The sequence below is a fragment of the Apium graveolens genome, chromosome 6 (assembly GCF_009905375.1).
Source record: "Apium graveolens cultivar Ventura chromosome 6, ASM990537v1, whole genome shotgun sequence".
Lineage (NCBI taxonomy): Eukaryota > Viridiplantae > Streptophyta > Magnoliopsida > Apiales > Apiaceae > Apium > Apium graveolens.
The window spans coordinates 261199607-261271695 of NC_133652.1; the positions used below are offsets into that span (position 1 = coordinate 261199607).

The 72089-nt window shown below is 36.1% G+C and overlaps 1 protein-coding gene across 4 annotated transcripts; it reads right to left on the bottom strand.

Moving 5' to 3' along the window:
- Positions 1-10215: 10215 nt before the first annotated feature.
- Positions 10216-13765, bottom strand: LOC141668766 (FRIGIDA-like protein 3). 4 transcript variants are annotated; one of them, XR_012553195.1, is made up of 6 exons: positions 13452-13764; positions 12990-13076; positions 12836-12898; positions 11923-11978; positions 10914-11110; positions 10216-10543 (listed from the first exon to the last, which is right to left on the bottom strand). XR_012553195.1 is itself a non-coding variant. In XM_074475772.1 (5 exons), exons 1-4 carry the CDS (start codon positions 13513-13515, stop codon positions 10958-10960), a joined length of 336 nt encoding a protein of 111 aa, XP_074331873.1. In that variant the 5' UTR covers positions 13516-13765; the 3' UTR covers positions 10216-10543; positions 10921-10957. The 4 variants fall into 4 exon arrangements, 2 of the variants coding, with proteins under 2 accessions (XP_074331873.1, XP_074331872.1); XR_012553194.1 differs by lacking the exon at positions 12990-13076 and having other exon boundaries at positions 10901-11110; XM_074475772.1 differs by lacking the exon at positions 12990-13076 and having other exon boundaries at positions 10921-11110; positions 13452-13765.
- Between the last annotated feature and the right edge of the window lie 58324 nt (positions 13766-72089).

Sequence of the window (72089 nt, forward strand, 5' to 3'; positions counted from 1 at the left end):
TCAAGGTGCTTTTAAACCTACTTGTTATAATGACAAGTGAGAATCGTACTTCGACTATCTTACACATAGTAAACCTTCAGGTTTTGTGCATGCCAGGTTCTCGGGACTTCAAAACCATCCATAGTCTCCAACTTATAGGTTCCTCTACCCTGAATGCTCTTGACTCTATACGACCCTTCCCAATTTGGGGCAAGTTTTCCTTTCTGTCCTACACCAGAAGCTTCCACTTTCCTTAATACCAAATCTCCTTGCTTGAAGAATCTTTCTTTAACCCTTAGGTTGTAATAAAACGAAGCTTTTTTCTGGTATTCTACTATCTTTGCATGTGCCTTATCTCGCACTTCATCGATTAGATCCAGGGCTAACCTCTGCCCTTCTTCATTTTTTTCTGCATTGAAAGCCTGAATCCTTGGAGAGGAATGTGATATCTCCATGAGAACTACTGCTTCTGCCCCATATGCCAACATGAAGGGAGTTGCTCCTGTCGTGACTCTACAGGTAGTCCTATAGGCCCATAATATGGGAAGTATCTCATCCACCCAATTATTTCTTGACTTCTCGATCCTCTTTTTTAGTCCATCCAGGATTATTCGATTTGCTACTTCCGCTTGCCCATTGGCTTGTGGGTGAGCCACAGTGGTGAACCGTAACTCAATTTCATTTTCTTCACAATACTTCTTAAATTCCTCGTTGTTGAATTGTGTTCCATTGTCGGTGACGAGGATACGGGGAATTCCATAGCGGCACATAATGTTTTCCCACAGGAATTGTGCAACCTGCTTAGTTGTGATCTTGGCCAAGGGTTTGGCATCAATCCACTTGGTGAAATAATCAATGGCTACAATCAGAAACTTCCTTTGTGTCGTGGCCATTGGGAAAGGCCCTAGAATATTCATCCCCCACATAGCAAAGGGAATGGGTGAGTTGATAGAGGTCAGCATCTCGGGGGGTTGTCTAACAACTGGTGCATGCTTCTGACAGCGATCACACTTCTTCACATATTCTTTGGCATTAGCCAACATTTCTGGCCAATAGAAGCCTAAACGGGTTATCTTATGAGCCAAGGCCCTGCCCCCATGTGTTGCCCACAAATACCTTCATGCACTTCCTCAAGAGCCAAGCGTGCCTCATCGGGCCTGAGACACCTCAAGTAAGGAATCACGAAAGATCTTTTGTACAAAATCCCATCTATCACAGAGTACCTTAGTGCCCGAATAGTTAACTTCCGTGCTTCGGTTGCATCGCTTGGCAACCAACCGGTTTGAATGTGAGCCTTAATAGGATCAATCCATGACGTCCCCAGGCCTATAGGAGCAACAAGCTTAACATCTATGCTTCTTGTCTTCAAAACACGGAAGTATACACTTCCTGAACTTTCTTCTATCTTAGATGAAACAAACTTTGATAACGCATCTGCCTTTGCATTTTCTTCCCTTGGAATATGCTCAACATGGCATTCATTAAATTGGGTCATCACAGCCCTTACTAGGCGGACATACTTAGCCATCGTATCATCCCTTGCCTCAAATTCTCCCTTTACCTGGGATATGATCAGCTTCGAGTCCCCACGGACCTTTAAATTTTTGACTCTAAGTGTTCCAGCTAGGCCAAGGCTAGCTATCAGGGCTTCATATTCTGCCTCATTGTTTGTGGTTGGGAAGTCTAGCTTCATAGCATACTCAATTAAGAACCCATCAGGGCTTTGCAAAACCAATCCTGCTCCACTGGAGTTTGTTTTTGATGCTCCATCAAAATAGAGAACCCAATATTCTTTCTCCTTATCATCCTTCTCTTTGTCCCCATTATCGACTCCCTTGTCTTGTGGTGTGGTATCTCCCTGCCCCCAACTTCTTGGTTGGGTATGGTACACTTCACCACGAAGTCAGCTAGCGCCTGGGCATTTATTTCCGTTCGCGGCTTATACTTGAGATCGAACTCTCCCAGCTCTATTGCCCACTTAATCAATCTCCCACTTGCCTTGGAACTGTGAATGATATTCCTCAGTGGCTGATTTATTAGCACCTCAATCTGATGAGCCTGAAAGTAAGGACGCAGCTTTCTCGAAGCCATTACCAATGCTAGAGCAAATTTCTCAATAGTTGAATAATTCAATTCAGCACCATGCAGAATTTTGCTGACATAGTATACGGGTTTCTGGACTTTCAGTTCCTCCTTAACCAACACTGCGCTCAAGGCACTCTCTGAAACAGCCAAGTACAAGAATAAAACTTCACTCAAAACTGGCTTGGCCAACAACGGGGCCTGCGCCATATATTGCTTCAGTTCTTCGAAAGCCTTCTGGTTTTCTTCGCTCCATACAAAGTCCTTAATATTTTTTAATAACTTAAAGAATGATAGGCACTTGTCTCCTGACTTGGAGATGAATCGTCCCAGCGCAGCAACCTTCCTGTGAGCTTCTGAACATCCTTAATAGTTTTTGGTGGTTCGATGTCCAGGATTGCCTTTATTTTATCGGGGTTAGCCTCGATTCCTCTCTTTGAGACCATCAATCCCAAGAATTTTCCAGATCCTACTCCGAAAGCACCCTTCGTAGGATTCAACATCATCTTGTAGTACCTCAGGACCTCAAAAGCTTCCCTCAAATGGGTTATATGATCAGTCTTTACTAGACTCTTGACTAACATGTCATCAACATAGACTTCCATAGTCTTACCAATAAGATCCTTAAAAATTTTATTTACCAACCTTTGATAGGTGGCTCCTGCATTCTTAAGACCAAACTCCATTACAAGATAACAATAAACACCAAAGTCAGTGATAAATGATACTTTTGGAATGTCATCCTTGTGCATCTTAATCTGATTATATCCGCTAAATCCATCCATGAAACTCAGCATCTCATGCCCAGCAGTGGCATCAATCAAAGTATCAATCCTTAGCAATGGAAAACAGTCTTTAGGGCATGCATCATTCAGGTCAGTGAAGTTTATACACATCTTCCACTTCCCATTAGCCTTCTTCACCATTACAAGGTTTGCTAACCATTCCGAAAATTGAATCTCCTCAATAAAACTAGCCTCTAAGAGCTTTTCTACTTCCTGTTTTATAGCCTCTGGTCTTTCGGGGGCAAAATTTCTTTTCTTTTGTTTCACTGTCTTCCTGCTTGGATCCACGTTTAACTTATGAGTAATCAGCTCCGTGTCTATGCCTGGCATATCAGCTGCTGACCATGCAAACACATCACTATTTTCTTGCAAAAATTTCACCAACTTCCCTCTAAGGGGCTCCCTTAATGTGGCTCCAATGAAAGTCATCCTCTCAGGATTCTCGGGGTCTAAAGGAATCGAAACCAAGTCTTCTGTTGGCTTTCCTCTCTTCTCATCATTTTCTCGGACATCCATATCTTCAATAGGAAGAACCTGCCCCCCGACTCCATTTGCCCTCAAAGAGGCCACATAACAGCTTCTTGCCATTTTTTGATCTCCACTTTCTTCTCCAAACCCATCTCGAGTCGGAAATTTCATAACTGAATGATAAGAAGAAGGGACTGCCTTGAAGGTATGTATCCCTGTTCTTCCCATGATAGCGTTGTAGGTCGAACTAGCCTTCACCACCACAAAGTCCAACATCTGAGTTGCTTGCCTTGGTTCATGTCCTATGGTTGTGGGCAACTTGATTATTCCTTCTACGGGGCATTCCACTCCTGCGAATCCATATATCGGCATGTCGGTTGGGGTCAATTGGGAGTCATTATACCCCATCCTTAAAAAGGTATCATGGAGCAAAATGTCCACTGAAGCTCCATTATCCACAAGGACCATTCTTACCGGGTTGTTCCCTATTATCGGGGTTATGACCAACGGGTCGTCATGGGGAAATTTCACACCCTCTAGATCAGAATCATCAAAAGACATTGTTACTCCTGTCTTAGCCCTCTTCGGGGCTTCCCCAACAATATGCATAACTTCTCGAGCATACGCTTTTCTGGAGTTCTTGGATAACCCTGTAGCAGTTGGTCCTCCAAAAATTGTGTTGATCACCGGCCCTTGTGGATGTTGTCCTCTGAAAATTGAATTTATCACCGGTCCCCTAGGTTGGGGATTTCATCCCTGATCTTCTTGATCTCTCCTTCGGTCATCGAAGTTCCTTCTCACGTTGTTATTTCTATCCCCTCCTTCTCCAGTATACTTGTTCAACCTTCCTTTTCGAATCAGAAATTCAATTTCGTCTTTCAATTGCCTACACTCATCGGTGTCATGCCCAACATCTTTGTGAAATCTGCAATACTTGCTCTTATCTAGCTTGGCGGGATCAGCCTTCAAGGGCTTAGGCCAACGATTATCTCTATCTTTCTCGATCTCCATCAAAATCTGGCTTCTAGGACCATTCAGCTTAGCGTATTCAGTGAATTTTTGCCCAGGTCCTCCCTTCTTGGGGGTTGAATCAGAATTTTGTTCGGTTCTAGGATACTTGTCCTTAGCAATATACTCCAAATCAGTTTTCCGCTTCTTGCCTCCAGTGGGCTCATTACTTACTACGGTCTTCCTCATGCTTTCTTCAACCTTGATATACTTCCCTGCCCTCTCCTGGAGCTGCAACATGTTTTCAGGGGGACGTTTGGCCAAGGACATCTTGAAAAACTCATCCCTAGTTCCTTGTTGCAGTGCTATCATGGCTACCTTATCATCAAGATCTGGGACTTTTAAAGCCTCCTTTGAGAAACGATTCAGGTAATCTCTCAAGGATTCATTTGCTCCCTGTACAATACTCATAAGAGATGTTGAACTTTTCTCATGGACTCTCCCACTGATGAACTGCTTAATAAAAGCCTGACTTAACTCTTTGAACGACCCAATGGAGTTTGGGGGCAAGCGACTATACCACCTTTGAGCCATACCCGACAGGGTTTGAGGGAAAGCCCGACACTTAATAGCGTCATTCATGGGTTGCAGCAGTAGTGCATTAGAGAATGTCCTAACATGATTAGCGGGATCTCCCGTGCCATCATAGGCTTTGATAGTTGGCATCTTGAACTTCCTTGAGATATGGGCATTCATTATCTCTTCAGTGAAGGGCGGAGTAGGATCATCAGGATCTCCAAGGGGAAGGAGATTGTTTGGATCAGTTCTTGGGACAATAGCCCTTCTCCGTACCGGACCATCCAGGTCTATGACAGGAGGAGGAATTCTCCCCCTAGGAGGTATCTGGGGTCTGGTGGCCTGGTGAGCTTCCAAATCATGCCTCAGCCTTTGGATCTCAGCCTCATGAGCCCTGATCCTTTCCTGCACTTCATGGGGATTCGCCCCTTGGGTGCTTTGAGGGCGCTGTCTTCCATCGGCTATCGGCTCTTTGCCAGGATGCCTCCTTCTTGGGGCCACTTCATCATCCGAAGATTCAGAGTCTCTCTCAGTGTAAGGACCAGAAAATTCCCGATCCTTGGGGATAGGAGCCAAACCTCATATATAGGGGGGTGATTGCCCTCGTGCTTCACTTCACCCAGCATGTCCACTTCCTCCAACCTCGGGGTAAAGGGGCATCCCATAAGGGGGTTTAGTAGTAACAACAGTTGAATATTCAAACTCGACAGGTCTAGAATTCACAGGTACATGTACTTGTTGAACTTGAGGATTCGTACCTCGAATAGTCGGGGGAGTCGTCCCTTATGGCTGAGGTTGAGTTGCCCCTATCTGGGCTTCCACTTGAGTAGATGCGTAGGTTGAGTGGGGAGGAATCTCCACGGTTGATGAAATCACCTGGGTTGTCCCTGATGGTGTTCCTTCCTCTAGAGCTCTAATTGTTCTCCGTGTCTTCGCCATGGTTGTTGTTGTGCCTTCCCACAGACGGCACCAAATGTTATGGATTAAAAACTAATATATATATAATTGCTGTATTTATTACTAAGGTTCGGGAGCTCAAGGCCTTTAATGGCTACTCTCGTGTTTCGTAGCTTAACTCTGCCTTTACGAGATGCCTACGTATCTCTGTGAATTAGAGAATCAAGCCAAAAAAACGTAGTTCTAATTTGTGGGGTGAGGCCCTTATATAGATGTGGGGGTCCTTGAATTGGACTTGGTATAGGAGACTTGGTGGGCAAGTCTCATAGTTAGAATGGACTTTAAAGTCCTAGAAAGTAGGAAACTGACTCCTTATCCTTTTAGATCCCCTTGAGGCTAATCTGCAAGGATTTATATCCTTATCGGGACTTTTCTCAATGGCTGATTTTTCCCTTATTAATTAATTACGAAATTAATTAATAATATACAGGGTTTTTGGGCCTTCTTTATTCCATCTGGCCTGATCTGGTCTAATAGGCCTGATCAACATGCTAACCTTTCTGGTCTGAATATCATACATCTTCTTATTGGGCCTTGCAGCCCAAACTGTAATAATTAATTATGTAATCAGGGTTTATTTATCCCTATCACCCTTGTACTCCTTGTGTACTCTATAGTGCACATTCATATATTCCTTTGTATTTTATACTATTGGAATTATTATTGCCAACTCATATTTAAATGTTTTGTTTCGTTTCGCTATTATATTGCGACATTGTATTTGCTCAGTTTAGTATTCTGTTACGAGTTTGGAAATATTGTGAAACTTTTTTGTGGGCTCTTAAAACCTATCTGCGTGGTTAAATCACAGACGAGTTCGTGGAGTTCGGAGTGTCTGATGAACTCGGCACTTACTCGTGTTGGTGCTGTGTGTATACGAGCACGTCTCTGGGGTATGAGATTGTGATGATCATGATCGCTATTATGTGTTTTCTTCTTCTGGAGTACCGAAGAAGGATTCTCTGTATTGTAGAAATGCTTTGTGCATTTCATATATTTTCTTCTCGTCGATTACCGGGGAAGAATTCTTTGTTCTGTACTTCACTTTGTGCGAGTATATAATTGTATAAGAGACCCTTATGGATACATGCCTTATTTGATTCAGCCTTATAGTTCTACTGTTTTGATTCAGGGCACTTATTATCGTGTTTTTTTATTTGTCGCTTATATTGTTTCATTTCACTTTCAGTCTATATTTGAAAACTTTATGTCGGCAAGGCACTATCCATTCAGTTGTATAAAACCTGATTTTCATTTACAATTATATTTGTACTGTGTATTTAGCTCACTCGCATTATTTTTCTTTCCGCAGGTAATCAGGGATAGATGGGAGAGTGATGAGTGTCATCCGTCTTAGCTGTAGTCGTTATAACTGGTTTAAATAAATTAGAAAACTTATTTGTTTTATTTTCAAACTTTTCAGTATTTTCATTTTGAGGATTAAAAAGCATCGAAACTTCTCAGGATTATTAGCTACTCTTGTTTCAGTTTAATATATTTATTTTCGACTTTGAGTTTCTACTATTAGATAACGGTCCGAAAATGCGGACTGTTACAAAGGGTGACTCAGTTAGTATTTGTTCCTCGCCACTCTCAGTTATGATGGGTAAAGGTTCCTGCTTTCTCTTCTTTTTACTCACTTCACCCTTTTGGGAGGATGAAGTGGTTGGTTTCCTAGCTGCTATAGGTACAGAAGAAAGGGTCTCAGCATTGGAAGGTCCATGTTGGTGTTCCTGTGTTTGTATTTTCACAAGTTCAGGGATATTGTTGTACTAGATTGAGCATTAGTCCTCATGTCAGGCAAGGGGTAAGGGTAAGTCCTAAACCTCTCCATCATGAATGGAGTGATTTTGAGACTTACAGTTACCTTGTTCTTTGTAACAAGTGATCCAAATAGAATTTTGGACACTTGCTTACAGTTTCCTATTAGTGATCTATCTACACCATCTATCAAATGTATGTCATTTACTTTATAGTTCAAATTAGACATAATGAATCTAGGAAGAAAAATCTCCTTACCTCTTGACTCCAATGGCATTGTTAGCCTGGTGCTCAACTCCTCCAGTATGTAGTGCCCTACATTGATCTGTTTGTTGTGAGCCATTGAGCAGACCAACTTCTGGACAACACTAGAGATGTTGTCAAACACTGACTTTCCGCAAGTGAAGGCCCTTATCAGAATTCATAAATTGATCTTGAAAGGTTCTTCTTGTTCCATTCTTGAAAGGTTGATCTTCTCGATATAGTTGATAAAGTCCATGAATTCATAAAGTTCATCCTGAGTTGGAGCCTCCACTAGCTTGTCAGTAGGTATTCCTAGTGCCATATTGACATCATTCTCAACGATTTCCACCTGTTGCCCGTTGATTGTGCAATTTATTACAATTGATATAGCCTGGTTCTCATGTATAATTGTCCTTGTTACTGCAGTGTTCCAGAAATCCCCTAACACATCGAAATAAAGTACATGATTAGCAGTAAGAGCCCATACATAGTAAGTCTCATACAAGAACTTCACAAAGCTCTTGAAGGCTTCAGGAGCTTGATTTGCATCTAGAAATGCAAGGAAGTTGGTCTCTTTTGGAATGAAGGGTACAATAGTGTTTGATGCCATTGAGAAGAGTATGAAGTTTAGTGGGTAAGAAAAAATAGTGAGAGAAAGCTTGAAACGAGAGAGAAATCAGTTTTGGATTGAAAAAGCTAGGCCAGTTAGAGTTCTCCAAGGTGTAAGTATATATGTATCGAGATGTCTGGGTATTTATAGTAAAAGCAAATGCCTTTTCGAGAACTCAAAAATAGACGTTTGGAATTAGTCTATCGAGAAGTCATTTTGAAATGTGAAAAATATATCGATAAGTTATTTTATTTATTCTTGTAGAGAACTAAAAAAAACTTATCTAGATGTCAAATAAATACCCAGTTTGTCCAAAATGGACTGAAATGTTTCCAATTTTTATTTGAAAAAATCAAAATAAAATTAGAATAATTTTTCCTAAAGTATTTTACCAAAATAATTCATTGAATTAAATTATTTCATTTCTGAGTTATTTATAAGTCCAAAATGATACTTGTAGAGAACTCTATGAGTTAACACGTATAGAGAACTCTACAATGACATATCGATAAGTCATAATAAATCTTATCGAGAACTCACTCGAGAAGTCTTAAAATGACTGGTCGATAAGTCAATTAGACTTATCGAGAAATCGGTTCTCAATATACTTTTGATCACTTTGATTCTGCCTTGTGTTAATTTTACATATTGAAAAATATAAATCAACATCTAGACAGTTTACTTAGAATTTGAAAAATTCCAAGCTGAATTTTGAATTTTGAAAAATAAATATGCAGAGATTTCTGAAATATTTATAATTGGAGAAGATTTAGATAGCTCCCTCTCAGGAGTACTACCCTCGAATCTTGCAGTCTGTGAAGATTGATTTGCACATGAAGGTGGATTTGTGATCTCCATGGGATCTTCAGTAAAAACTGATGAATCCCCCATGTTTGTGTTGGTGTCATCAAGGTCTACCCCAGCATGTAGCCTCTCACCAACTAATTGTGATTTCTGGATGGTGAGCAAGGTTTCTTGAACCAAGTCACTTGAATAGGGCAACACTTGAGGATTAGATTCAAGCGTTTCAGTGTATGAAGAAGAAATTTTTGAGATAAGTAGATTTTGATCATGGGTGAGTGTTGGCAGCTCCCCTGAGTAAATGAGGGAGCTTATATAGATGTGCTCTCACGATGTATGCCATCCTTATTTCTTCTACCATCACTACTAGAAAAATACCCTTAGACATCGGTTATAAATCGATGTCTTTTTTTTTCAAACCGATGTCTTCGCATGTGTAGAGAAAGGTAGGGGACTTTAACATCGGTTTTTAGCCGATGTTAAAGTTGTACATAGACATCGGTTTTTTTAGCAAACTGATGTATAATTAGCCCTTTTTTTAAATAACATATTAAAACTAGATTGTGAAAAATGGTATTTAGGAGGTTAAAAAGCACTATAAACATATAACAGGGAAGAACTTTTCACTGATAGCCATCAGATTCTTAAATAAACTGATGTCTTAGTCTGTATTTTACATCGGTTTATTTACTTAACCGACGTTAAACATAACTTATAACATCAGTTTTACTTCAGGAAGTGATGTGAAACTTCTACTTTAACATTGGTTGCGTCAGTGAAACCGATGTACATTATTCTGTAAGACATCAGTTTTATTTTAATTTACTTTTATATACTTGAACAAAGCGATGTGTTTTAACATTTTAGACATCATTTTCATTCCTATAATTCGATTTATTTTGTTAGTTTAGACATCGTTTTTAGTTTAAGTAGGTGATGTGTGTTTAGTTGCTTCACATCATGCTCTGTATTTAAAATAAAAAGCTATATTAATAAAAAACAATCTTAAACCAAAATTAAAATATATGAAAAAACCTTATATACCAACATTCAACCAACATATTTCTATATCTACATCAACATCAAAAACTATCTAGTTACAATCACATTCCTAACCTATCTAACTCACTAAAGAGCAGCATCATATATTGAAGAAGGTAGAACTTGTTCTGCTAGAATTTGAAAAGACTCATCTTCAAAATTGAGAAGACCGGATACAAAGGGGTCTAAACTTCACGAATAATTTCTAAAGTGACAGGAATTGATTGTCATCGGAACATACTCAATTAGAGGTGTTCAACATCAAATCACCACTACAACTGCTCCAAGCAAGCTGAAATATACCAAACATCTTATTATTTTTAAATGCTTAAAAGATTGCCATGCATACATTAAACAAGTAAGCTAATAGTAGTAGCGCAATAAAACATGGACCTATATATATAAACTTAATTACCTTCCAAGGACAACTTGCTCAGATAAAATGATAGCAAAGATGATGATATTAATATAGACATAAATGCCACTAACTACTATGATGAAGAACATATCAGTCTCAAAAAGTTATAAATTCAAGTCCATAAGTTGTCCCATGAACCAGCCGACAACCACACAAAATGGAATATGCATCCATCAACAAAATAATATTAAATATAACAAATAATATTTTTATTAATAAGGATCATGTTACCCATGGCTCATACCCTGTACCATTTGCTCGGGGCCTTTTCAGTTGAGGTTTTACAACTTATGTCGCCCTATTCCTGTCTAGTTTGGTCTTCTCTAGTTGGACAGCCTGCTTCTGGAGAGGATCTATTGGATACTGCTCTTCAAGCTTGTGATCCTCAATGCACTTGATAACAGCCTTGAGTGCAGTAAGTTCCCTCTCATTCACCTCAGTCTGAAAGACATGATTTTCCAATTTGTCATAGAAAGCTGGTATTGGTATCTACACTACAAAATTTTATCTGCAAGACCCTTTAGGAAAAGTAAATTTAGGAAAATTTTAGAGCCCCCTTCTTAAATGCTCTGTTAGTCCACTTGGAAGGTGCAATAAGCTACTAAGATCATTATAAAATGGTTAATATGTGTCAAATATTTAATTACGAGGAAAAAGTATTTCCAGCACTAATATTTTTAGAAAACACTTTTAGAACTAATCTCTCCAGAAGCAAAACACTTCTTTCAGATGATAAAATTTAATCATGTAAAAGTGTGTTTACATTTTAAGTGATAAGGTGTTGTGGTTGTTGAATGAAAGAAAAACCTTCAATCTCCTTAGTAGCCCTAATTTAAAGGTCTATACAAGCATGACTTCTCTTTTCCCTCTCGCTATTCTATGGTGAAAAAGATTTTATATCTTAGTAAGCTCGACACAAGCAATTAAAGAAGATGAGAGCAGAGGATGTAGGTCTGCTCCCAAAGCTTCACATGATTAACCATATATGTAGCAAAATTACTGAATACAGAAGATACTAAAATAGCCGTTGCACTTCTTTGAAAATTGAATCGTAATAAATAAATAAATTTTAGAGAGACAGAGGAGCCTCCCTCCACCATTTAAGCGATATATAGACGTGTCATAAATATGTGAAATAGATTGTAGCTTAATATCAGGAATCCTAATCACATAAATAAGCTCATATTTCCAGGTAGTAAACAGGGTCTGAAAGAGAAATACAAGTAAATTCTAAACAAGATTAGTCTGGAAACCTGTAAAGTAGGTGAAGCATTTGCAGATCTCACAGGTGAAGTGGCTTGCCTTGCCTCTGTCAAGTAAGATTTCAGCAATGAGACTAGAGAATACTTCTCTGTAAGCTTAAAAGAAAAAGCTAGGTTAACTGCATCAATCAGTCTTCCATTATTCACCTAGACATCAATTACACCTAAGAATTTTAGAAATGTAAACAATGCTTATTATTCTTGACAAGGGATGCTATAAACATCAAAGCATCGATACATGTGAAACTTTCAGGTTGAAATTTCACTACACAATTACCTCAGTTGAGTCGTGAAATCATAATTTTATATAATATTAGTATAATACACAAAAAACAAAAGCACCAAGAATTTCCAAGAAAAGTCAACAAACTATCAAAGAAGACAAAGAGAGAGCATATTACGATATTTTCTTATTAAAAATGTTTTTTTGTGATGACTCCTCAATCCATATAATGTTTGTACTGGTGTATTAAGGGGTCTGTATAGAGAAATCACAAGATTATAGTATCACAGAGAAACAGGTGTTGCATATTGCTAAGTTGAGGGTTGACTGGTGAGACAAAAGAGCTTATGCAAATTTTTTAGAAACATGGTTCGAACCCTTTATAAATTTAACCCTCTTTTAAAGAAAGAAGTTCAAAGTGCAGTGACACCTTTTAATTCCTCATATAGTAAAGATAAAACAGACATCATATAATTGCACTCTGCACCACCGGCCATAAACTAGTGATAAATCATGACAGCTATAGAGGCCACCTCAGGTTCAATAGTTATTGTTATGTAGTTATTGTTATTTAACATTACACAAACATAGAGAATGACATATAGATAAACACACACATAAATTGATTTTATTTTTGTGTTCCAAGAACAAAGATAACTAATGTAATTTTTAGCATCTTACTCTTCTCAACAGCAAATCCATTGTTCTTTAGAATTTCAGCAACAGTGACCACCATAGCCAGAGCTGTAAATGACACACGACGTAAATTTAATTGCAACCGTGCAAAGGCAAAAAAAATCAGTATACATAAAACGAGATTGGATGGAATGGTTACATAATTTAGCATGTCAACAGAATTAAGTCAAAACTTAAAATACTCCAAATTCCGAAACAAAAGCTTCAATTCAGCGAAATTGCTTACCTGATCAACATATAATTGCATAAACTAGAATTAGCAAATGATCAACACACCAAATTAGCAAAACTAAAGCTGATACAATAAAATGATGATGCTACAAAGTAAAAATTCAATTCCACAAATGAACAACATATCGACAAACAAAAAACAATAAATTAAGATGCACAATAGTATACTAAAGACCTTAATCAGTGTATTCATATACAAACTAGTGAAGTAGCAAACTTGAATTAATCAACAGATTATTACATTAAAAATAACAAACTGGATATACAAAACTAAATAAATCAACGGATCAGTGGATATAACTAAGAAGTAAAATTAAAAAGAAAAAACGAACAAATGAATCTACATCTGAAATTAAGGTGAAAAAGAGACCTTGCAGAAAAGGAGCAGAGAAGAGAAGCAGCGCGAGTACCAATATAAACCTAATCAACGACATGATTCTGTTGTGTTCTGTTGCTGCTGATATGTGACGGAGAATCTCGCCGAGATGTAAATACCCCTATTAACTTTTCTTACACTTTCAACCGCACCTTCCCTGTATAACATCCTCTAAATGATTTTGAGCATGGTCAGTGATACATACGGTAGAAAAATTACCCTCGACCTAAACCCATTCAACTACTAAATTAATGAAGAAAAGAAAGGTCAGTGGATTCTTTTTTTTTTTTTTTTAAAAGCTACTTGTATACATACCCAACTCTATTAAAATAACAAAGCTACTTGTATACATACATAATCAAGCAAACTCAACTTCTTTCAACACTAACAAAGCTCCAGAGACCTGTAAACAAAACTCTATTAAAATAAAAACATAAAATTTGAAAATAAATTGGAAATAAACTTACTTTTCTCACACAAATCGAGTAGACCCAACTTCTTTCAAGATTATTTAGCACCAATCGAGCTCGATTTAGGAATTAATCGAGTTTAATTAATGGTTTTTACAAATAAGGGTATAATTAGGTTTAGAGAGAGTGATTGAGAAGAGAGACAGTGAGAGATGAGATAGAAGAGAGACTGAGGGAAGAGAGACAAGACAATGAGAGAGAAGAGAGAATGAGAAAAAGAGAGAAGAGAGAATGAGAGAGATGGGGAAAGGGTTTTGGTTAATTGGGGAAAAACTGATAATACAATTTTTGGTTAAGGGGGAAATTTTTTGATGTATTAACGGGGGAAAGAAAGAAGCGGGCCTTTTATAATTTTTTTAAAAATGATTATAGATATCGGTTGGTCAGGATACCGATGTTTTACAACACCTTTAACATCGGTGACATTTCTAACCTATGTTAAAGGGGTGATGTCGTAGGCACTATTTCTAGTAGTGCATACACATGGATTTGTTCAAATGTTGGTTGTAAAGACTTTGTACATAATGTATTTGGGAGAATGCTCTTTTCAATAGAAACATCATATTGAGAGGATGTCTCTAGAATTTGTTTTAGTCCCTTGTTTATAACTACATCCTTTTGAGAGGATGCAGAGGTGGATTGAGTGGTCAACTCAGTTTGCTTAACCTTTTGTTGGTTTTCTGACCAAGGGTGAATCAATTAGTGTTTGTTCCTCACCACTCTCAGTTATGATTGGTAAAGGTGCCTGATGTCTTTTCTTTTTACTCACTTTACCCTTTTGGGAGAATGAAGTGGTTGGTTTCCTAGATGACATAGGTATAGAAGAAAGGGTCTCAGCATTGGAAGGTCCTTGTTGGTGTTCCTCTATTTGTACTTCCACAGGTTCAGGGACCATTGTTGTACTAGATTGAGCATTAGTCCTCATGCCAGGAATGGGGTAAGGGTAAGTCCTAAACCTCTCCATCATGAATGGAGTGATTTTGAGACTTACAATTACCTTGTTCTTTGTAACAAGTGATCCAAATAGAATTTTGGACACTTGCTTACAGTTGCCTATTAGTGATCTATCTACACCATCTATCAAATGTATGTCATTTACTTTATAGTTCAAAGCAGACATAATGAATCTAGGAAGAAAAATCTCCTTACCTCTTGACTCCAATGGCATTGTTAGCCTGGTGCTCAACTACTCCAGTATGTAGTGTCCTATATTGATCTATTTGTTGTGAGCCATTGAGCAGACCAGCTTCTGGACAACACTAGAGATGTTGTCAAACCCTGACTTTCCACAAGTGAAGGCCCTTATCACTGAATCACAAAGAAAGGACCATTCTCTCCTCAGGTTCTTCTTGTTCATGCTTGAAAGGTTGATCTTCTCAGAATAGTTGATGAAGTCCATGAATATATAAATTTCATCCTGAGTTGGAGCCTCCACTAGCTTGTCAGTAGGTATTCCTAGTGCCATATTGACATCATTCTCAAAGATTTCCACATGTTGCCCGTTGATTGTGCAATTTATTACAATTGATACATCCTGGTTCTCATGCATAATTGTTCTTGTTACTGCAGTGTTCCAGAAATCCCCTAACATATCTAAGTAAAGTACATGATTAGCAGTAAGAGACCCTACAAAGTAAGTCTCATAAAAGAACTTCACAAAGCTCTTGAAGGCTTCATGAGCTTGATTTGCATCTAGAAATGCAAGGAAGTTGGTCTCTTTTGGAATAAGGGTACAATAGTGTTTCATGCCATTGAGAAGAGTATGAAGTTTAGTGGGTAAGAAAAATTAGTGAGAGAAAGCTTGAAACGAGAGAGAAATCGGTTTTGGATTGAAAAAGCTAGGCCAGTTGGAGTTCTCGAAGGCGTAAGTATATATATATCGAGATGTATGGGTATTTATAGTAAAAGCAGATGACTTGTCGAGAACTCAAAAATAGACGTTTGGAATTAGTCTATCGAGAAGTCATTTTGAAATATGAAAAACATATCGATAAGTCATTTTATTTATTGTTGTAGAGAACTAAAAATAAACTAATCGAGATGTCAAATAAATACCCGGTTTGTCGAAAATGGACATAAATGTTTTTAATTTTTATTTGAATAAATCAAAATAAAATTAGAATAAATTTGCCATAAGTATTTTACCAAAATAATTTATTGAATTAAATTATTTCAGTTCTGAGTTATTTATAAGTCCAAAATGATACTTGTAGAGAACTCTATGGGTTAACACTTATAGAGAACTCTACAATGACTTGTCGATAAGTCATAATAAAGCTTATCGAGAAGTCAGTAAATTGACTTATCAAGAACTCACTCGAGAAGTCTTAAAATGACTTATCGATAAGTCAATTGGACTTATCGATAAGTCAATTGGACTTATCGAGAACTCGATTCTCAATATACTTTTGATCACTTTGATTCTGCCTTGTGTTAATTTTACATATTGAAAAATGTAAATCAACACAGTTCACTTCGAATTTGAAAAATTCAAAGTTGAATTTTGAATTTTGGAAAATAAATATGCAGAGATTTCTGAAATATTTATAATTCATATTCCAGTTAATTTCTAATTAAATCAAATTAATTTTGATTTGCTAGAAATTAACCAGCTGCAACACATTAGCTAAGTTCTTGCCTTAGGATGAAGAATTTAACATTCCAATTTCACCTACAAGTCTAGTGAAAGTTGCTTCATCCAAAGGTTTAGTAAAAATGTCAGCTAATTGTTTTTCTATTGGAACAAAAATGAGCTCAATGGTACCATTTGCAGCATGTTCTCTAATAAATGGTACCTTACATCAATGTGCTTTGTTCTAGAATGATTTACTGGATTAGCTACAATAGATATGGCACTAGTATTGTCACACATAATTGGAATTTTGTGTAACACTAGGCCATAATTCATTAGCTGATTTCTAATCCAAAGCACTTTAGCACAACAACTTCGTGCAGCTATGTATTCAGCTTCAGCTGTGGAAGTTGACACAGATTGTTGTTTCTTGTTATACCACGATACAAGTGTTTGTCCAAGAAACTGACAGCTTCCACTAGTACTCTTTCTGTCAACCCTGCATCCAGCAAAATCTGCATCTGTGTATCCAACAGCTTCAAAACCAGTTCCCTTAGGATACCATAATCCCAAGTTTGGAGTCCCCTTCAAGTATTTAAAAATCCTCTTTACAACCATCAAATGTGATTCTTTTGGATTGGCTTGAAATCTTGCACACAGACATGTTGCAAACATGATGTCTGGTCTACTTGTAGTTAAGTAAAGCAATGATCCAATCATTCCTCTATAGCTTGAAATATCTACACTCTTGCCCTTTTTATCTTCATCCAACTTTGTTTCTGTAGACATAGGTGTAGATGCAGGTGAACAATCAACCATGCCAAATTTTTCAATAAATCTTTAACATACTTAGTTTGGCTGATGAAGATTCCATCACTTCTTTGACTGACTTGAAGTCCAAGAAAGTAACTTAATTCCCCCATTATACTCATTTCATTCTCACTTTGCATAAGCTTAGAGAATCTTTGACAGAGCTTTTCATTAGTAGAACCAAAGATGATATCATCCACATAAATCTGAACTAGGATCATATCACCATCATGCAGCTTGTAGAAGAGTGTCTTGTCTATTGTTCCTCTACTGAAACCATGTTTAAGTAGAAAATCTGTCAGTGTGTCATACCAAGCTCTAGGTGCCTGCTTTAGTCCATATAGAGCCTTGAGTATCTTGTACACAAAATCTGGAAATTCTGGATCTTCAAAGCCAGGTGGCTGTTGCACATAAACTTCTTCTTCCAACTCACCATTTAGGAAGGCACTCTTGACATCCATTTGATACACTTTGAAGTTTGAATGTGCAGCAAATGCTAAAAAATCCATATTGCTTCAAGTCTTTCAACTAGAGCAAAAGTTTCATCATAATCAATTCACTCTTCTTGTGAGTATCCTTTTGCAACCAACCTTGCCTTGTTTCCGATAACTATACCATTTTTATCCATCTTATTTCTGAACACCCATTTTGTTCCAATTACACTTCTGTTCTTAGGTGCAGGAACTAACTCTCAAACTTTGTTTCTTTCAAATTGATTAAGCTCTTCTTTCATGGTAGATATCCAATCAGGATCCATAAGAGCTTCTTCCATTTTCTTGGGCTCTACTTGAGACAGAAAGCATGCATGTAGGCACTCATTAGCAGTTGCACTTCTAGTCCTTACACCAGTATTAGGATCACCAATTATTTCATTATGATTGTGACTCATATCCCATTTTCTAGTGTGAGTTTGTTGACTGGTGCCATTATTTTCTTCATTATTTGTATGATTGGAAGATTCTTCTTCTCTTTCTCCTCCTGAGTTTGTGCTGTAAAATTCAGGTGTATGAGATGAGCTTCTATTTTCATGATTTTCCTGCTCAATAGTCTCTTCATTCATCATATGTTGTGCATTGTTTTCATCCTCTTCATCAGAATCACTGTTAATGTTAAGATTTTCAAATTCAAGGGCTTCAGCTTCATTTTCATCAAGACATTCCAAGTCTAGACACTTGTCATCATCAAAAGTCACATATGTGCTTTCCATGATTTTATTTTGATCAATCACATAGACCTTGTAGGCGGTTCTCTCTAATGAATATCCCAAAAAAATTGCTTCAAAAACCTTTTGAGTCAAATTTCCCACATATTTAGATTTGTCTTTTAAAATGTAACACTTGCTTCCAAACACATGAAGATGCTTGACAGTAGGCTTTCTCTTATACATGATTGAGTAAGGTGATTTGTCATGATTCTAGTTAATGAGATATCTGTTTTGAGTGTAGCAGGAAGTATTTACAGCTTCTTCCCTAAAACTAGTTTGCATCTTGGCATCTTGCAGCATTGTCTTTGCAGCTTCTACTAAAGATCTGTTCTTTCTTTCAAGTACCCCATTTTATTGTGGTGTTCCCGCAGAAGAAAACTCTTGAACAATGCCTTTTTTACAGAATTCACTCAATATTGCATTTCTGAATTCTATTCCATTATTACTTTTCAATCTCTGCACACAGTTTTGATCTTCATCCTGTTTCCCTATCTTATTTATGTGCTCAATTATGATGTGTGGAGTCTCATCCTTAGAATGCATAAATTCTACCCATGTGCATCTTGAGTAGACATCCACCATCACAAGTGCATATTTGTTCCTTGAAATTGATAAGACATTCACTGGCCCAAACAAGTCCATGTGAATAAGTTACAATGGTGCACTTATGGAATTCACAGTTTTTGACATATGACTTGATCTTTTCATTTTTCCTTTCTGATAGGCTTCATAGACTTCAATTTGAGCAAACTCTAATTTTGGCATGTCTCTCGCCAGCTCTTTCTTGATTAGAGTGTTGATTGCCTTGTAGTTTAGATGTGAGAGTTTCTTATGCCAAAACTTGCTTTGCTCTTCCAAAGAATGTAGTTAGTCTTATCAAAAGTAGGGATTTTGATGCTACTGATTTTCTGTGTATTCATTCTTCCAAGATCTTGAATCTGTTTACTTTCAGATTTTGCTCTGATACCACTTGTTAGATAATGAATCACACACAGAGGGGGGGTGAATGTGTTTTTGTGTTTTCTGCTTTTCTTGAAGTGTTTATGGTGATGAACAAAGTAAATTAAAATCTTGTAGTTCATTGTGTTAGTACTGAATTTAGACAGATAAAAAAGTGAACACAAATCCTTCAAAACTCAGTTAATTTTAAATTAAAATTAAGAAGGTTTTGCTACAAAATTTCAAGGCTCTTTGTTGATAAAAAGTTTAGCTTCCTCCTTGAGAGAATATAAGATTTTTCTTATCTAAATTGTTACTTCTAACAAAGCATCTAGTGATTACTTTATAGAACAGTAAACACTGGTTATTACACAGCATGCATTAGCATGTACTAAACCCTATTTTTGGATAATCAAATCTTTTTATTTCTGGCTTAGTGAATCTTTGTTAATCTTGCACTCCTGTGACTTTACTTTTCCAGTTAATCTTGATCTTTGATCTTGTACTCTTCAAGCTACTTTTGTAGACTTGTCAATCCAACTGATTAGATTGTTTGGTGATTGATAATCTTGGATATTGAATTGATTTGTACTTTGTACTTTGAGTTTTACCTCGAGATCTCCAGTTTGGCATATAGAGAACTTGACATCTCGATAAGTATATTGGCTTATCGAGATCTCTACTCACTCTATAGTTGTTTTAACTTATCGAAGTCTCCGAGTTCTCTATAAGAGAATTTAGCTTGTCGAGATCTCTTATATTCATGTCTTCACTTTGGCTTATCGATATCTCTAAGTTCTCTAGTGATATTTTGACTTGTCGATATCTCATAATTCTCTAGTGATATTTTGACTTGTCGATTTCTCAGAGTTCTCTAGTGAAGAAATGACTTGTCGATATCTCTATTCTTCATGTCTTCAGATTGGATTGTCGATATCTCTTAGTTCACTAGTAGCTTTTCCTGACTTGCCGATATGTCATTCTGGAGTTCTCGAATGACTTCTCTATAACACTTAATCTATGACTTGTAGAGATCTTGACTTAGAATATTTTTCCCAAAACAGATTTATTCAACTCTAAACTTCTTCATAATTCTTCTGAGGCATGATCTTCTTGATCTTCTTCCAGATAGAATTCTTAGGCTTGATACTGTTTACAGAAAAAGACTCAAGTCTGCCCTTAAACATTTTTACAGACTTAAGTATTAAAATACACAATGAAAACATAGATTACCATACAACTTACTTAGGGTTGTCAATTTGACTTAGTCTTGTTATTTTACAGGCATGTCTTGTACAACAATATGATTAGAGATATTCCTTTGTAAAGGTCTAATCATAGTCATATCAGCGGATAAAATAGAGTTTAAATGATTTGTACCTTGAGGAGTATCAACCATTTGTATAGCGTTGAGGGTTGTACCAAGATTGCTTCAAGATTATCTTGAGAAGTGATCAGTACAGCTGTAGAATCAGGAACAACTTCATCAGGAATTGTCCTTGTATCAGGAATGGGTTGTTTGTCAAGAATTGACCCCATAGTAGAATCCGATACTAAGTGTGCAACATTACTTTAAACTATTGGTTCTTGTGTGACTTGAGGTGTAGAAGCTTCTTCAACCCTTTGAACTGAAGGTTCTTGTGTGCTTCCATCAAAAATATGATCATTGATAACAGCATCCAATGCATCAATGTGCTTTTGATGAGCTTCCCTGCCTTGTACTGTCCTTAGATGATCATCAACCACGGAAATTTGACTTCCTTGAGCAATGTCAGGAATAGTTAAATGTGATAATATGCTTACACCTACACTTCGAGCAGGTGGTTCTTGTGTAGATGGGGCTTTAACAGGTGCATCTTTACTTTGAGAAGATGGTTCTTGTGTAATGTACCTCTTATGTGGTGATTTAAGTTTGATCTTCTTTCTTTGAGAAATAGATGAATTCTTTGCTTTCCTCTTGTTAGACTTTTGTAGATCAACTTCCTTAGTAATTTCAACTATATTGGCTGTGTGAGATGTAGTAACTGTCTGATCAGGAATTGTCACTATCTTATCAGGAATTGCTTGAGACCTGTCAGGATTTGACAATGATTTGTCAGGATTTGTAGATTCCTGATCTAGAGCAATATCAGCCAACACTATAAGACCATCTGGTTTCTTATGAACCTTCTCTGCTAACTTCATTAGTCTTCTTTTCTTAGATTTAGCGGCTACAAACAAACTTTGGTCTTCTTCTGTACTAGCACCAGTAACCTCCACTGGTCTAGCACGCTTCTTGAATACAATTGGACCATCACTGTCACTTTCAGTGTTTGATGATTCATCAACCAGCTTAATATCAGCTCGAATTTTCCTTTTCTTTCTTTCTGCAATCTCCTTCATATTTGGTACTGATGAAACACTTTTCTTCCTTAATCGACATTTTTGCTCCAAAGATATAGGTGAGTTTGAAACAGCCTTTAGACCTGATTTTCTCTGAGACAAATCACACTTAGCTATTGTCTTTGATTTTGCAACTGATTCCTTTTGAGAAGAGTCAGAGGTGATATTGTGTTTCGATTTAATTGAAGAAAAATGGACATTTTGGTCAGGATCAGGGTTGGATGTGCCATGTCCCACAGTGTCAGGATTTGGAAAATTATATTTGTCATGCATTTTGTTAGACAAAAACACCCAAAATTCCTGAGGAAACACAATTTGTGGTATGCAACGCCATATTTCTTTATCTGAATACACTTTGGAAAATTGTCTGATTCTTGCTCAAAGACCTATTTCTTGATTTGTTCCAATATCATTAATAGGAAAATATCTCAAGAACGATTAGTTATGCAAATGTAAAATATGAAATTCGAAACATATGAATTCAAAATCACACATATTCATGCATACAAATATCAAGATAATGAACAATTATCAGTTATGAACCAGAGAGTAAACAAAAGAGAACTTTCATTAATAATATCAAAATTCATTACAAGACATACCACAAGAGATTTTAATCCTAATTCCTAAGAACTAGAATTACTCTTCCTTAGTCTTCTTGTTGTCCTCATTGTTATTCATCTCCCGCCGATGAAATATACGGGACATACTCGAAGCAAGAGAAACAATGTTCTCTTGAAGCTCCAATTGTGCAAGGCGATGTTGTTCAGCCTCCTCAGCCCGTCACAGCTCTTCAAAGTGGACATCCATTCCGAAAAGATGCAACAAGAGTTGATCGTCCCAGTAGAGACGATCAAAAATTGACTGCAAAAGTCCAGTCGGTTGGTAAGTTTGACCATAAAAAATGACCCTTAGGCGGAAGGGGTCAAAGTAGAGCCTTCCTTGTTCAGGATTTGCTACTGGTCCCTACACTCCATGTTCGAGAAGAGAAATTTGAAACTGTAGATTTGGATTTAGAGCTTTGATGTTGAGAGAGAGAGAGAGAGACGATTGAGTAGTGATTGAGGTTTATGAGATGTAGGAGACGTGATTTTATAACCAAAACCTACTGGGAATCTAAAGAGATACTTTGTTTAACTGTGTAATAATGAATACTGCATGCATAATATTACGCGTATCTAGGAAAATAAAACATAAGTCTCTTTTCATGCACCTATTCCCAATATAAAATGAATAATGATGACAAGTTTAACATGATTATTCAAAATAGAATAAAACAAACTTGTAACACTTAAAAATCATGAAAGAAATTGTTATTCCCTGACAATACAACAAGAATTACAGAAGGGGGATTGAATGTAATTCTGGCTACTTTTTCAGATTTTAAAACAGCTCTAATTTGATAAATATAACAGTGTTTGATTAGCAGTTGTGCGGAATGAAAAGATGATAGAAATCAAAACACTGAGTAATAAAAACAAAAGTTTTTAAAATTTTCTGGTAGATTTGAAAGTATCCACCAGATATATATATACATATATATATATCAAATGAGAACCCTGTGAAGCTGGAATAGCTCACAGCTGCTTACAAGTTTGAACAACTAAACTACAGAGAAATGCTTACAGGATATAGCTTGATATGTTTCTCTGAAAAATATATCTGCTTAGTTAATTGTAATAACCCCAAAATTTTGGAATTTATGAGACACTAATGAATAGTAACTTTTGCTAATTATGCTGATTAAGGAAAATTATCAGACCACGCTATATAGGAGTACTGTTATGAAAATTCTAAGATCGTATTAGTATTCCATAAAGTAAATGAATATATGTAAAGGTCGTTAGAATTCGGATCCGGACACTTTGATTTTTCCCGAAAATCTACCAGATACCAAAAGAATTGAGTATAAGGTAACATGATTAAAAGAATTTAAATTCAAGGATTATAAGAGAGGATTAAAAAAAAGGAATTTAAGATATTGAGAAAGGTTTAGGGGAACCCAAGTAATAAGATCCCGGATATAAGCCCTCAAACGGCGAACAGAAACTAAAGTTAAGCGAATCGTAAAACAAATGAACGATCAAGAGACAATCTTGTACAAGAAGCCAAGGAGTATGACATCATCAAACCACAAGGAAGAGACATGTGTTAAAAGATGACACAAACAAGATGACACAATCAAGATGACATAAGCATGAAAAATGGATATGTTTAGTTGGTTGAATGTGAGCCAAGTATTATTTACCATAGTAAAATTTTAATTAACAAAGTAAGAGAAGCAACCAAGCAAAACCATAACACACAAAATTGGAAGATGACTTTGCCTTCCAAGAAGAAAGCTCTCGGCCAAAACAAACCCAGTAACTTCAAACTGCCATATCTCCTTCAATACTCACTTAAATGTTATGTTCTATAGCTCGTTGGAAAGGTATTGCGATGACCTACAACTCTTGTTCAGAAGTCTCGTCCAAATAAGTATGTTAAGACCCTCATTTTGCAGTTCTTTAAATCGGACTTTTAGAAACTTCAAAATCTAACTTTGTGTTTTCTTGATTGGTTGTGAGATCCAAGCTTGTATAAGGATTAATCAAGGTTTTAAGGCTTCCTAGAAACTTTTCCCTCACAAATAAAGGTATAAAACTTCTGGACCTTTAAGTACTAAGTTTGTTGCTTGAATTTTGGGATGGTTTGCATGGATAAGTAGTTGTTTGAATGATTAAGTTTGAATTGAACTTTGGTTGTTAAGTAGATTAGTTGATTATGGAGATGGTATAATGTTGAATTGAAATTATATTCTCGACCTTGTTTTGGCTAATATCAGTAGTCTAGGTTTGAATCTTGAAGTTGTGGATGGATTGTAGTTGGAAGGGGCTGATTTGGAGTGGTAAAAATATTGGAAATCGCTAAGTTCTAGCTGTCATAATGCCCGATTTTCCTTAACTGTTTCTGTCATTAACTTTAGGACCCGTAAACTCACTGTAAGATTATGAACTTTGCCATGTTTAGATAGTTTATGTTACGAGCTTCGTTTTGATATGTCATTCGCCTAAATCCGAGTTACGAGCGATGAGAAACGACCATTTTAAGTAACGCTGTTTCGCGAGCGAACCCCGAAATCTCGAGTAACTTTGAGACCATAATTGAAACCCTTAAATGATTAATCCAAACACGAGAGAATTATGTCAAGTGAATAAGGCAGTTAGTAAAGTTCTCGCAAAAGAGTCGCCTTAAAATTCGTAACGGTTAATTTATTAAAATTAGTGGAGCCGAGGGTATGCGAGCGATTAACACAAATCATTAAGCGTATAAGCGATCGTAAGCGACCGTTAGGGTATGAGTGAGTTTTGACTAGTTTCTTAAGCGACCATGGTCTAATTTCGGCTTATGTTGTTGTTCATAGGTTACCAGACCCACTCTAAGCTTAAGTCTACCCCAGAACACTCAGGCAAGTTTTCTACCCGCGTTGTTGTGATGTAAATATATATATATGCATTATCTTGTGATAAGTGCATGATTGTTATTAGCAAATCTTGCAATATATTAGAGCATATTGATATGGTATATATATGCATGTTGTGAAATCTTGATATTTTATTATCAATTCAAATGCTTATAAACTGCATAATAACTATGCTAGAGATAAGCAGTAGTGGCGAATACCCTTAGTATAGGGGACCCGAAGGTGAACATTTTTCTAAACCGGGAGTCGATGTTCCCGAGTATAATATATATATTTATATTTATATATATATATATAGTTTTCTATAACAATTAATCGAATAAGGTATATTCGATAGTTTTGAATAATAATCAAACTTATTTTCGATTATTCAAATAAAGATCGTACTTTCGTATAAGCACATCTTTGGTTAGTTATTATTCATTTCAAGTATGAGTTTTAAAACTTCTACTTCAATTATTTTATAGATATTATCCTTTATGGGAATATTATATAAATAATAATATTCAGATATTTTCTAATATATCGGGACTGATTTATTTTATTAAATCAGCATTACTCCAAACATTCTTAAAAATGTTTTCGAGTCTTCAAAATGATTTTAAAAGTTAGAGCGGATCCAAAAACTCATTTTTAGATTTAAGATCTTCCTTTCGAAGGGGATTTAAATACTCGCTCAAAACTTGAGGGATCCGGCTCTGTGGTGTATTTTATATTCGCAACGAGGTTGCTGTTTTGAGAAAACATTTTGATTACTTGCCCAACGTTCGGGAAGTAAGTCCATCTATTTGAGTCGGCATAAGCAACATGGGCTCAGAGGGCGTCCATGAAAGTGTAAGCGGCTCAGTGGGAGTCCATCAATGCGTAAGTGGTTGAGTGGCAGTCCAACTAGTAGAAAAGGTTACTTATTGGTATCTTTGCATGATCAGCAAGATATCAGGTTTATGCCAAAATTCTCTTATTTCCAAATTCATTGGATATGACAACTCTGTTTATACTTTCATGACAGAGGTTCTCAGGGAATGTATGAGATATATATATAGGTGTATATATATCGGGACTTAATGAAGTATCTCGTAACTTTATTTCTTTTGAATGATATTTCAAAGATTGAATTTATTCAAGTATTATCTTGTAGTCTCATCTATGTGATGAACTTTTGAAACTGATTATACCTTAAATGGTGGTAGTTCAAGTCGTATTCGGAAAAGATATAAGTATATTGGAGTATCTAGTAACTTCATCTTTTTAACTTTTATCTAGTAAATGATTATCTTATGCATGACAAAGATTTTCAGAAAAATGTTAAGACGAGGTTAGATATATGAGATCACCTTGCAACGATATTTTTATACAGTTATAAACTGGAACTCTGTGTATATTATGCATGGAAGAGGACTTCCAAGATTTTATAAAGTATATATACATATATACTGAATATTTTGCGACTTGGTCGTGTTAAGATATCAAACTTCGTTCATATTTGCTTGACCAAGACTTTCATGAGTATTATGATGAGAATGCTTATATATTGTTAATCATTATACATATTATTTTGGTGGGCTTGTTGCTCACTCTTGCTTTCTTCTTTCATCATACAACAACAGATAGACAAAATGAACAGGACTAAGCTCCCAATTCACAAGCGGATAGGAAACGTTCCGCAGTTTCCTGTAGGCGTTGATGACGCTGTAGCTGAGGTAGGAACTACCAATAGGCCAGGCTTTCAACTTTTGATGTACCAGAATTATATATATTATGAATTGTAATAATGGCAAGGAATATGTAAATTTATTCAGAACCCCTTTTAAGGTGTAATGGTTTATATTTGTGGAATAAAATGACTTGTGTTATTTTTGGTATTCATCTCTGAGACTATAACTTGTGGTGTGTGTGTGTGTATTGTGGGGTCACAGTACGCAGTAGTGGGTTGTTTATTAAGATTGAGTGTTATTAAGGGAAATGGAACTCGTGACAACCCGGATCCCCGACCCCGGATTTGGGGGTGTTACAGAAATGGTATCAGAACTAAGCGTTATAAACCTCAGAGATGATGCGACGTTAAGTTAAGAAGTTCACTAAGATAATAAGAACTCTTGCCAAGTTCATAGTCAAACTACCTAATGTAGTACAGACAGTTAAAACCCTTATGGAGACCCTTATAAATGTCATGATAGAAGCGTAGTTCGTTATCGTATATGGAAGTGGGACTCTGAACCCTGAAGTTCAAGAGCAATAATATGATGATGTTTTACTACATATTGGGGATCAGATTGTGGATCCAATGGAGCACCCTAATGAGGGACCAAATGATGTTCATCTTAAGGATGTAGCGGTTGAGGATGTTATCCCAGAAGGGATCGTTGCTGAAGAGGATTCTGTGGAGGATCCTGACAAGAACGAAGAAAGGACCGATGAGGAATGGATGACCTTGGTCTGGACAACTACCAGAGGTAGGATTGGCCGATAACTATCATAGGTTCATTCAAGTTTGTAAAGATAGTAGCCCCTTTAACGCGGCTTACTCGTAAGACTGAGAAGTTTGAATGGACAGAGAAATGCGAGAACAGCTTTTAAGAACTGAAGCAAAGGTTAGTGACGACCCCTATGTTGGCATTGTCGGATGGAAAAGGAGATTTTGTGAATTGTAGTGACGCTTCGCACAAGGGCTTAGGGTGTGTGCTTATGCAGCACGGTAAGGTAATCGTGTAGACGTCCAGATAATTAAGGGAATATGAAATTCGATATCCCACCCATGATCTTGGGCTCACGGCAATAGTTTTTCTCTAAATATTGGAGGCACTACTTTTATGGAGAGAAGTGTGAGGTTTACGCAAACCCCAAGAGCTCAAGTATATTTTCACACAAAAAGAGCTCAACATGCACCAAAGGAGGTGGTTAGAGCTAATCAAGGATTACGATTATGAGGTTCTTTATCATCCAGAGAATGCTAATATGGTGGCCGACGCCCTTAGTAGAAAGGAGAGACTCAAGATGATAATGTCTTCGGAAGAATTGGTAAGAGATTACGAGAAAATGAAAATAGAAGTGAAGGTAACCGGAGCCGGTACCGAAAAGCTGTTTGAGATTGTAATACAGCCCGAATTATTGAAAAAGATCATATTGTGCCAAGAAAAAATGATGAATGAAGGCAGAGAGCCAATGAATGGAGAAGAGATTAATACCGAGAAAGATTATAAGGGAATAATGAGGTGTTCCTACAGAATTTGGGTTCCAAATGTTCAAGAGCTTAAAGATGAGATCTTAGATAAAAGCCCTAGTTTGAGGAATAAGATTTAGAGCAAACCCTGAACGTGATAGTCAGGGAGGTCGCCATCAAGATAGAAGGAACCCATAACATAATGAAGTGGAAAATGAGGATTTAAAACATGTAGGATGACCCCGATTATGGGGAGGAGGAGGGAACATTCAGACTAAGGAAACAGAAGTCGAGTAAGGATAGGAGACCCGAGACGTTACTCCTATACGACAATTCATGGACCTTTCTAAACAGAACTTAGACTATTATCCCCAACCACCACCCTGAGGAAACAATGCGGTGATAAAAAAATTTCAGGACCTTTAAGTCGCTAAGCTCTCAGAGTTCCAAGGAACAAGTTGACCCAGTCGAGGCAAGAGTCTGGCTAAAGGAAATATATGAATCATTTAAGATTCTAAATGATTGACGAATCAGAAAAGACTATTTTTGTCACTTACCCTCCTAAGCGAGAGGCCACCTGCTGGTGAAAGGCCAAGAAAGACACGGGGCCAGAGGTTATAATAAACCGATTAAAGTTCAGTCAATTGATTTCGGGAAAGTACTTCCCAAGGTTATAGAGATAATGTAAAAGCTTTAGAGCCAGAACAAAGGCAGACGCGTATGATGAATTGTGAATCTAAGTTGTAAAAGTTGTCAAGATTCGTTTAGAGGACAAGAATCCCAGAACGACGTGATGTTTGAAGTCAATGATTAGTGGGTTCATGAAATGATTGTAAGAGAAAGGAAAATAAGAAGAAACTGAAGTGGAAAGGAATATAAAGGCAATAGAGTTTGAGGAATGATAAGGGAGTTGGGTATGAGGAAACCCTAAAGACTCATAGTAATAGAAATAGAAAAGTATATGATCGTCAGGATGAGGGTGATTCACCATGAGTTAAAGTTGATGGTTGAAGGCATTAGAGATACATATATTTTATCCCTTTTAACTTGGGAGGATTCGAGGAAACCTTGAGATAGTTCGAAGGATAAATAATGAGACGCGGATAGACTGAGGAGACAAGAAAGTAAGAAATTAGGAAAATTGGATGAAGGAAGTGACCTTCAAGAATGTGAAGTGTAAGTAACGCATGTGAATTGATACCCAAAAAGGGGGACGCCGGGTATAAAATATATCCCAACATTAAGATGACTGTTGAGATAAATAAAGAGGTAAATGAGTAGTTAGAACTAAAAAGTTCACGTTAAACACGACCAATATCTTCTAGAACATCCATGTTATAATTACTAAATCAGGCAAGAAAAGCGGATAACCGTTGTTATCTTTTGGAGGCCATATTGATTGACCTCATTTTGAATAAGGATGTTATTGTGAAATTTGGTATAGACTATCGAGATGGGAATGATTAAATAAGATAATCTATCAAGGATATATGACTTGATTTATCCATGAAAAGATGCATGTACCTTTTTAAAGGTGGAATTAAGGATAGAACCTTGGTAACTTAAGATGAATCCTAGGGGAATGCATAAAGGTTGGCATTTCACCCTTAATAGGGACAATATGAGTTTTGACAGTATGAATTGGAAAGGATTAAAGTAATGACAATCTTTAAAGATTAGTGGAGAAAATTTTTCAGAACTATATAGACAATGATTCTAGTATTAGTAAATGGTATCTTGATATGCCCTATGTCTAGGGAGTACAGGAGGAATGCTTTAAGAATAACCTTGGACAAGTTACAAAAAGAGTGGTGATATCTAAGTTTTTTACAAATAGAAACTTTGGTAAAGAAAATATGACGTACTAATAATAATGCCAAGTGGGGCATGTGTTAAACCATGAGAAAGTATGGATCGAACCAGTAAAGGTCGAAATTGTTTAAGGCAATTAGGACATAAGATAAAATACGTCATAAGTATGATCGAGAGTCAGTCGTGACAATGTTAACCTCTAAAGAACGAGGCCATAACTTTTGGAAAAATGGTGATATTTTTTTTTCTCACCAAAGTGTAAGGAAGAGCATTTTCACATAAGTAGTAATTAGAAATGAGGTAGAAAATTTAGTTTAAGGTGGTTCAAAAGACATTGATTATAAAGAACTATTACTATCAGGAAAGGCCAATGAGGTGGCCGACACTCTAAGTGTAAGAGAGCAATTATAGGCGCTTGTGCCAGAGGAATACAGTGATGATGGTTAAAGCCGTGAAGGTTGTATTATGGTGTGAAAGATTGACATTCCTTCTGATGATGGTGCGATACTCAACCGTAATAATAGTTTAGTAAAGATTTAATTCTTGTAGCGCTCTGAGCGGGCTACCTATCTTAGAAGGTCCTATCTTGAGATAAGCCAGGATCATGTTACGAAAGGACTAAATGAACCTTGGAGCTTCATGTCTCCTAATAAAGACGTATGGTTAATAATGGTATTAGCCTGCTATCGTTGCTTTCATTGAATCTCTTCTGTAATATTATCTGCTTTATGTCCTGTATGTACGTCAGGATCAGGAGTGTTCTTTATGTATCATGAATGGTGATTATGTTAGCTCCTTAGAAGAATTTGATATGACAGGTATGGACTCTGTATGGTTAGATATTAAGATTTCAAGGAAAATGAATGACTACTGTAGGTCCACAGTGGACTATGGTAATGCAGCAATGATTTTGCGAATAATGAGATGATAACAACCCGGAGAGTTGTATTGTAATGGATGTTGAGATTGAGTACCACTAATCGGGTCGTGGTGATGTATAAGTTATCATTGATAGACTAACTAGTGGATTATCTACCTAATGAATATTTATTCTTTCTTATCAACAGAGAATCATATTACTATACGAGGAAGGTTGTGGGGAAAGCGTAGAATTCTAGTATCGATGATGTCTAGAATGAAATCCCAGATTTGATTTTCGTTGTCGAGAGAGTTTCAACGATGATTGTTTATAAGCTCGAGCAAGAGCATGGGTCCATAGAATGATGGGCGGAATAGCAAAAATATTTAGGCATGTGAAATGCGATGCTATAATACTTAATGTAGATATATAAACATTTATGTTTTGTTCTCCTATGACATATTTCTATAGTTCAAAGGTAGATTCCAAGCCAGATATTTTGTGGCAGTATTTTTTTTATACAGTTCTCTTCAATTCGTTCTTTTCTCTCCTTTTTCATTTCATGTAAGCTGAGAAGAACAACCCTTCCAGAAGGGGAGGTATTGCCAAATGACTATCTATCTGTGTGATAAGAGCCTAGTAGTATACCACATGTTGTTTAATTGCTTGTCAAGTACTAAAGGCTGGCCACCTTTTGTACTAACTATGTGATGTAAAAAGTATTCATGATCATAGTGATCTCTCAATAAATTTTTTGAATTCTATATGATGGATCAAGCTTTCGAAGATAGAAGCAGCTAGAAAGAAAGTAGTATCAGTACGGTGGAATTCCGAATCTAACGCATTCATGATACTAAGGTTGACGCGGTTATTAAAAGGTTATACAACGCTAACGAGCAAAAGTGTAACCAGTATAATATTAGGTACGGGAGATAATATCGATTACGAACTAGAAATGAGTGGGTAGTGAGAAGCAAAAGCTATAACACTAGAAGCTATGATGAGAGTCTGTGCAATAGACTTGAAAGAATTTGGAATGATCACTGAACACGGATTGAGTTTTCTTACGATAATAGATCGTATGTCAGTATCGAGATGTCTCCTTATGAGATCCTTGAGGGAAGACAATGTCGATCTCCCTTATGTTAGGATGAAGTTGTAGAGCGCAAGATGCTCGGACCAGCAGTAGTCCAAAGGACCAAGGATATAATAGATCTAATCAGAGGACGGCTGGTAGTAGCCTAAGATGGACATAAGAAGTATGTTGATCTAACAATGAAAGGACAAGGAGTATGAAGTAGGGGACCTAGTATTGTTAAAGTTATCCCCTTGGAAAGCCTAGGAAATGATTGATGAGGTTCGGAAAGAAAGGAAAGCTAAGTCCACGATTTGTTGGACCCTTGGAGATATTAAGATGTATTGGGAAGTTAGCATATGAGCTAGCCCTACCCCCGAACCTGTAGCAAGTTCATAACGTGTTCCACGTATCAATGTTAAGGAAGTGTAATCCGGATGCCAGACAAATAGGGGCATATGAGCGCATAGACATGCAACCAGATGTAACCTATATGGAGCAACCAGGAAGGGTTATAGATCAAAAAGGAACAAGTGTTTAGGAGAAGGGTTATCAAACTAGTCAGAGTTTGGTGGTAGAACGACAATGTGGGAAAATTTACTTGAGAATTAGAAAGTGCAATGCTAAGAGAGTATCCCTATTCATTTTCTATCTGATTCCGGGACGGAATCCTTTTAAGGAGGGGAGACTGTAATAACCCCAAAATTTTGGAATTTATGAGACAATGATGAATAGTAAGTTTTGCTAATTATGCTGATTAAGGAAAATTATCAGACCACGCTATATAGGAGTACTGTTATGGAAATTCTAAGATCGTATTAGTATTCCATAAAGTAAATGAGTGTATGTAAAGGTCGTTAGAATTCGGATCCGGACACATTGATTTTTCCCGAAAATCCACTAGATACTGAAAGAATTGAGTATAAGGTAACATGATTAAAAGGATATAAATTCAAGGATTATAAGAGAGGATTAAAAAAAAGAAATTTAAGATATTGAGAAAGGAGTAGGGGAAACCAAGTAATAAGATCCCGGATATGAACTCTCAAACGGAGAACGGAAACAAAAGTTAAGCGAACCGTAAAAGAAATGAACGATCAGGACACAATCTTGTATAAGAAGCCAAGGAGTATGACATCATCAAACCACAAGGAAGAGACATGTGTTAAAAGATGACACAAACAAGATGACACAATCAAGATGACATAAGAATGACAGATGGATATGTTCAGTTGGTTGAATGTGAGCCAAGTATTATTTACCATGGTAAAATTTTAATTAAAAAAGCAAGAGAAGCAACCAAGCAAAACCATAACACACAAAATTGGAAGTTGACTTTGCCTTCCAAGAAGAAAGCTCTCGGCCAAAACAAACCCAGAAACTTCAAACTGCCATATCTCCTTCAATACTCACTCAAATGTTGTGTTCTATAGCTCGTTGGAAAGGTATTGAGATGGCCTACAACTCTTGTTCAGAAGTCTCGTCCAAATAAGCAAGGTAAGACCCTCATTGTGCAGTTCTTTAAATCGGACTTTTAGAAACTTCAAAATCTAACTTTGTGTTTTCTTGATTGGTTATGAGATCCAAGCTTGTATAAGGATTAATCAAGGTTTTAAGGCTTCCTAGCAACTTTCTCCTCACAAATAAAGGTATAAAATTTCTGGACCTTTAAGTACTAAGTTTGTTGTTTGAATTTTGGGATGGTTTGGATGGATAAGTAGTTGTTTGAATGATTAACTTTGAATTGAACTTTGGTTGTTAAGTAGATTAGTTGATTATGGAGATGGTATAATGTTGAATTGGAATTATATTCTTGACCTTGTTTTGGCTAAGATCAGTAGCCTAGGTTTGAATCTTGAAGTTGTGGATGGATTGTAGTTGGAAGGGATTGATTTGGTGTGGTAAAAATATTGGAAATCGCTAAGTTCTAGCCGTCATAATGCCCGATTTTCCTTAACTATTTCTGTGATTAACTTTAGGACCCATGAACTCACTGTAAGATTATGACATTTGCCATGTTTAGATAGTTCATGTTACGAGCTTCATTTTGATATGTCGTTCGCCTAAAAAGAAGCGATGAGAAACGACCATTTTAAGTAACGGCGTTTCACGAGCGAACCCCGAAACCTCGAGTAACTTTGAGACCATAATCCGAGTTTTGACTAGTTTCTTAAGCGACCGTGGTCTAATTCGGGCTTATGTTGTTTTTCATAGGTTATCAGACCCACTCTAAGTTTAAGTCTACCCCGGAACACTCAGGCAAGTTTTCTACCCGTTATACTGTTGTTGTGATGTAAATATATATATGCATTATCTTGTGATAAGTGCATGATTGTTATTAGCAAATCTTGCGATATATTGGAGCATGTTGATATGGTATATATATGCTTGTTGTGAAATATTGATATTTTATTATCAATTCAAATGCTTATAAATAATACCTATGCTAGAGATAAGCAGTAGTGGCGAATACCCTTAGTATAGGGGACCCGAAGGTGAACATTTTTCTAAACCGGGAGTCAATGTTCCCGAGTATAATATATATTATATATATATAGTTTTCTATAACTATTAATCGAATAAGGTATATTCGATAGTTTTGAATAATAATCAAACTTATTTTTGATTATTCAAATAAAGATCGTACTTTCGTATAAGCACATCTTTGGTTATTTATTATTCATTTCAAGTATGAGTTTTAAAACGTCTACTTTAATTATTTTATAGAGATTATCCTTTATGGGAATATTATTTAAATAATAATATTCAGATATTTTCTAATATATCGGAACTGGTATATTTTATTAAATCAGCATTACTCCAAACATTCTTAAAAATGTTTTCAAGTCTTCAGAATGATTTTAAAAGTTAGAGCGGATCCCAAAACTCATTTTTAGATTTAAGATCTTCCTTTCGAAGGGGATTTAAATACTCGCTCAAAACTTGAGGGATCCGGCTCTGTGGTGTATTTTATATTCGCAACGAGGTTGCTGTTTTGAGAAAACATTTTGATTACTTGCCCAACGTTCAGGAAGTAAGTCCATCTATTTGAGTTGGCATAAGCAACATAGGCTCAGTGGGCGTCCATGAAAGTGTAAGTAGCTCAATGGGAGTTCATCAATGCGTAAGTGGCTGAGTGGCAGTCCAACATAGGTCCTAATACGGCCAGGGTGATGACCAGTGGGGAATTCCTCCATCTACTAGTAGAAAAGGTTATATATTGGTATCTTTTCCTGATCAGCAAGATATCAGGTTTATGCCAAAATTCTCTTATCTCCAAATTCATTGGATATGACAACTCTGTTTATACTTTCATGACAGAGGTTTTCAGGGAATGTATGAGATATATATATATAGGTGTACATATATATCGGGACTTAATGAAGTATCTCGTAACTTCATTTCTTTTGAATAATATTTCAAAGATTGAATTTATTCAAGTCTTATCTTGTAGTCTCATCTATGTGATGGACTTTTGAAACTGATTATACCTTGAATGGTGGTAGTTCAAGTCGTATTCGGAAAAGATATAAGTATATTGTAGTATCTAGTAACTTCATCTTTTTAACTTATATATAGTAAATGATTATCTTATGCATGACAAAGATTTTCAGAAAAACGTTGAGACGAAGTTAGATATATGAGATCACCTTGCAACGATATTTTAATACAGTTATAAACTGGAACTCTGTGTATATTATGCATGGAAGAGGACTTCCAAGATTTTGAAAAGTATATATACATATATACTGAATATTTTGCGACTTGATCGCGTTAAGATATCAAACTTCGTTCATATCTGCTTGACGAAGACTTTCATGAGTATTATGATGAGAATGCTCAGATATTTTTAATCATTATACATATTATTTTGGTAGGCTTGTTGCTCACCCTTGCTTTCTTCTTTCATCATACAACAACAGATAGACAAAATGAACAGGACTAAGCTCCCAATTCGCAAGCGGATAGGAAATGTTCCGCAGTTTCCTAGTAGGCGTTGATGACGCTGTAGCTGAGGTAGGAACTACCAATAGGCCAGGCTTTCAACTTTTGATGTACCAGACTTATGTATATTTTTAATTGTAATAATGGCAAGGAATATGTAAATTTATTCAGAAACCCTTTTAAGGTGTAATGGTTTATAATTGTGGAATAAAATGACTTGTGTTATTTTTGGTATTCATCTCTGAGACTATAACTTGTGGTTTGTATATTGTGGGGTCACAGTACGCAGTAGTGGGTTGTTTATTAAGATTGAGTGTTATTAAGGGAAATGGAACTCGTGACAACCCGGATCCCCGACCCCGGATTTGGGGGTGTTACATTAATTGTTCTACTTGCTACACTTGGTTTATATATCACCAAGTTTACATGATAATAAGACAAGATAATAAAACAAAACATATCTAGTCTAACTCCATGCTACTTCACTACTCTATTCCAGGATCTTTGAATATCTTCACATTTGCATGAAAATGGTAATGCTTCTTTGTTCTCAAATTCCTTCTTAACTGGCTGCCACATTCCTTTTGCAAACACCCAATGCATGTGACTGTGTTGTCACTGTCAACAACTATTTGAATTTGATCATCCGTTGGGACTATGCTTGTCATCCGTCGGGAGCTTTGTGGAGCATCCGTCGGGAGTCTTTGTGAACCATCCGTCGGGAGTCTTTTATGTCACTTGACTCCATTTCATTTATACAGAATTACAAGACATCTTATATTTACAATTAGTCAACCTATTATGTATATCCACTAGTAGTCAATGTTGCTTGCAGAAATGTGCTACAATTCTTATTTGTTACATAAGCTACTCATTCGATGGATGTCAGTTTGTCATCCGTCGGGACTATAAGGTTCATCCATCGGGATTATAATTGATCATCTGTCAAGTGCTACAAAATTCACAAAGTTAAATCTACTAAGGTATTTTGTTTTACTTATCATCAAGTTCACAACATATTCCTAACAGAAATAATGTTACCTTACTTTTCAAGAAAAGTCATGTCTTGTCCATCACTTGCTGAGATAAAATTTGTAATCCAAAATCAAGAATTTAATCATAATTTTCCCCCTCAGCATTTGCATTATTGAATTTATTAGCAAAATCAAGAATCTCTTCTCCACTGACCACCTATTAAAAGTTAACTAATCATCAGCAATAAAAATTACAGGATTAGTTCCATGCAAAACGCCCCATGTAACTGTGCTGTCAATTCCTGATAAGTTTATGTTTCCCCCCTCAACATGTGCATTTTCATCAAGAATTTGCCTTCTTTCCTGATTTGAGACTTATGTCCACAAGTAGAACTCTTACCAAATCTTTCTTCACCAGTTCATTGAGATTATTGAAGTTGAGATGATAAAGCTTCTTGTTACGTGCTAATTCTCAATGATCAGAAGGAGCTCAGGGTCTGACTGCGTTTAGATGTCATCGGTATTTGATGTGTCATCAAAATTTTAATGCATCATCAGTATCTGCGGAATCATCAGTGTAATAACCCCAAATTTTGGAAATATTTGAGACCCTGATGAATAGTAACTTTTGCTGATATTGTTGATTAATAAAAGTTGTCAGACCACCCTATGTAGGGGTTCTTTAATGGATATTCAGAGATCATATTAGCACTCCATAAAGTAAATGAGTGTATGTAAAGGTCGTCAGAATTCGAATCCGGGCACTTTGATTTTCCCGAAAATCCACCAGATATCGAAAGAATTGAGTATAAGGTAACATGATTAAAAGGATTTAAATTCTAGGATTATAAGAGAGGATCATTAAAGGAATATAAAATATTAAGAAAGGTTTAGGGAAGCCCAAGAAATAAGATCCCGAATATGATCCCTCAAACGAACAACAAGGACGAGAGTTAAGCAAACTGTAAAATAAATAAGCGACCTTGATTTTGTACAAGAAGCAAGGGGATTAGACAAGTGGATAAGAGCAAGTGATATCATCACACCACAAGGAGTGGACATGTGGCATAAGGATGATGCAAGCAAGATGGCAAAAGCATTGCATAAGCAAGGTTAAAGAGATATTTTGCAAGGATCATTTGTGGCCATACAAACTAACCTTTATTAAGACAAGGTTAACTTAACCAAAGCCTAAAATCACCACACAATTAATCAATGGACAAAATAAGAAGCATTTCACTCTTTCTCCCCCTTGAAAGCTTGCTCCCAGCCAAAACAATACCAGCAACTTCAAACTGCCATATCTCCTTTAATTCTCACTCAAATATTGTGTTCTATAGCTTTTTAGAAAGGTATTAAGATGGCCTACAACTCTTGTTCAAAAGTCTCGTACAAATAAGCATGGTAAGACTCTCATTTGTACAGTTCTTTCAATCGGACATTTAGAAACTTCAAAATCTAACTTTCTGTTTTCTTGATTGGTTGTGAGATCCAAGCTTGTATAAGGATTGATCAAGGTTTTAAGGCTTCCTAGAAACTTTCCCCTCATAAATCAAGGTATAAAACTTTTGTACCTTTAAGTACTAAGTTTGTTTGCTTGACTTTTGGGATGATTTTGGATGGATGAGTAGTTGTTTGAATGATTAAGCTTGAATTGAATTTTGATTGGTAAGTAGATTAGTTGATTATGGAGATGGTATAATATTGAATTGGATTGAGGATCTTGAGCTCATTTTTGCTAAGATCAGTAGCCTAGGGTTGGATCTTGAAGTTTTGAATGGATTGTAGTTGAAATGAATTGATTTGAAGTGGTAACAATATTGGAAATCGCTAAGTTCTAGCCGTCATTATGCCCGATTTTCCTTAACTGTATCTGTGCTTAACTTTAGGACCCGTGAACTCACTGTAAGATTATGACCTTTTCCATGTTTAGATAGTTCATGTTACAAGCTTCGTTTTGATATGTCGTTCGCCTAAATCCGAGTTACGAGCGATGAGAAATGACCATTTTAAGTAACAGCGTTTCGCGAGCGAACCCCGAAACCTCAAGTAACTTTGAGACCATATTTAAGACCCTTAAATGATTAATCGAAACACGAGAGAATTATGTCAAGTGAATAAGGCAGTTAGTAAAGTTCTCGCGAAAGAGTCGCCTTAAAATTCGTAACAGTTAATTTATTAAAATTGGTGGAGCCGAGGGTACGCGAGCGATTAACGCAAATCGTTAAGCGTATAAGCGATCGTACGCGACCGTTAGGGTATGAATGAGTTTTGACTAGTTTCATAGGTTACCGGACCCACTCTAAACTTACGTCTACCCCCCGAACACTCAGGCAAGTTTTATACCCGTTATACTGTTGTTGTGATGTAAACATGTATATGCATTATCTTGTAATAAGTGCATGATTGTTATTAGCAAATCTTGCGATATATTGGAGCATGATATATATATAGGCATGCATGTTTCATAATCTTACTATCTCATTGTTGATTTAATTGTTATAAACAGCATAATACCTATGCTAGAGATAGACATTATTTGCGTATACCCTTAGTATAGGGGACCCAAAGTTTAACATTTTTCTAAACCGGAAGGTGAGGTTCCCGAGTATATTATATATATATATATAGTTTTCAAAATGATTAATCGAATAATATTTACTCAATAGTTTTAAATTATAAGTAAATATTAGTTTGAATATTCATTCGAGGACTTACGACTCCGTTTATTTTATTAAAAAATATTCATTATTTTCTTAAAGAATAGTGTTTCATTGTTCGCCATGTATTCGAGAAATGATTGATATCATCAATCATTATTACCTTAAATATTTTCATAAAGTTATGTTCAAAACTTTTACTTCATTTGCTTTGATAAAAGATATTCGTTATTTGAATATTATTTATAGCATAATATTAAGATATTCTTTGACTATCTTGGAATTAATTTATTCTATCAAATCATCCTTATTCCAAACGCTTTCAAAAATATTTTCGAGTCTTCAAAATGATTTTAAAAGGCTAGAGCGGATCCCAAAACTCATTTTCAAATTTAAGATCTTCCTTTCGAAGGGGACTTGAATACTCGCTCAAAAATATGAGGGATCCGGCTCGGTGGTGTATTTTATATTCGCAATAAGGTTGCTGTTTTGAGAAAACAATTTGATTACTTGCCCAACGTTCGGGAAGTAAGTCCATCTAATTGAGTCGGTATAAGTGACAGGCCGAGATATGGTCTATCAAGGTGTAAGAGGCTAGGTGACAGTCCATCAACGCGTGAGTGGTCGGGTAACGGTCTAGTGCGAGGACCTAATGCGGCCAGGGTGATGACCGGCGAGGAATTCATCCATCTACTAGTAGAAAAGGTTACTTAATAGGTATCTTTGCCTGATCAGCAAGATATCGGGTTTATTCCAAAGTTTTTCTTCTTTCCAAATTCATTGGGTATTACAACTCTGTTTATACTGTTCATAACAGAGGTTTTCAAGGAAAGTATGAGATATATATATAGGTGTCTATATATATATATATCGGGACTTAATGAAGTATTTCGTAACTTCATTTCTTTCAAATGATATTTCAAAGATTCAATCTATTCATATCTTATCTTGTAGTCTCATCTATGTGATGAACTTTTGAAACTGATTATACCTTGAGCGGTGGTAGTTCAATTAGTATTCGTAAAAGATATAAGTGTATGGGAGTATCTTGTGACTTCATCTTTTCAACTTATGTAACGTCTTGGAAAATTATATATGTATTATATTATAATTATAATGAATTATGTGTGTTAATGTGTCATTTATGTGTAATTAACTATCAAACCCTAATTGCTATGTGTTACGTGCATTCTGTGTCGTCCTGGTATTTATAAGATATTTTTAAGATATTTTATTTCGCATTTATAGCTTTCATATCAAAAGTTATACGACCCGAATCATGATTTTATAGCTGATATTTCAAATAAAATAATGGGCCTTATTTTTCATCAAACGGCTTTTACCATCGCGTTATTCTGAACATCTAGGTATTTTACAAATTTTCTCGTTTCGCGAAAAATAACTTTTCCGAGCCCCATTGGGTCTTAGAAACCCCACAAAAATCATATTTTTATTTTTATAAAATTATAGGACTTTCATTTATACCATTTCTTTGTATTTTTGCATTATTCAATATTTTTGGGAAATTTTGACATATTTATTGTATATATAAAATATTTAAAAATTAAATTTTAATACTCAAAAAATATAAAATTAGGGGCTTATTAATTTTAAAAGATATAGAATTAGGGCCTTAATTTTAATTAGGAGTATTAATTTTACTACTATAAATAGCCTAATTTTTATTTAATTAATTATAATTAATCATTAAAAATCAGCAAAATTCTGGAAATTCTCTGAAATCGGGTCGGGAAGAACAGGGTCGGGTCGAGAATTCAAGCCGTGATTTTGAGCAGATTACAGCACCAAAACAAGTGATTCAAGTACCCAAATCGAAGGTTTTGATATGTTCTTTATGTTTTTAGCATCAATTTCATGTTTTAATTCGTAGTTTTTGATTTTCTATTTCTAGGGTTTATGTTCGAATTAGGGCTTTTTGATTCTATGGTTATTATGATATTTTGATGATTGATATAGCTTCCTGATGTTATTTGCAATCGATTCATGGTGTTTAATTGAACGAACGATGTCTGGATAATAAAGTTCGATTAATAGGGTTTATACTCAATTTTCAAATTATAGCTTCGTGATTTCTGTGAATATTTGGTTCTTAAAAGGTTAGGGGTTTGATTGTATATGTGCTTAGCTTTGATTTGCACTATAAAACGTTAAGTTTCATGTACGATTCCATGAATTCGATGTTTGGCCGGAAAAGTTTGGAGTTTTGATCGCAAAAGACGATTCAGGGATGTTTTGATCGTGGTTGGATTGTTGTGTTAATTTGCAATGAAAAGCACCTAAAACCGTATCAAACGGTGTTGGTTTGGGACTGTTTTAGACTCACCGGAATCCGGCGAAGTCGCTGGATTCTGGAAAATTTCCGGTCATGTTCTTCATGACCAGGAAATTAACCTGGTTGACCCGTTTGTTGACCCCGTTTTGATCTGATTCGTCAGATATCTGGATTCTGACAAATGTTTCTGGAAAATGATTTTTATTTTTATTTTTATTAATTATAAAAATCAGTTTTATTTATTTTATAAAATGATTAATTAATTATTTTATTAATTAATTTATATCATAAATAATTCTGAAATATTTTCTAAAAATCAGATTTAATTATTTTCTTATTTATTTATTAATTATTAATTATTTAAAAATGATTAATTATTTTGAAAATTAATCAAGTAATTTTCAATAAATCATAATAAATTCATTTTAGTTCCAAAAATTATAGAAAAATCATTTTTAGTTCTGATTTTCCTTAAATAATTATTTAAAAATTATTATAGGGTTTAAAAATTAGTAATAATTATTTATGTTAAATAATAAATTGATTTATCTGTATTTAATTTATAATAATTAGACCGTTAGTCCGATTTGAGCAAAACGAAAGCCCTTAGACTAAGAAAAATGAATTATTTTCATTAAAAATAATATTAAAACCTAATTTCTTCTAGAAATTAGTTGACCTTGCTATTTGTTTGATTATAAGCCGAATCGCGTGCCGAGACGAGTCCGATAAATTCCGAAAAATAGGAAACGAGTCAGACAATGATCAGTTAAGCGATCAGCGAGTCAATTTTGATTCTAAAAATTATTTTAACTATACAAATGATTATGTGGCTTATGTGCTTATGTGTACTATGTGGTTAATCGAGTCTTTCTTGTTAATAAATAATATACGAGTCAATCATAAGCGCATGGGTAGACAATAGGAACGATGTGAAGTCGGTTCGAGACGCAATTGAAGTACGAAATGACTAAACCAGTCTATTTTTCTAGCAGAAGATAAACTAGCAAGGAATATTGAGCCGATGATAGATGAAAGTGGCATATTTGAAGTGAGTCACGCAGAAGGCAAGTTTTTCCCCTATTCTAATTTCAGAATAGTGATATTTCTTCAGATTCATATCACGCTTGCACTCTTTTGATCCTTATTCACAGACACAGATACACACTTGTTATTCTCTTATTCATTTCGATTCTTGATTTCTCCTTTTCCTTTAAATCCTTTATATATATTTCAATTGATACACATACACACTGGTATATTATGGTGATTAGAATATATCAAAGCATACCGATTGTACCGGTTGCTACTGCATGAACTGGATGATGATGTGTGGGATTAAGTTATCTTAATCAAAAGGACCGAATTAGTTCTGTATCCTTGCGATAGGTTGTCGAGCCTGGGTACCTGATTGGATCTATATAGTGAGATATAGATCTTCACTGTATCCTAACTGATCAGCAGGGTATAGGTGCGAACTTGTGTCCAGTTTAGTTCATTTGTACTCGCCAGCAGTGGCCTTCTTTCTATTATCGTGAGGTTATATCTTTGTAGATATACCCAGATTACCGATTCATTTAAACTGTTTTAACACTGTTTATATTTTGCGGACTTTTTGAGCAATTTTTGGCTCACCCCTTTTCGTTGTTATTCACCTTATTATTTTCAGTTAAGAAGGAATAAGAAACCCATCAGGACTTGAGTGGTAAAGAAGCGGGTCAAGCCTCGGGATCCTCTCATACCCAAGGTGTTGATCCCAATCCGGGAAGAAAGCTTTGAGTTGCCCGAACAGGTGGAGTATAGATAGATTGTGTGTGCGTTTGAATAAAAGATGAAATTAATTTAAAACTGGTTAGACAATGGTTTGTAATAAAGAGAGTTTGTAAGATTTTAAATTTGGTTTGTAATAAAGTAGTTAGTGGTTCTTATTTTCATACTTCAACCTAAAAAGATCCTGGTTAGTGTTAAAGGGGTTTAGATATATTTTATTATTATTGTTATTCAGATTGTACAGGTTTGGTGATTAGCTAGTAACCCCCAGACTTATACCCCGGGTCTGGATGGCGTTACAGGTTTGGCATCAGAGTTGTAGGTTTGGCATCAGAGTTGTAGGTTTGGTCCTTGAAAACAAGAACATTAGGGTTAAGATAAGATAGGAAGATCACATAGGATAGGAATCGTCAACTAGGAAGAGTAGTGTTAGGATTTATATAAGATTAGGATAGGAAGGTATTAGTTCTAAGAATGATTTAATGACCTTTCTTCTTTCTTTGATATATTATTAGATGGTATCATCAGGATATTCAGGTTCATCCGAGAGGTCTGTGACGGGACCAGTTGCACCAGTTGTTCCACCAGTGTCTGAGTTTATGTTTCCACCTCTTCCACCTCCTCCACCATTGCCTCAGGAGCCAGCACCACCAGTACTAGGGATAGTTCATGATCCTGTAGAGATGTTTGATCCGTTAGAGTTCTTCGAGCCGATGCTTCCACCTTCATTTCCAGTAGAGCATCAGTTTATGCCAGGGATTGAGCCAGAGCTTGCACCACCACCAGTGTTACCTCTTATTCCAGTACATGCTCCAGAGCCAGAGATATTCCAGATGGTTCCAGTTGAGGGTATGGGTGAGCATGAGGTAGAGTTATAGTTGGGAGCCCCACAGCAGGGTGCTGCAGAGATGCAGAGGGTTCAGTCACAGGAGTCAGTAGGACATGTTGCACAGCCACCCATGGTACCGTATCATGACTACAGTGTTATGAGATATGATGCTGAGTATTAGAGAGCCTAGTATAGAGAGATTATGCACTTGTTTGACCAGAGAGACCGAGGACCATTTGACGTACTATAGCCAGATTATATGATGAGACAGAGGTTACAGTCTACCCTGATGAGTGCTACATGGGAGTTAGATGCTTTGACACATAACGGGCCGCCTTCTATTGTGGAGTTTTATAGGATTTTCTGTTTAGCACAAACATTGGTTCAGGTACTCCGAGACGAGTTGAGACGTATACCGCCGGGGTTCTGAGGTTTTGACTACAGGGGACTGATGTAGTTGAGATGACAGATGTACATAGATGCAGTTAGTATGGTAGTAGTGTATGTGTGTAGTAGTAGTCTGACTAGTAGCAGTAACCGTGACCAGCAGGACGAGACATTTTGTATACCAAGCATTCACACCTGAAGCAGGTGTTAGATATATAAAATGATTTTTTTCCAAATTTTCTTTATTTAAATACCAGTCTTTACAGTTTTACAGCATTTACCTTCATTTTTATTGTTTTACAGCTTTTCAACTCAGTAAACTTGGCTTCATTTATTTCTGAAGAATTTCTTGATAAGTTACATTACAAAATTGAATGGTTGGGCGAGACGTTAACTATAAAATTAGCGAATGACGACCAAGTTCTAGTAGATCGAGTATGTCATGCGTGTGATATTGAAATAGCCGGAAATCATTTCTCCGTAGACTTGATTTCTTTAAGTTAGGAGAATTTGACGTTATTTTGGGAATGGATTGGTTAGCTTGTCATAATGCTCAGATCGATTGCGCAAACAAGAAAGTAAAATTGCGGACTGCGGAAAATGCAACGGTAATGTTCAAAGGCGAAAAGCAGTGGAAGAAATTTCTGACAGTAATGCAGACCAAACGACTGCTTCGACAAGGATGTGAAATGTATATAGCCTACGTGTTAGATACCGAGAAGGAAAGTCCCAAAATAGAGAATATTTCAGTTGTGTGTGAATTTCCTGATGTCTTTCCAGACGAGCTTCCAGGGTTACAGAACCAGTTTTGAAAGCTCCGTATCAAATGGCACCAGTCGAGATGAAAGAATTATCACCGCAATTACAAGATTTTCTAAATCGAGGCATCATAAGACTTAGTGTATCCCCGTGGGGTGCACCGGTATTATTTGTAAAGAAGAAAGACGGCAGCATGCGACTATGTATTGACTATCGGGAATTGCATAAGCACACTATCAAAGATAAATATTCTTTACCGAGAATCGACGATTTATTCAATTAGCTAAAAGGAGCCGCATGGTTTTCGAAGATAGATTTGAGATCGGGCTATCATCAATTAAAAAGTAAAGCTGAAGATATTCCCAAGACTGTATTACGTACTAGATATGGACATTATGAGTTTCTTGTAATGGTATTCGGTTTGACCAATGTGCCAGCAGCGTTCATGGATCTAATGAACAAAGTATTCAAGAGGTACTTGGATAAATTCGTGCTTGTATTTATTGATGACATCTTGATTTACTCAAAGACGGAAGAAGAGTATGCCGAGCATTTGAAGATTGCTTTGGAAATTCTGAGGAAAGAACAACTGTACCCAAAGTTCTCAAAATGCGAATTCTGGTTAAAGGAAGTACAATTTCAAGGGCATATCATCAGTAGAGAAGGCATTCAAGTTGACCCAGCAAAGATTGAAGTTGTATTGAACTGGGAACCACCGAAGACACTAACCGAGGTTCGAAGTTTCTTGGGATTGGCAGGATACTATAGAAGGTTTGTCAAAGATTTTCCGAAAATAGCAACGCCACTGACCAAGTTAACTCGAAAAAGTGAAAAGTTCGTATGGAGTGACAAATGTGAAGAAAGTTTCCAAGAGCTGAATAATAAGTTAATAAATGCACCGGTACTTATACTTCCAGACGAGCATGGAGATTTTGTCATTTATAGCGACGCTTCATATCGCAGATTAGGATGTGTACTAATGCAACACGGTAACGTCATCGCATATGCCTCGAGACAATTAAAACCTCATAAACAAAAGTATCCTACACATGATCTGGAATTATCAGCGATCGTATTTGCATTGAAACTTTGGAGACACTATCTCTACGGTGAGAAATGCGAAATCTACACAGATCATAAAAGTTTGAAGTACATCTTTATGCAGAAGGAACTAAACATGAGGCAATGCCGATGGCTGGAATTGATTAAAGATTACGATGTTACGATCAGTTATCATCCAGGGAAAGCGCATATTGTGACAGATGCACTGAGCCGGAAAGAAAGATTGAATCTGTTAACTTCATGTGAAGAATTAGCCAAGGAATTTGATAAGTTGGATTAAAATTCGTGTTCCCAATGAATCTACTGAAGCTATCTACGCTATGACTTTTCAACCAGAATTATTAGAGAAGATTCAGCGATGTCAAGAAAAAGTGATGGGCCAAGATGAGGACTTAACAGGAGAAGAAATTACAACCCAAAAAGATAACAAAGGAATCCTACGCTTCGCATCAAGAATCTGGATCCTTAATGTGGCAGAACTGAAGGAAGAAATATTGCGAGATGCGCACAGTTCGAAGTATTCCATTCATCCAGGAAGTATAAAAATGTACCGCGATCTGAAGGAAAACTTTTGGTAGCCAAATATGAAAAAGGAGATAGCAGAATGGGCGAGTAAGTGCTACACATGCCAGCGAATTAAAGCAGAACATCAACGTCTGAGTGGATTATTGCAACCATTGGATATTCCGGAATGGAAATGGGAACATCTAGCGATGGATTTTGTAGTAGGACTTCCAAGAACTAAAGAAAATCATGATGCGATATGGGTAATCATTGACAGACGAACAAAGTCGGCACATTTCCTACCGATTAATGAAAGATTTTCGCTCGACAACCTAGTGCACTTGTATCTCAAGGAAATTATAATACGACATGGAGTTCCAATATCTATCGTGTCTGATCGAGATCCCCGATTCAATTCAAGATTTTGGAGACAATTTCAAGAATGTCTTGGAACTAAATTAAATATGAGTATCACTTATCATCCGGAAACCGATGGGCAAAGTGAAAGAACTATTCAAATAATCGAGGACATGCTACGAGTTTGTGTGATTGATTTCGAAGGCAGTTGGGATGAGCATTTACCTTTGGTTGAATTTTCTTATAACAACAGCTATCATGCAAGCATTGGAATGCCGCCTTACGAAGCATTATATGGAAGAAAATGCAGATCACCCCTGTATTGGGATGAAGTTGGAGAACGTAAGATTTTGGGTCTAGAATTGATTCAACAGACTAAAGAAAAGATAGAACTTATTCGAAAGCGACTAGATGTAGCACAAAATAGAAAATGCAAATATACAGATCAAGCTACGAAGGATGTGGACTACCAGGAAGGAGAGCACGTGTTACTTAAAATATCGCCATGGAAAGGATTGACCAGATTTGGCAACAAGGGTAAATTGAAGCCACGATACGTCGGACCATTTGAAATTTTGAAGAAAGTGGGAAACGTTGCGTACGAGTTAGCCTTACCGCCTCATATGCGATATATTCACAATGTGTTTCAAGTGTTGATGCTTAAGCGATATAATCTTGATTCTAAGCATGTAATAGAATATGAACCGCTAGATATTCAACCTGATTTATCTTTTGTAGAACAGCCGGTAAAAATTTTAGATCGGTAGGAGAAAGTGTTGAGAAATAAATATGTACCTTTAGTGCGAGTATTGTGGAGAAACCCTATGGTTGAAGAATCAACCTGGGAACTTGAGAGTGAAATGTTAGAGAAATATCCTCATTTGTTCTCTTTGCAAGATTCTGAGGACAGAATCATGTGAAGGAGGAAGGATGTAACGTCTAGGAAAATTATGTATGTATTATATTATAATTATAATGAGTTATGTGTGTTAATGTGTCATTTATGTGTAATTAACTTTCAAACCCTAATTGCTATGTGTTACGTACATTTTGTGTCATCCCGGTATGTAACACCCCTAAATCCGGGGTTGGGGATTCGGGTTGTCACGAGTTCCATTTTCCTTATCAATACTTAATCTTAACAGTCAACCAACTACTGCGTATTGTGACCCCACAAAATATACACACACACCACAAGTTATAGTCTCAGAGATGAATACCAAAAATAACACAAGTCATTTTATTCCACAATTATAAGTCATTACACCTTAAAAGGGTTTCTGAATAATTTACATATTCCTTGCCATTATTACAATTCATAATATACATAAGTCTGGTTCATCAATAGTTGAAAGCCTCGCCTATTGGTAGTTCCTACCTCAGCTACGGCGACATCAACGCTTCCAGAAAACTGCGGAACGTTCCCTAACCGCTTGCGAATTGGAAGCTTGGTCCTGTTCATCTTTTCTATCTGTTGTTGTGTGATGAAGAAGAAAGCAAGGATGAGCAACAAGCCCACCGAAATAATATGTATAATAATTAACAACATATGAGCATTCTCATAGTACTCATAAAAGTCTTGGTCAACAAGAAATGAACCAAGTTGATATCTTAACGCGACCAAGTCGCAAAATATTCAGTATATAAGTATATATACTTTTCATAATCTTTGAAATCCTCTGCCATGCATAATATACACAGAGTTCCAGTTTATAACTGTATAAAAATATCGTTGTAAGGTGATCTCATATATCTAACCTTGTCTCAACGTTTTTCTGAAAATCTTTGTCGTGCATAAGATAATCATTAACCAGATATAAGTTGAAAAGATGAAGTTACACGATACCCCAATATACTTATATCTTTTCTAAATACTACTTGAACTACCACCGTTCAAGGTATAATCTATTTCAAAAGTTCATCACATAGATGAGACTACAAGAAAAGGTTTGAATAGATTCAATCTTTGAAATATCATTCAAAAGAAATGAACTTACGAGATACTTTATTTAGTCCCGATATATATATATATATATATCCACATATATATCTCTTATACATTTCCTGGAAACCTTTGTTATGTAAAGTATGAACAGAGTTTGTAACATCCAATGAATTTTGGAAAGGAAAAGAATATTGGCATAAACCCGATATCTTGCTGATCAGGCAAAGATACCAATAAGTAACCTTTTCTACTAGTAGATGGAAGAATTCCCCACTGGTCATCACCCTGGCCGCAATAGGACCTTATCCTGGACTGCCACTCAGCCACTTACGCATTTGATGGACTCCCACTGAGCCACTTACACTTTCATGGACGCCCACTGAGCCCATGTTGCTTATGCCGACTCAATAGATGGACTTACTTCCCGAACATTGGGTAAGTAATCAATTCATTTATCAAAATAGCAACCTCGTTGCGAATGTAAAATACACCACTAAGTCGGATCCCTCAAGTTTTGAGCGAGTATTTAATCCCCTTCGAAAGGAAGATCTTAAATATAAAAATGAGTTTTGGGATCCGCTCTAACTTTTAAAATCATTTTGAAGACTCGAAAACATTTTTAAAATGTTTGGAGTAATGCTGATTTAATGAAATAAATCAGTCCCGATATATTAGAAAATATCTGAATATTATTATTTAAATAATATTTCCAAAAGGATAATCTCTATATGAACAATTTGAAGTAGAAGTTTTAAAACTCATACTTGAAATGAATATTAAATAACCAAAGATATACTTATACGAAAGCACTATCTTTATTTGAATAATCAAAAGTGAGTTTGATCATCGACACATTATTCCTTAATAAAATAAAGAATAATAATTAGTAAATAATCGGAGTCATAAGTCCTCGAATGAATATTCAAAATAATATTCATTAATATAATAAACGGAGTCATAAGCCCTCGAATGAATATTCAAAATAATATTCAATAATAAAATGAACGGAGTCATAAGCCCTCGAATGAATATTCAAAATAATATTCATTAATAAAATGAAGTTATCGAATAAACCTTATTTGATTCATAGTTTTAAAAACTATTCATATATATATATAAATATATATATATATATTATACTCGGGAGCATCGACTCCCGGTTTTAGAAAAATGTTCACCTTTGGGTCCCCTATACTAAGGGTATATGCAAATTACCGCTTATCTCTAGCATAGGTATTATGCAACTATAAGCATTGAAATCAACAGATAGATAACCAGATTACGAAACAGACATGCATATATATACCATCTCAGTATGCTTCAATATATCGCAAAATTTGCTAATTAACCAACATGCATCTATCACAAGATAATGCATATACATATATACATCACCATAACAGTATATCAGGTAGAAAACTTGCCTGAGCGACTAGGGGTGATAAAAGTCCTGGGATGAGTCTGGTAACCTATAAACCATATATAAGTTGGAATTAAACCAAAGTCGCTTAAGAATCTATACTTTAACCAATTAGACTCTAACGCTCGTTTTGCGCTTAATGATTCACTTAAGTCGCTCGAGTACCCTCGGCTCCACCATTTTTAATAAATTAACCATTAAGAGTTTTAAGGCGATTCTTTTGCGAGTACCCTCCCAACTTCCTAATCCACTTTACATAATTGTTTTATACTCCCATTAGTCATTTAAGGGCCTTAACCAAGGTTTCAAAGTAAGGCGAGGGGTAATGGTTCGGTCGCAAAACGCCGTTACTTAAAACGGACGTTTCTCCTAAACCGTAAATCGGATCTAAGCGAACCACATACCAAAATGAAGCTTACAAAATGATCTAGATAAACATGGCAAGGTTATAGATTGGTCAGTGAGCTTTCTATCCCGAACACTAAGTACAAGCAGTTGAATAAAATGGGCATTACGACGGCTATGTTTACGCGATTACCAAGTTTCTCACTACACCAAAAACTCACCAAACAACCCACAATTATTAACACATCAAAACCTCAACTAAATAATACTATACCAGTCCTTATTATCCAGATTCTTCATCTCAACCAACCACAATCAAGTTCTTTTAACTATAACAAGATTCATTCACCAAATCACTCCAAATTCAAATCAAACTACTAATAATCAAAGATCATGCTTCTCATTTAGAAAACCAACCATCAAACTCACTAATAATCAAAGTAAAGGCTATGGTTTGAATTTTATACCTTCTTTGGGAGGTGTTAAGTGGCTAGGAAGCCTTAGGGAGCCTCCTACAAGCTTCATCTTTTCAAAGAAATCAAGAACACAAAGTTAGTCTTTGAAGTTTCTAAAAGTCCGATTGAAAGAACTGTAAAAATAAGGGTCTTAACATGCTTATTTGGATGAGACTTGTGAACAAGAGTTGTAGGTCATCTCAATACCTTTCCAATGAGCTATAGAACACAACATTTTAGTGAGTATTGAAGGAGATATGGTAGTTTTTAGTTGCTGGGTTTGTTTTTGCCGAGAGCTTTGTTCTTGGAAGCAAAAGTCAACTCTTCTTCTTTTTATTTTATGAAATAATGCTTGGTTGCTTCTCTTTTTGTCTTAGCCAATGATTTAAATTTTTTACCATGGTTAATTTTGCATGGTCCAAAATCAACCAACAAAATAAAATCCCTTTGTCATGCTTATGTCATCAAGCTTGTGTCATCTTTTTACACTTGTCTTCCCTTTGTGGTATGATGATATCATCACCCACTAACCTCTTTGATTAACCCTTAATTACTTGGCTAATGACCGCTTATCTGTTATACGGTTCGCTTAACTTTCGTTCTCATTCGTCGTATGAGGGATCATATCCGGGATCTTATTACTTGGGTTCCCCTAAACCTTTCTCAATATTTTATATCCTTTTTTGATCCTCTCTTATAATACTTGAATATAAATCATTTTAATCACGTTACCTTATACTCAATTCTTCCAGTATCTGGTGGATTTTCGGGAAAAAAATCAAAGTGTCCGGATTCGAATTCTGACGACCTTTACATACACTCATTTACTTTAAGGAATACCAATACGATCTCAGAATTTCCATAACAGTACTCCTATATAGTGTTGTCTGATAATTTTCCTTAATCAGCATCATCAGCAAAAAGTTACTATTCATCAGTGTTTCAAAAATTCCAAAAATTGGGGTTATTACAGTCTCCCCTCCTTAAAAGGATTTCGTCCCGGAATCAGATAGAAAATGAATAGGAATACTTTCTTAGCATTGCACTTTCTAACTCTCAAGTCAATTTTCCACATTGTGGTTCTACCACCAAACTCTGACTAGTTTGATAACCCTTCTCCTAAGCACTTATTCCTTTTCGATCTATAACCCTTACTGGTTGCTCCATATAGGTCAACTCTGGTTGCATGTCTATGCGCTCGTATTCTCCTATGTGTCTGACATTCGGATTATGCTTCCTTAATATTGATATGTGGAACATGTTATGAACTTGCTGCAGGTTCGGGGGTAGGGCTAGTTCATTTGATAACTTCCCAATACATCGTAATATATCCAAGGGTCCAACAAATCGTGGACTTAGCTTTCCTTTCTTTCCGAACCTCATCAATCCTTTCCAAGGGTTCCCAAGGGGATACTTTTAACAACACTAGGTCCCCTATTTCATACTCTTTGTCCTTTCGAGTCAAATTAGCATACTTCTTTTGTCCAACCTGGGGTTGCTACCAGCCGTCCTCTGATTATATCCACTATGTCTTTGGTCCTTTGGACCAATTCAGGTCCGAGCATCTTGCGCTCTCCAACTTCATTCTGATACAAGGGAGATCAACAGCTTTTTTTTGTACAGAGCCTCGTAAGGCGACATTCTGACACTGTCTTATCATCTATCGTCGTAAGAAAACTCAATCCGTGCTAAGTGATCATTCCAAATTTCTTTCAAGTCTATCGCACAAACTCTCATTATATCATCTAGCTCTATAGCTTTTGCTTCTCATTACCCACTCTTTTCCAGTTCATAATCGTTACTATCTTCCGTACCAAATTTTATATTGATTACACTTTTGCTCGTTAGCGTTCTATAACCTTTTAATAATCGTGTCAACCTTAGTATCACGAACGCGTTAGAATCGGAATACCACCGCACTGGTACCACTTCATCGCTAGCTGCCTCCATTTTCGAAAGCTTGGTCCTTCATATAGAAGTAAAAGAATTTATTGAGAGATCACTATGATCATGAACACTTGTTACATCGCATAGTTAGTACAGAAGGTGGCCAGCCTTTAGTACTTGACAAGCAATTAAACAATAGATGGTATCCTACCAGGCTTCTATCACACAGATAGATAGTCATTCAGCAATACCTCCCCTTCTGGAAGGGTTGTTCTTCTCAGCTTATATGAAATGAAAAGGAGAGAAAAGAACGAATTGAAGAGAATTGTATATATATAAAATATACTGCCACAAAATATCTGGCTTGGAATCTACCTCTGAACTATAGAGGTTTGTCATAGGAGAACAAAACATATACGTATATATCTCAACATCAAGTATTATAGCATCGCATTTCACATGCCTAAATATTTTTTCTATCCGTCCATCATTCTATGGACCCATGCTCTTGCTCGAGCTTATAAACAATTACCTTTGAAACTCCCTCGACATCGAAAATCGAATCTGGGATTTCATTCTAGACATCATCGTTATTAAAATCCATTGCTACACCACAACCTTCTTCATATAGTAATACTACTCTTTATCGATAAGAAGGAATAAATATACAATATGTAAATAATCCACTAGTTAGTCTATCAATGATAACTTATACATCACCACTACCCGATTAGTGGTACTCAATCTCAACATCCATTACACTACAACTCTCACAGTTGTAATCGGCTCATTATTCAAAGAATCGTTGCTGTATTACTATGGTCCACCACTGACCTACTGTCGTCATTCACTTTCCATGAAATCTTAATAGCTAACCATACGGAGTCCATACATGTCGTATAGAATTCTTCTAATAAGGAAACATAATCACCATTTCATGATTCATGAAGAACACTCCTGAACTTGGCGTACATATGCCATGAAGCATATTAAATTGCAGAAGAGTTTCAATGAAAGCAACGATAGCTGGTTAATACCATTATTAACCATATGTCCTTATTAGGAAACATGAAGCTCAAAGGTTCATTTAGTCCTCTCATAACATGGTCCTGGCTTATCTCAAGATAGGCACTTCTAAAATAGATAGCCCGCTCACAGTGCTAACATGAATAAAATCTTTATCAAACTACTATTACGGTTGAGTATCGTACAATCATCAGAAGAAATGTCAATATTTCAAACCATAATACAACCTTCACGGTTTTAACCATCATCACTGTATTCCTCTGGCACGTGTGCTTACAATTGTCCTCTTACACTTAAAGTGTCGGCCACCTCTTTGACCTTTCCTGATAGTAAAATTTCCTTACAATCAATGTCATTTTTTTAACCACCTCCAAATAAATTTTCTACCTCATTTCAATCACTGCTTATGTGAAAATGCTTTTCTTAAGTCCTGGTGAGAAGAAAAAAAATCACCATTTTTTTCCATAAGTCATTGCCTTAGTCTTTAGATGTGAACATTGCCACGACTGACTCTCGATCATACTTAGGACGTCTCATATCTTGGGTCCTTCTTGTTTTCACCAATCTTGACCCTCATTGGGTCGATCTATAATTTCTTATGGTTCAACACGTGCCCCACCTAGCATTATTATAATTACGTCATATTTCCTTTATCAAAATTTCTATTCTTGAGAACTTTGAATATTACCTTTTCTCCTTGTAAGACCTCGAAGGTTATCCTTGAATTGTTCCTCTTGTATTCCCTAGATACAGGGCATATCAAAATACCATTTACTAATACCAGAATCATTGTCTATATAGTTCTGAAAACTTTCCCCACTGATCTTTAAAGGTTGTTGTTTCCTTATTCCTTCATTCCATACTACCCAAACTCATAATGTCCCTATTAAGGGTGAAATGCCAACCTTTATACATTCCCCTAGGGTTCATCTCAAGTTATCGAGGTTTTATCCTTAATTCCACCTTTAAAAAGGTACTTGCATCCTTCAATGGATAAATCAAGTCATATATCCTTGATAGATTATCTTAATCAATCATTCTCACCTCGATAGTCTATGCCTAATTTCATAATAATATCCTTATCCAAAATGAGGTCAATCCATATGGCCTCCAAAAGATAACAACGGTTATCCGCTTTTCTTTCCTGATTTGGTAATGATAACAGGGATGTTCTGGAAGATATTGGTCGTGTTCAACGTGAACTTCTTTTTACTAAATCCTCATTTACTTTTGTTGTTTATCTCAACAGTCATCTCAATGTTGAGATATCTTCTATACTTGGTGTCTCCCTTTCTGGGTATCATGCCCCCGGTCTTACACTTCACATTCTTGAAGGTCACTTCTTTCATCCAATTTTCCTAACTGCATACTTTCCTGTCTCCTCAGTCTATTCGCGTCTCATTGTTTATCCTTCGAACTATCTCAAGGTTTCCTCGAATCCTCCCAACTTAAAGGGGGTACAATATATATATCTCTTATGCCTTCAACCATCAACTTTAACTCATGGTGAATCACCCCCATCCTGACAATTACATATTTTTCTATTTCTATTGCTACGAGTCTTTAGGGTTTCCTCATACTCAACTCCCTTATCATTCCTCAAACTCTATTGTCTTTATTTTCCTTTCCACTTCAGATTCTTTTTATTTTCTTTTCTATTACAATCATTTCACGAACCCACTAATCATTGACTTCAAATATCACGTTGTTCTGGGATTCTAGTCCTCAGAACAAATCTTGACAACTTTTACAATCTTAGATTCATAATTCATCATACTCGTCCGCCTTTGTTCTGGCTCTAAAGCTTTTACACTATCTCCATAACCTTGGGAATTACTTTCCCGAAAACAATTGACTAAACTTTAATCAGTTTATTCTAACCTCTGGCTCCGTGCCTTTCTTGATGTTTCACCAGCAGTTGGCCTCTCTCTTAGGGGGTAAGTGACAAAAATAGTCTTTTGCGCTTCGTCAATCATTTAGAATCTCAAATGATTCCTATATTTCCTTTAGCCAGGCTCTTGCCTCGACTGGGTCAACCTTTTCCTTGGAACTCTGAGAGCTTAGTGACTTAAAGGTCATGAAAGAATTTCCTACCGCATTATTTCCTCGAGGTGGTGGTTGGGAATAAAAGTATAAGTTTTGTTTAGGCAGGTCCATGAATTGCCCCATAGGAGTACCGTCCTAGTTCTCCCTATCTTGCTCGACTTCTGTTTTCTCAGAATGAAATGTTTCATCCTTCTCCCACAATCAGGGTTATCTTATACGTTAAAATCCTTGTTTTCCACTTCATTATATTATGGGCTCCTTCTTTCTTAATGGCAACCTCCCTGACTATCACATTCGGGGTTTGCCCTAAATCTTATTCCTCGAACTATGGATTTCATCTAAGATCCAGTCCTTAAGCTCTTAAACGTTTGGAACCCAAATTATGTAGGAATACCTCATTATTCATTTATCATCTTTCTTGGTATTAATCTCTTCTCCATTTGTTGGCTTTCTGCCATCATTCATCACTTTTTCTTGGCACAATATGATCTTCTCCAATAATTCGGGCTATATTGCAATCTCAAACAGCTTTTCGGTACCGGCTCCGGTTACCTTCACTTCTATTTCTATTTTCTCAAAATCTCTTATCAACTCTCCCAAAGACAGTTTCATCTCGAGTCTCTCTTTTATACTAAGGGCATTAGCAACCATTTTGGCTTTCCCTGGATGATAAAGATTCTCATAATCATTATCCTCGATTAGCTCTATCCACCTCCTCTGGCGCATGTTGAGCTCTTTCTGCGTAAAAATGCACTAGAGCACTTATGGCTTGTGTAAATCTCGCACTTCTCTCCATACAAGTAGTGCCTCAAATCTTTAGGGCAAAACTATTACCATGAGCCCAAGCTCATGGGTGGGGATATCGAATTTTATATTCCCTTAATTGTCTTGACGCGTACGCGATTACCTTGCTGTGCTGTATAAGAAGCACCCTAATTCTTTATGCGAAGCGTCATTACACATCACAAAATCTCCTTTTCTATCTGGCAACGCCAACATAGTAGCCGTCACCAACCTTTGCTTTAGTTCTTAAAAGCTGTTCTCGCATTTCTCTGTCCATTCGAACTTTTGAGTCTTACGAGTAAGCCGTGTTAAAGGGGCTACTATCTTTACAAACTTGAACGAACCTCTGGTAGTGACCGGCCAATCCTACCTCTGGTAGTCGCCCAGACCATGGTCATCAATTCCTCAGTGGTCCTTTATTCATTCTTGTCAGGATCCTCCATCGAATCCTTCTCAGCAATAATCCCTTCTAGGACAACATCTTTAACCGCTACATCCTCAATATGAACATCATCCGGTCCCGTGGTAGGACGCTCTATCGAATTCACATTCTGATCTCCTAATAAGTAATAAAACATCATCACGTTGTTGCTCCTCAACCTCAGGGTTCAGAGTCCCGCTACCATATACGATAATGAACTATGCTTTTATCATGATATTTATAAGGGTTCCCATAAGGGTTTTAACTGTCAGTACTACGTTAGGTAGTCCGACTATGAACTTGGCAAGAGTTCTTATTTATCTTAGTGAACTTATTATTTTAACGTCACTTCATCTCTGAGGTTTATAACGCTTAGCTCTGATACCATTTCTGTAACACCCCCAAATCCGGGGTCGGGGATTCGGGTTGTCACGAGTTCCATTTCCCTTAACAATACTTAATCTTAACAGTCAACCAACTACTGCGTACTGTGACCCCACAAAATACACACACACCACAAGTTATAGTCTCATAGATGAATACCAAAAATAACACAAGTCATTTTATTCCACAATTATAAGTCATTACACCTCAAAAGGGTTTCTGAATAATTTACATATTCCTTGCCATTATTACAATTCATAATATACCTAAGTCTGGTTCATCAATAGTTGAAAGCCTAGCCTATTGGTAGTTCCTACCTCAGCTACGGCGACATCAACGCTTCCAGAAAATTGCGGAACGTTCCCTAACTGCTTGCGAATTGGAAGCTTGGTCCTGTTCATCTTTTCTATCTGTTGTTGTGTGATGAAAAAGAAAGCAAGGGTGAGCAACAAGCCCACCGAAATAATATGTATAATAATTAACAACATATGAGCATTCTCATAGTACTCATGAAAGTCTTGGTCAAGAAGAAATGAACCAAGTTGATATCTTAACGCGACCAAGTCAAAAAATATTCAGTATATAAGTATATATACTTTTCATAATCTTTGAAATCCTCTGCCATGCTTAATATACACAGAGTTCCAGTTTATAACTGTATAAAAATATCGTTGCAAGGTGATCTCATATATCTAACCTTGTCTCAACATTTTTCTGAAAATCTTTGTCGTGCATAAGATAATCATTAACCAGATATAAGTTGAAAAGATGAAGTTACACGATACCCCAATATACTTATATCTTTTCTAAATACTACTTGAACTACCACTGTTCAAGGTATAATCTGTTTCAAAAGTTCATCACATAGATGAGACTACAAGAAAAGGTTTGAATAGATTCAATCTTTGAAATATCATTCAAAAGATATGAACTTACGAGATACTTTATTTAGTCCCGATATATATATCCACATATATATCTCGTATACATTTCCTGGAAACCTCTGTTATGTAAAGTATGAACAGAGTTTGTAACATCCAATGAATTTTGGAAAGGAAAAGAATATTGGCATAAACCCGATATCTTGCTGATCAGGCAAAGATACCAATAAGTAACCTTTTCTACTAGTAGATGGACGAATTCCCCACTGGCCATCACCCTGGCCGCAATAGGACCTTATGCTGGACTGCCACTCAGCCACTTACGCATTTGATGGACTCCCACTGAGCCACTTACACTTTCATGGACGCCCACTGAGCCCATGTTGCTTATGCCGACTCAATAGATGGACTTACTTCCCGAATGTTGGGTAAGTAATCAATTCATTTATCAAAACAGCAACCTCATTGCGAATGTAAAATACACCACTGAGCCGGATCCCTCAAGTTTGGAGCGAGTATTTAAATCCCCTTCGAAAGGAAGATCTTAAATATAAAAATGAGTTTTGGGATCCGCTCTAACTTTTAAAATCATTTTGAAGACTCGAAAACATTTTTAAGAATGTTTGGAGTAATGCTGATTTAATGAAATAAATCAGTCCCGATATATTAGAAAATATCTAAATATTATTATTTAAATAATATTCCCAAAAGGATAATCTCTATATAAACAATTTGAAGTAGAAGTTTTAAAACTCATACTTGAAATGAATATTAAATAACCAAAGATATACTTATACGAAAGCACTATCTTTATTTGAATAATCAAAAGTGAGTTTGATCATCGACACATTATTCCTTAATAAAATAAAGAATAATAATTAGTAAATAATCAGAGTCATAAGTCCTCGAATGAATATTCAAAATAATATTCACTAATAAAATAAACGGAGTTATAAGCCCTCGAATGGATATTCAAAATAATATTCAATAATAAAATCAACGGAGTCATAAGCCCTCGAATGAATATTCAAAATAATATTCATTAATAAAATGAAGTTATCGAATAAACCTTATTTGATTCATAGTTTTAAAAACTATTCATATATATATATATATATATAAATATATATATATTATACTCGGGAGCATCGACTCCCGGTTTTAGAAAAATGTTCACCTTTGGGTCCCCTATACTAAGGGTATATGCAAATTACCGCTTATCTCTAGCATAGGTATTACGCAACTATAAGCATTGAAATCAACAGATAGATAACCAGATTACGAAACAGACATGCATATATATACCATCTCAGCATGCTTCAATATATCGCAAAATTTGCTAATTAACCAACATGCTTCTATCACAAGATAATGCATATACATATATACATCACCACAACAGTATAACAGGTAGAAAACTTGCCTAAGCGACTGGGGGTGGTAAAAGTCCTGGGATGAGTCTGGTAACCTATAAACCACATATAAGTTGGAATTAAACCAAAGTCGCTTAAGAATCTCTACTTTAACCAATTAGACTCTAACGCTCGCTTTGTGCTTAATGATTCACTTAAGTCGCTCGAGTACCCTCGGCTCCACCATTTTTAATAAATTAACCATTAAGAGTTTCAAGGCGATTCTTTTGCGAGTACCCTCCCAATTGCCTAATCCACTTTACATAATTGTTTTATACTCCCATTAGTCATTTAAGGGCCTTAACCAAGGTTTCAAAGTAAGGCGAGGGGTAATGGTTCGGTCGCGAAACGCCGTTACTTAAAACGGACGTTTCTCCTAAACCGTAAATCGGATCTAAGCGAACCACATACCAAAATGAAGCTTACGACATGAGCTAGATAAACATGGCAAGGTTACAGATTGGTCAGTGAGCTTTCTGTCCCGAACACTAAGTACAAGCAGTTGAATAAAATGGGCATTACGACGGCTATGTTTACGCGATTACCAAGTTTCTCACTACACCAAACAACCCACAATTATTAACACATCAAAACCTCAACTAAATAATACTATACCAGTCCTTATTATCCAGATTCTTCATCTCAACCAACCACAATCAAGTTCTATTAACTATAACAAGATTCATTCACCAAATCACTCCAAATTCAAATCAAACTACTAATAATCAAAGATCATGCTTCTCATTTAGAAAACCAACCATCAAACTCACTAATAATCAAAGTAAAGGCTATGGTTTGAAGTTTATACCTTCCTTGGGAGGTGTTAAGTGGCTAGGAAGCCTTAGGGAGCCTCCTACAAGCTTGATCTTTTCAAAGAAATCAAGAACACAAAGTTAGTCTTTGAAGTTTCTAAAAGTCCGATTGAAAGAACCGTAAAAATTACGGTCTTAACATGCTTATTTGGACGAGACTTGTGAACAAGAGTTGTAGGCCATCTCAATACCTTTCCAACGAGCTATAGAACACAACATTTGAGTTAGTATTGAAGGAGATATGGCAGTTTTAAGTTGTTGGGTTTGTTTTGGCCGAGAGCTTTGTTCTTGGAAGCAAAAGTCAACTCTCCTTCTTTTTGTTTTATGAAATAATGCTTGGTTGCTTCTCTTTTTGTCTTAGCCAATGATTTAAATTTTTTACCATGGTTAATTTTGCATGGTCCAAAATCAACCAACAAAACAAAATCTCTTTGTCATGCTTATGTCATCAAGCTTGTGTCATTTTTTTACACTTGTCTTCCCTTTATGGTATGATGACATCATCACCCACTAACCTCTTTGATTAACCCTTAATTACTTGGCTAATGACCGTTTATCTGTTATACGGTTCGCTTAACTTTCGTTCTCGTTCGTCGTATGAGGGATCATATCCGGGATCTTATTACTTGGGTTCCCCTAAACCTTTCTCAATATTTTATATTCCTTTTTTGATCATCTCTTATAATCCTTGAATATAAATCCTTTTAATCACGTTACCTGATACTCAATTCTTTCAGTATCTGGTGGATTTTCGGGAAAAAATCAAAGTGTCCGGATTCGAATGCTGACGACCTTTACATACACTCATTTATTTTATGGAATACCAATACGATCTCAGAATTTCCATAACAGTACTCCTATATAGTGTTGTCTGATAATTTTCCTTAATCAGCATCATCAGCAAAAAGTTACTATTCATCAGTGTTTCAAAAATTCCAAAAATTGGGGTTATTACACGGTATTTTTAAGATATTTTTCAGATATTTCATTTTGCATTTATAGCTTTCATATCAAAAGTTATATGACCCGAATCATGATTTTATAGCTGATATTTCAAATAAAATAATGGACCTTATTTTTCATCAAACGGCTTTTACCATCGCGTTATTCTGAACATCTAGGTATTTTACAAATTTTCTCGTTTCGCGAAAAATAACTTTTTCGGGCCCCATTGGGTGTTAAAAACCCCACAAAAATCACATTTTTATTTTTACAAAATTATAGGACTTTCATTTATACCATTTCTTTGTATTTTTGCACTATTCATAATTTTTTGGAAATTTGGACATATATATTGTATATATAAAATATTTATAAATTAAATTTTAATAATCAAAAATTATAAAATTAGGGGCTTATTAATTTTAAAAGATGTAAAATTAGGGCCTTAATTTTAATTACGAGTATTAATTTTACTACTATAAATAGCCTAATTTTTATTTAATTAATTATAATTAATCATTAAAAATCAGCAAAATTCTGGAAATTCTCTGAAATCGGGTCGGGAAGAACAGGGTCGGGTCGAGAATTCAAGCCATGATTTTGAGCAGATTACAACACCAAAACAAGTGATACAAGTACCCAAATCGAAGGTTTTGATATGTTTTTTATGTTTTTAGCATCAATTTCATGTTTTATTTCGTAGTTTTTGATTTTCAATTTCTAGGGTTTATGTTCGAATTAGGGCTTTTTGATTCTAGGGTTATTATGATATTTTGATGATTGATATAGCTTCCTGATGTTATTTGCAATCGATTCATGGTGTTTAATTGAACGAACGATGTCTGGATAGTAATGTTCGATTATTAGGGTTTATACTCTGTTAGTTATATTTGTGATGTCATGTCTAATCTGTTGTGTTTAGTTTCATAATTTAATATCAGGACTTATCAGGACTTACTGGAAATCAGAACTTATTGAAGTCAGAACTTATATCAGAACTTAAGACCGTCAGGATTTATATCAGGACTTAAGTGCGGGTACTTCAGATAAGGAATGCGGCTGATTTACAGGAGATGATCTGGACTAAAACAAAAGAAGATCTGCATGAAGAGTTAGAAGACTAGAAGACTTGTTGAAGATAATATCTGATTGATATATTTTAGGAGACAGAATTATATTCCATATCAATTAGAAGATATCTTGTAGTGTGTACTATATAAACACAACTTAGGATTTACACTATATGTGTTATCATTCACGAGAACATAATTCATTGTAACCTAGCAGCTTTTAGTGATATTGTTCATCACTGAGAGAGTGGTTTAACCTACTTTGTAACAGAGCTTATTATATTGAATAAATTTGATTACTCTTACATACTTGTGTTCTAAATCGATTTGATTGTATAAACACTATATTCAACCCCCTTCTATAGTGTTGTGTGACCTAACAACTGATATCAGAGCATCTCTGTTGATATACAAACAGTGAGATCCAGTTTACAATCATATCTGATGAAACACAAACTCCAACGAAACCCACCAAAACTCAAGATACTCAAAACAATCAAACCCACCGTCGATATGAGAGTATTAGGGTTCTCATACTGAAAGCATCTGAGTATCCTATATGAAAGGTAAAGATGGCTATGTTTCTGGAAGCCACAGATCCAGAATACCTAGATAGAATTAATGATGGACCATATAAGACTACCAAGCTCTCTGTTGCAGTTGCTGATCAACCAACAAAGATGATACCAAAGGAGAAAGGTGATTACACACCTGAAGACATCTCATCTATTGCCAAGGATGCAAGGGTAAGGCATCTGCTTCATAGTACAATTGACAATGTCATGTCAAACAGGGTAATTGGATGCAAGACTGCAAAGGAAATATGGGATGCTTTAGCGAAAAGATGCCAGGGAACTGAAGCCATCAAAAAGAACAGGAAGACTATACTCACACAAGAGTATGAGCACTTTGATTCAAAATCTGATGAATCATTAACTGATTTATATGACAGGTTTGCCAAACTTTTGAATGATCTGTCATTGGTGGACAAGGAATATGATCTGGAAGATTCAAATCTAAAATTCCTTTTAGCTCTTCCTGAAAATCGGGATTTGAAGTCTACTACCATCAGAGACAACTATGACCTTCCTGAAACTACTCTTGATGAAATTTATGGTATGCTCAAGACTCATGAACTTGAGATGGATCAAAGGAGCAAAAGGCATGTAAGAAAGTCAAAGACAGTTGCTCTTAAAGCTGAGGAGGAATCTCCTAAAGTGGTTGTCTCAAAGAGGGGCAAAGGAAAGGCTTTCATCAAACAGTCTGATTCAGAGTCATCATATTCTGATGATAATGATTCAGAATCTGAAAATTTATCTGAAGTGGATGTTGATGCAGAGATGATGCAACTGTGTGCTCTTATGGTGAAGGGTATCACAAAGATAGCCTACAAGAAATTCAGAAAGGGCAAGAAGTTTTCCAGGAAAGGTGAAAGTTCTAAAAAGAAAGGGTTCAGAAAGTCTGAAAGCAAAGGAGGAAAGTCTAACAGAGGAGACAACTCAAATGTCAAATGCTACAATTGTGGTGAAAGAGGCCACATCTCTCCTGACTGCAAGAAAGAAAAAGGTGATAAAGGCCAGACACTCATCACAAAGAAGAAAAACTGGGCAGACACTTCAGATTCTGAAGAAGAGGTGAACTATGCTTTGATGGCAAATGCTGATAGCAGTTCTAAAACTGATGAATTGAAGGTACCTCATTCAACTCTTGCTTTTTATACTGATGATATTTTTGAGCTAAGATTATATCTGAAAACCATGTTCATTAGTTTTAGAGATCAGACTTTAGAAAATGAAAGATTAAAATCTGAAAGTCTTGCTCTTAAAAATAGAAATAACTACTTAGAAAAAGAGTTGGTTATATTTCATCAAACTCAGAAAGAAAGAAATGAAGTTTTGTATGTTAGAGATGAACTGCTAAAATTGAATAAATCTCTTAAATCTGAACTGGAAAAGGAAAAGGAAATAATCAAAACTTGGACTAACTCTGGAAGAACAACTCAGAAAATCTTAGAAAATGGAAATTGGAAAGAAGGATTAGGTTACCTAGATGATAAAGAAGAAAAGGAAACTGTGTCATCTAAACCAAACTTTACCAAGAAAGCTGAAAAGCCAAAGGTAAATCCTGTTAAATTTGTTGCAAAAACTGATGTGTCAAAATCTGAAAAGATGAATGATTCTAAAACAGAAGTCAAAGAAAAGTCAACTTCTGACAAATTAAAATAGGATAAACTAACTGTGGTAAATGTTGGCTTAATGACAAAGAAGCAGCTTAAGTATAAGCTGAAAGAGATTAAAAATGTGAACAAGGGAAAGGAGGCTAGGAAAAATAGGAATGGAAAGGAAGGTGTGAATAAAAGCAATAATTATATGCATGTTACTAATGCTCCTAGAAAAAATGCTATAATTATGGAAACTCTAACCATCTTGCTTCTTTTTGCAGGAAAAATAAAGAAATAAACTCTTTACCTCCTAGATCAGGAGTTAAGAGTCAGTCTGTTAGTTTTAAACCACAAAATTCTTATTTTCATTGTGGTAGTTTATGGCATTCTATTTATACTTTTAAGGAAAATCATAGTTTGTACTATGATTATTATCAAATAAAACCTTCTTTAAAGAAAGTTAGTGTAATTCCTTCTAGTGTAAAGTCTGATGCAAAGTCTGATATAAAGTCTGATTAAAGCATGTTAGCATAAATTCTGAAACTAAATCCGCTGCAAATGCTAACAAACTTAAAAAGGCCAAAGGATCCAAGCAAGTCTGAGTCCTTAAAACTAACTAATAGTGGTCTTTGTGATTTCAGGGTAACAGGAAAAACATCCTAGTTCTAGATAGTGGATGTTCAGGATATATGACTGGAAATAAAGCCCTGCTATCAGACTTTGTGGAGAAAGCTGGCCCATGAGTTTCCTATGGAGATGGCAACATGGGAAAGACTCTGGGATATGGCAATATCAATCTTGGGAATGTGATAATTGAATCAGTAGCTCTTGTCTCAAGACTTAAACACAATCTGCTAAGTGTGAGTCAAATCTTTGACAGAGGTTATCATGTGGATTTCTTTGAAGAACACTTTGAAGTTGTAAGTAATTCTACAGGAAAAGTGGTTCTGAAAGGTTACATACATGGTAACATATATGAAGCCAGACTTTCAACCAATTCTGATGGTTCTGCAATCTGTCTGTTAAGCAGAGCATCAATTAAAGAAAGCTGGAATTAGCACAAGAGACTCTCTCATTTAAATTTCAACAACATAAATAAGCTAGTAAAGAAAGATCTTGTGAGAGGACTGCCAAAATCAGTATTTGCTCCTGATGGTCTTTGTGACTCATGTCAAAAGGCAAAACAAAGAAAATCTTCATTCAAGAGCAAAACTGAATCCTCAATTCTTGAGCCTTATCACTTACTGCATGTTGATCTATGTGGTCCAGTCAATGTCATGTCCATTGCAAAGAAGAAATATGCTATGGTTATAATGGATGAGTTTACAAGATACACTTGGGTGTATTTCTTGCACAAGAAGAATGAAACTGCATCTACTCTAACTGATCATGTCAGACAGCTGGATAAGTTAGTCAAAGATTCTGTTAAAATAATAAGAAGTGATAATGGAACTGAGTTCAAGAATTCAATCATGGAAGAGTTCTGCAAAGAGCATGGAATAAAGCAAGAATTTTCTGCACCTAGAACTCTACAGCAGAATGGAGTTGTAGAAAGAAAGAACAGGACTCTTATTGAAGCTGCACGAACTATGCTTGATGAAGCAAAGCTACCAACCTATTTTTGGGCTAAAGCTGTGCAGACTGCTTGTTTTACACAGAATGCTACACTCATAAACAAGCATGGAAAAACACCATATGAGATGGTGAAGAAAAAGAAGCCAAATCTTAAATACTTTCATGTATTTGGATGTAAGTGTTTTGTTCTTAAGACTCATCTTGAACAGCTGTCAAAATTTGATCTAAAAGCTGATGAAGGAAATTTTGTTGGATATCCACTTTCCACAAAAGCCTTCGGAGTCTACAATTTAAGAACAAGGGTTGTCATGGAATCTATCAATTTATCTTTTGATGATAAAAAGATTACTGGACTTGAAGATTTCAATGATCATGATCAGCTAAGATTTGAAAATGAAGATGTAAATTCTGATTCTGTATATTTAGATGACCTAAATCCTGATCCTGTAAGTTCTGACGGGTTAAACTCTGATGTCATTGAAACTGTGGTAACTGCTCCAACGGGAAATGCACCTGTTCAAGGGGAGCAAGCTGATGATCATATCACATCTCAAGACTCTCAAGAAGCATCAGAACCAGTCACTGGCTCTTCAAGTTCTGATTCATCAAGTTTTGATTAGCCAAATTCTGATAATTTTGGAAACTCTGATTCTTCAATTCCTGAAGGATCCAACTCAAATTCTGAAATTTCAGAGAGCATAACTTCAGGGGGAGCATCAGAAAATGCTGATGGAGATAGCATGGATCATGGGGAGGATCCAGTTCTAGAGATCGACTTCCATCTGCAAGGAAGTGGACTAAATCATATACACCTGACTTAATAATTGGAGATCCTAAAGCAGGTGTCATAACTAGAATAGTGACATCAAATGAATGTCTTTATCATTCCTTTCTATCTCAGACTGAACCAAAGAAAGTGGAAGAAGCTCTTCAAGATGCTGATTGGGTGCAAGCAATACAGGAAGAGTTAAATGAATTTGAAAGAAATAAAGTCTGGACCCTAGTGCCAAGACCAAAGGATAGATCCATTATTGGCACAAAATGGGTGTTCAAAAATAAAACTGAAAGTGATGGCATAATTACAAGAAACAAAGCAAGGCTGGTTGCTAAAGGTTACTCTCAACAGGAGGGTATTGACTCTGATGAAACATTTGCTCCAGTTGCTAGATTAGAAGCCATAAGAATCTTTTTGGCTTATGCTTCTCACAAGAAGTTTAAAGTCTTTCAAATGGATGTGAAAAGTGCTTTTCTCAATGGAGAATTGGAAAAAGAGGTATATGTTGAACAACCTCCATGCTTTGTAGATCCAAAATTTCCAAATCATATCTACAGGCTTGACAAAGCACTTTATGGCCTTAAGTAAGCTCCAAGAGCATGGTATGAGACTTTAGCTCAATTCCTTCTGGAAAGTGGATTTACTAGAGGCACAATTGATAAAACTCTGTTCTACCTCAACCATGGAAAGAACTTACTTTTGGTACAGATATATGTTGATGATATCATCTTTGGCTCTACAAATATAAAACTGTGTGAAAGATTTTACAAGTTAATGCAGTCAAGATATCAAATGAGTATGATGGGAGAACTTAGCTATTTTCTGGGACTTCAAGTCAAGCAAACTGAAGAAGGTACTTTCATAAATCAATCCAAGTACACCAGAAATTTACTCAAGAAATTTGGAATGCAAGACAATTCAACTGCATCAACTCTCATGGCCACTGCCACCAAGTTAGATAAAGATACTGGAGCATCAGTAGATATTACTAACTACAGAGGTATGATTGGCTCTTTACTCTATTTAACTACAAGTAGACCTGATATCATGTATGCTACATGTCTTTGTGCAAGATTTTAGGCTGATCCAAGAGAACCATATCTAATAGTTGTGAAAAGAATTTTCAAGTACCTCAAGGGTACAACAGATCTAGGATTGTGGTATCCTAGAGAATCAAATTTTAAGCTAATAGGTTACTCAGATGCAGATTTTGCAGGATGCAAAATAGACAGGAAAAGCACTAGTGGAATCTGCCAATTTCTTGGAGGCACATTGGTTTCTTGGTTTAGCAAGAAACAAAAATCAATTTTCACATCAACTGTAGAAGCAGAATATATTGCTGCAGGAAGCTGTTGTGCACAGATTCTTTGGATAAAGAATCATCTACTTGACTATGGGTTAGAATTTTCTAAAATACCTATTTACTGTGATAATCAAAGTGATATTGCTATGACAGGAAATCCAGTTCAACACTCAATGATAAAGCACATCAGCATTAGGTACCATTTCATAAGGGAACATGTGATAGAAGGTACAGTGGAATTGCATTTTGTCCCAACAGATCAACAACTAGCAGATATCTTCACAAAACCACTATGTGAAGCTACTTTTATAAGACTGGTAAATGAACTTGGAATGGTTTTAGGTTTTTTCTCAAAATCTGTTTAGTTTTTGTTCTCATGCGTCAGATTTTATGATCAGTGTTTACAGATTGTCTTATCTCCATGTAATTTGTGCTTAAATTGTAACATATTAAATACTGATTGTTATCTGATGTGATTCTAAAAACTCTGAAAGTGTTTTGAATGTTCTGTGACTATTCACTCCAATGAGGATTATTTGTTAGATGCTGACTTAGTAGTCTTTAATAAACTGTGTATCCAATATTTGAATTAGTTATTTATGTGGAAATCCATAACACAAGCAAACTCTTATTTTGATCTTAGTCAAATTTACTCATCATTCAAGTCCAATTTTCTCTTAGAATGGAGCTTGTATCTGAATTTTCTTTTTTGTTGTGGTTCTTCTTGCACTTCCTGATCCTTAGGTTCAGCAATCACAATTGGTTGTGCAGGAATTTTTGTTGTGGTTTTTACAGATTGAAGTTTGGCCAAGATAGCAACTTGCTTCTTCTTTTGTTTGAGCTTTTTAGCATCCAAAGCAGCTTGCTTCTTTTCTTGCCTGATTCTCTCTTTCTCTTCCTTCTTAGCTTCCACAAACATGGGGTGTCCAACCACCACACAAATTTTCTTACCATTTCTGTAAATCTTTGTTAATCTTCTTTTTAGTGCTGAATCAGTTGGATCTTTAAAGAAGGCAATTGACCTCGCCAACAGCTTCTTCTCATCTGGCCTAGGTGTCTCATACACAGTATCCATAGTATTCTTTTCTGAAAACTTTGGATAGTTTCTTTTAGGCTTCATGATGAAATCTACTTTTGGAGATTTGATGCAGGAAGTTTGACCCTTTTCCAGATAGTTCATACTTATGTCATTCACAGAGATTTTCATGACTTGAGAGTGATGACTGAAGACTGTGTCTGGTTTCTGAATTGGCCCAAACTTTTGTTGAATATCTGCATCTATCTTTCTCCATTTTTCTTTTAGTTCCTTCTTTAAAGCTGTAACATCAAGCATCTTAGGATTTGACTTTGACTCAAGATTTTCAGCTGCTATTTGGATTAGATCAATGCTATCAAACAGTGGTGGCTTTGTGAAAGAAATTGTTGGCACAATCACTTTGCTGACTTGTATGTTTAGCTGTAGCACCCCCCTCACTTGAGCCTTTCTCCCCCTCCACCTTACTTGAGCTTTTATCCCCCTTTTTGTTATCATCAAGTAGAGTGGAGGATGAAGAGTGTGCAGCCACTAGTTATTGTAGTAGTTGATTTTGCTGAGCTTAATGTAGATGTATAGCTGTTAGAGAAGCTTCCATTATAGTCAGTCTAGTATCCAAGGAATCTATCTTTGTGGCAAGATCAGAGTTCTTCCTGAGTTGTCTTTTAATATCAAGCATTGTAGCTTCTAAAAGTTTAGCATCCAATCTTTCAATAATGTCCTTCATTTGCTCAATCTCATTTTTGATAGAAGAGACATCCTGACTGTGTTAAAAACCTTGGATTTATTGTAACTGCAGAGAGGTCAGGTGTGCTTGTAGGAGCTTCTTTGTGCTAGAATTGGTTGTTGATTGCAGAGCAGATTGTGTCTGGATGATGAGTTGAATGAGGGTTATCTTGAAATAATGTTCATCACATTGCTTTGAAAATACCCAAGATGACAGTCTAGATCTGGAGCTAGGGCCTCCTTCCTCTATGTCCAGTGGCTCTCCTTCACTAGCATCACCCTCATCACCAAAGAATTCAGTTGACCCACCAGTCTCATAATCTATGTCATCACCAGCTGTAGAGGGCATAGCTGTGATGGCATCTTTTGCTCTTTGCATGGATTCAGTAGTGTGCACCAGATTCAATATCCTTTCTGCATTTCCATTGCCCTGTCCAGCCAAAAGTTGATATGCTGGAACAGGATGAGTAAATGTCTCTGCATCCAAAGAGGTGGATTCTATAACAGCTTGACTATGCTGAAACAGATCCTCAGTGTTTGCTTCATTGATAATCATTGATTTACTAACAATTATGTCCACCCTTATTTCTCCTGTACCTGCCTTTCTCTCATTTTCTCTCTGTTTTTGCATCAAAGGGCTCCCCTTGGATTCCCACCCTCATACCCTCACCTTCACCATCTAAGGTGGGACTCCTCTCACTCACTTTTTCCAGTCCTGAAGAAATGGACTGCATTGGTTCACTCTTTTCCACTCTTTTTTCCTGGGAGCGACCCAGACTCTCGCTCAATTCACTTCCTTCCCTCAGTCCTAAGAGTGATTGCACTATTTTAAGTCTTCTACACTTGTAAGAATTGAAGAAATTTAAAGTTGTGCAGAGACACCCGACGGATGATAAATATCCATCGGGTTAGTAGTATGGCTATCCAACGGATGACTGCTGTTA

Excerpts from the sequence above, each read along its gene's own strand:
- LOC141668766 (XM_074475772.1), bottom strand. The coding sequence starts at position 13,515 with ATGTCGTTGATTAGGTTTATATTGGTACTCGCGCTGCTTCTCTTCTCT. Across the intron at positions 11,979-12,835 it reads TGGATTTGCTGTTGAGAAGA|AGGCAAGGCAAGCCACTTCA; the intron begins GTAAGATGCTAA and ends CTTACTTGACAG. Across the intron at positions 11,111-11,922 it reads ATGCTTCACCTACTTTACAG|ACTGAGGTGAATGAGAGGGA; the intron begins GTTTCCAGACTA and ends CATGTCTTTCAG.